Consider the following 72089-nt stretch of genomic DNA (forward strand, 5'->3'; position numbering starts at 1 on the left):
TTGTGTGTGATTGTTTCTATGTTCATTCTGTACGTTATGGCTGGTTTTTGACGGGTGCTGTTTTCACCCGTGCGTAATTGATTACCGTTTATTGTTGGTCAAGTGTATTGTTACCTTGTGCCTTTATTTTGAGTAAAGTACGTTTCTCACTCATTCTGCTCTCCTGCGCCTGACTTCATGCACCAGCTACACTCACCTTCTGACAAGTATTTGAACCCCGGTGTGTATGCTGTGCGCTCTAACCAGGAAGTGTAGCTACAGATTGTAACACGAGATGTGATTTAACCAAAACAATTTAGACCATTATACTGGTAGTTACAGGTGTGGCTATACAAAACGTTTGCAGAGATTTTTCAACTAACCTGGTATAGGGTACGGTGCCATCTTGTCTATTTCAAGTCTTCTCTCATTGATCGAGACAGGTGTCTGACATCATGACATGCGGCACTTTGGAATAGACCCACCTGTCTCGAGAGATTTGAAAAAGACAAGATGGCGGTGAATGGATTGTTGGATTACTTTTTGGACTAACACATTTATTTTAATAAGGGATAATTTTCTAAATTCAAACTGAGCCCATTCAACTGGACACAGACTTGAGACTCCCGTTTCCACGAATTGAGGACGAATACCAGGTTGGTTGAAAAATCTCTGGCAACATTTTGTATAGCCACATCTGTAACTACAAGGAAAATGATCCAAAACGTATTGGTTAAATCACATTATCTGGTGTTATAATCTGTAGCTAATGGAAGTGTAAGCCATTAGGCTACATGAAAGCAGACGGTCTATGGAAAATTACAGAGGAAGATGGCACCATGTGGTTCTCAGAAACATTTAGGATTCTGTCACGGGGTGGAAAAGTGACAAGTTCTTTAGAATGTGGGTTGAACAGACAGCGTGAAGTAGAGGCAGACAAAGGAACAATTTGTAACATTTTAGGGCATAGTTATTTCCATAACATTTTATGGCATGGTTCTTTCCATAACATTTTACGGCATGGTTATTTCCATAACATTTTAGGGCATGGTTCTTTCCATAACATTTTACGGCATGGTTATTTCCATAACATTTTAGGGCATGGTTCTTTCCATAACATTTTAGGGCATGGTTCTTTCCATAACATTTTAGGGCATGGTTATTTCCATAACATTTTAGGGCATGGTTATTTCCATAACATTTTAGGGCATGGTTATTTCCATAACATCGCACTTTTAAGTTGTACCCATAAATTATACTGAACAAAAAAAAACACAACATGCAACACTTAAAGATTTTACTGAGTTACAGTTCATAAGGAAATCAGTATTCGCTAATTGAAATACATTCATTAGGCTCTAATCTATGGATTTCACTTCACTAAGCAGGCGTGCAGAATCAGAATGAGCTTTTCCCCACAAAAGGGCTTAATTACAGAAGGAAATACTAATTTCATCAGCTGTCTGGAGGACTGGTTTCAGACGATCCCGCTGGTGAATAAGCTGGATGTGGAGATCCTGGGCTGACATGGTTACACATGGTCTGCGGTTGTTAGGCCAGTTGGATGTACAGCCAAATTCTCTCAAATTACGTTGGATGCGGCTTATGGTAGTGAAATTGACATGTCATTCTGGCAACAGCTCTGGCAAACATTCCTGCAGTCAGAATGCCAATTGTACACTCCCTCAAAATTGAGACATCTGTGGCATTGTGTTGTGACAAAACTGCACATTTAAGAGTGGCCTTTTATTGTCCACAGCACAAGGTGCACCTGTGTAATGATCATGCTCTTTAATTAACTTATTGATACACCACTTGTCAGGTGGATGAATTATCTTGGCAAAGGAGAAATGCCCACTAACAGGGATGTAAACAAATTTGGGCACAAAATGAGAAATAATTTGTGTGTATGGAACCTTATTTCTGCTCATGAAACCAACACTTTACAAGTTGCATTTATATTTTTCTTCACTATACTTAAAAAACCATGCAAGATAAACACAAAACATACCATAAGGGAGAAAAGAAACAAGCACAGGAAGCGGTGCAGCCCAAGAGGCAGGCATCAATTTTCTATAAGCTTCTATTGTCCTCTAAACCCAAATCTCACACATGGCTCAAGAAGCTGACACGTCTCTGGACTGCATCAATTCCCATGCGCAGCCACCTAGAACACTTCTTCAGTGAGGTTTAACGGCAGTTGGCATCCAATATGTTGCATTACCGCCCCCAACTGAACTATAGATCTATTACACTTTGACACAAAATGGGAACGTGGAATCAGGAAAACTAAAAATACATACATTTTAATTTCTGCAGTAGAGTTGGTAACCATTGCTGTGAACACTAAAAAGCCAACCTTACCGAAGCGTATCGCTCATTGGCCTAGACCTCTGCAACATGTGCACCCCTACAGTTGATAACTTTATCCACCGAAACTACACAACCCTCTATCCCAAGCCCTCCTGCACACTTCCCATATCTTGGAATCTCCCTTCTACACTGCTGCGACGTGACCATAAAGTTGCACTTGAAACAGCGTGGTGGATTCTCCAAAAAAGCTCTGACAGGATAAATGATATCCTAACAAGACCATGTCAGGTAAAGACTGACTCAAAAGGACTGATGTGACGTCTCCGTTTCACCACACTCACCACCGGGTCTGTGTCTCACCAAACAGCAGGGATCTTCAACGGCTCCACCTCCACATTTAACACTACCCCAGGAATCACTCCTTTCAAAGGTGCCCTGTTCTTAAGAGCAAAGCAAGAAACAGATCTTGACCCAAGTTGCATGACACTGAGCGTCCACTGCCTCTGCTCAGAAGAAACAATCACAAGTCCACTACAGGTTACCTTCACTGATTCAACTCCTTTCACACCCACCCTGAAACAGATCCACCAAAAGGCAAGGATCAACTTTCTCAAAAAATATCACTCCTACTGGACCAAACACATCTTTATCATAACCATGTCCATCAACGGCTCAGGCTCCAAGCTCCTCACAACATCTTCTACCACTACCAGTTCACCTCCAGAACTCAAACTGGCATCTGGCTCACACTGAACTTGACACCAATCTTCCTCGACATACCTTCTCCCTTGTTATTGCTAATTTCAACAGATTCAAACCCATCTTCTGCCTCCCTCAGTCTTTTCAACCTCCTCTTTTCCCCTCCAGTCCTCCTTCCTTAACCAATTACCCAACTCCTTCTGAACATATTCAACTTTTCCAAACATTAATCTCTTTTAAGCCTCCTCAAGAGACATGCTACGAACTGTACTCCCTCCACTTCAACCTCCACCAGCTCAAGGCTTGGCTAGAGCTCCCTTTTAAAAGCTCTGGATAAATCCTTATCACATCTGTTTTATGGATTAAAATCCATACAGAGCAATAAGCATGAACTCGAAGACAGATACTGTGAGATGTCAAAAAGTCGATATTTACTGTTTTTGCTCTTGTATGCCACTAGATATGGCAATTGCATTTTAATTGGAGACATTTAATTGAATTACAGCACCACCACCACCCACGCAGTTGCTGAGATCTCGTCACCTTTGCTCTCCTCTATAATTCCCTCTTTGGGCAACCTTTTGTTGCGCGAGAAACAGTGGGGCGTTGGGTGGCACGCACTTTACTTACCCGCGATCCGCGCCTCCTCCCACCCCATTCAATGTATCTTGCGCTTGTTAGTGGATTTAGCTATTTGTGTCAAAGCGCGTGGAGCAACAGCACTCTGTCCGTGTCTGTCCTCTAGGTCGTTGCGATGTAGGCTACGGAGCATCTTCACAGCAATGCTTTCTTATTAACAAGTGGCGCACATACATCTCTTTGGATTTTTGAGTCTTCCATATTCACATTTTGGAAGGAAATATACATTGGACATCTTTTTCAAGTTACTCAAGGTAAGATCTTTGTTGTTTTTCTTTTTTTAAGGATTTGCTGATTGAATAATAAAACAAAATCTACACTGTTAGGTTAATACAACAAAAGCATATTTTAGGAGTGAGTGTGAGCAGAAATTGTAATCGCTTAAGAATTACATGAAGTATGTTAGAAAATAATGATCAATCATCAATGCATTAGCCTACCAATTGAAAAAGACTTTGCCTTTATTTCATTTGAAATGCATACAGATTGCCTCGTCTCTTCAAAGCAAGAGAACGACTTCCGTCCCGTGGTCAATAATCAACCTAATTGTTGACCGTGCTTGATTGCAACTGCAAATTAAAATATTCCTGTCATTTGCTCAACTCTTGCAGAGTTGAGCAAATGATGCTAGAGATTGGCACAATTCAATTTAGTTTATAGTTACCTAGTTCAGGAACTGAAATTGAGTTTATGTGAATGTAATTAAATATGGACATTTCATTACATATTGAATATTAACATCTACATGAGTAGAATTTGAATTATTTCCATAATTGTCGTTATCCATTGACCTGTGGTGCTGAAGGTTGGAACCTCGGAACGCCGCTATCCCGCTGTCCAAGGTTCTGAAATGAAATCTCTCTTGATTTGTTCACATCAGACATTCTGTATACGTGCAGAGGGAGGGTGACTTACTTCTGCTCAGTCATCCTGCTTGTTTACCTTAATATCTTGGTCTTGGTTTTGTCTAGTTGTTGACTGGAGGTTGAAGAGGTTTACAGACAACCTAATCCCCAAATAAAACGCCAACCCGTGCAGCAACATAATTACGCCATGGCTGGACATTGTGGTGCCATATCTTAGCTGTCACAAAATTACGCCATGGCTTGACGTTTTAATTATGCCATGTGGTGCCATATCATAGTTGTCAGTCAAGCTGTCAGTATACTCTAATTATGCCAAAACATTTCCAAACGGCCTGTCCAGCGAAGGAAAGGCTCCCTGTGTGAACCATTCTATGAGAATTATAATTTATTTATTTATTTATTTATTTAACCGGGCAAGTCAGCTAGGAACACACCCCAGCCAAACCCGGACACGCAGGGCCAATTTTGCGCAGCCGACTGTGATACAGCCTGGAATTGAACCAGGGACTGTAGTGATGCCTCTTGCACTGAGGTGCAGCACCTTAGACTGCTGCGCCACTCGGGGGCCCAGCCCCTGAGAAAGAGTGACACAATCTGAATGACCTAAAATAAAACAAATCACAAATTGGTCTTTCACAGTCAGGCCAACCCAAGCTGTACTGTGCAAGTAGATTAATAGTAGGCCTACTATTGAAACAGAAAATGTAGGCTTTAAACTGAGTCAGAAATTCAGATTTCCGATTTCCCCCCCATTTTTTTCAGTCACACTTTTTTTTAACAGAAATACAACACAATTGTATGTTATAATACCATGACAATGGTGAACAACATCAGCAGACCAGTTTTGAGGTCTCTGAAAAAATCTAAGAATTCTCTATATTTTTATTTAATCATTTAGTTCAATTGTGCAGGCACCTAGCACTGTTGTTTGATTAGCAGTGTTTCTATTGAACATGAGAAGGAGTTTGCAAAAGAAATGGCCACTGGATTGATGCAAATTATATTCTGACAGGTAGGCATAGGCCACTTTGTAGCTAGTTAACATTTAAAAGGGGCGTTTTTGGGAAAGCCTTTCCATCTACCAGAAAACATTCAGGTCTATCATTAGTGTCGCTATATTTGTCCTGTTCCTTAATTGTTTGACACCTGGACGGTTTACTTGATATTATGAGTCATGTCTTGCCTTGCTTCAAAATAGCCCATAGCCATAATCTCCTGTTCTAATGGTTTTCTTTTAACTTTCTTTCATTGTCTAGCAGCCAAAGGCATTATCCTAATCATATTAGCAACCCATGATAGTTGTTGCATCTTTAAATACCCCCTCTTTCTAAATTTCTAACGGATATTTCCATCTCTGTCCATGAAACCGCTCGCATGCACATTTGCAATTGCATTTTGGAACGTTCACGCGTAGGCCTACCGCCGTGTGTACATTGCTGCGCCTACGTATACCTGCGTATATCTCCATTACACCACTGGGTTAAGGTTAGGGATAGGGTTACACTTAAGTTTAGGCATTAATTCCGAGTGGTTGAGTTAAGGGTTACAGGTTTGGGAAAGGCTTAAAATGAAAACAAGTGCCTAGCACTGGGATTGAACATCTGGTCCCAGATCTGCCCAGGAGACATCCCTGGAGAATATGCTGATTGGAATTCAGAATGATTACTAGAGTACATTTTATCAGCAGATCTCTCACCTGTAGTTTGAGTTATGAGGTGCTGCAGGTGCACTGACCCTGCAAATGAGCTGTTCATTTCCCACGTTGGTGGAATTTGTTCTCCATCCAATTAAAATTCCTCGCTTACTGTACTTCGGACTTCAAAACATCTTGTCAATTCTGTCAATTCTGTCACATGTGAAAGTTAAATAACAAAAGCCCAAAGGAGCTTAGGCCACTTATCAATCATTGGCAGGTTCGAAACTTCAGAGAGGAAGGAGCTTGACATCAATAGTTATTCTCTCCAGTTGAGGAGAAACTTTGACCGTTTTTGAGGCAGAGCTGGTGTGATTGATGAATAACGTTTTGATGCCATGGTGCTCAGCAGGGTACCAGCACACCAGCAGAATATAATCACTAGCAAAAATACCTTGACATTTTTCACTTCGCTCATGCTTTTGTCATCTGTGTTTGAGTGTGTGTTTGAGTGAGTGAGTGTGTGAGAGATGGCATATAGTTGACTGAATCATCACACAATCATCAAGGCAGAAAAATGGTTCTTATGGATTTCTGGAGACTATGTTGTGTTTTATACGTAATAACCAATCAATATCCACTTCCTGTGAGTGTGGTGTTGCCTGTTATTACCTAGGTATTGTAAAGGCTCTAACCTGTCTAAGTATGGGCTCTCTTGATTGGATGACTTTGTCAAGGGGATGTTTCTAACAAGGTCTCAGCACACGGTCATGGTAATTGAAATCTTATTGATGTGAATGGAAAGGTTCCACCTCCACCCATCCACTCTTGCACACACACACACACACACACACACACACACACACACACACACACACACACACACACACACACACACACACACACACACACACACACACACACACACACACACACACACACACACACACACTATGTACACATTAGAAGATTATTCACATTAGGTGCACTGTATGTCAATGGAAAGTGCCTTCAAGGCCCCAAAACTACCGTATCTCCTCTCCTTTCTCTCTCTCTCTCTCTCTCTCTCTCTCTCTCTCTCTCGCCATCTCTGTCCTCAGATTCCACCATGACGCACACTCTGGATGCCATCAGCTCCAACAGCACAGAAGACTGGAACACCACTTTCTTCAACTCATCCAGGGACCTCCTGCACCCGCCATACCCATACTACCAACAGAACATCACCTACGTGGACCTCTACCTCCACAAGCCCTCGGTGGTGGTAGTCTTCATTGTGTCTTACCTGCTCATTTTCCTGGTGTGCATGGTGGGGAATGGTGTTGTGTGTTTCATTGTGTTGCGGAGCAAGAACATGAGGACGGTCACCAACCTCTTTATACTCAACCTGGCCATCAGTGACCTACTGGTGGGCATCTTCTGCATGCCAACTACCCTGGTGGACAACATCATAACAGGTTTGTGTTCAAAGGCCTCTTAACCCTAACCCTAGCCTCAACCACAACACCAACCCAAGCTTAATGTCCACACTCTGGCTCAACCCTAATCCTAGCCTCAACCACAACCCTAACCCTAACCCTAGCTTCATGTCCACACTCCTGCTCAACCCTAGTTTAACCACAATTATAGTATATAATTAGTATCTACAATGAACAAAAATATAAACGCAACATGTAAAGTGTTGGTCCCATGTTTCATGAGCTGAAATAAATGATCCCAGAAATGTTGTTTATGCTCAAAAAACTTGTTTCTCTCAAATTATGTGCACAAATTTGTTTACCTCCCTGTTAGTGAGCATTTCTCCATTGCCAAGATAATCCATCCACCTGATAGTGGTGGCATATCAAGCAGCTGATACAGCATGATTATTACACAGGTGCACCTTGAGCTGGGGACAATGAAAGTCCACTTTAAAATGTGCAGTTTTGTCACACAATACAACGCCACAGATGTCTCAAGTTTTGATGTTGTGTGCAATTGACATGCTGACTGCAGGAATGTCCACCAGAGCTGTTGCCAGACAATTGAATGTTAATTTCTCTACCATAAGCCGCCTCCAACATCGTTTTAGAGAATTTGGCAGTACGTCCAACCGTAGAACACGTGTATGGCATCATGTGGGTGAGCATATTGCTGACGTTGTGAACAGAGTGCCCCATGGTGGAGGTGGGGTTATGGTATGGGCAGGCATATGCTACGGACAACAAATACAATTGCATTTTATGGATGGCAATTTGAAAGCACAGAAATATCGTGACTAGATCCTCAGGCCAATTGAGAGGCCCATTTCTTTTAAGGAATATTTGACCAACAGATGCATATCTGTATTTCCAGTCATGTGAAATCCATAGATTAGGGCCTAAAGAATTTATTTAAATTGACTGATTTCCTCATATGAACTGTAACTCAGTAAAATCTTTGAAATTGTTACATGTTGCGTTTAGATTTTTGTTCAGTGTATATATACACATCATTTACACAATACATGGAAAGCAAACACGAAAAACAAAACACAGTGATATGAAACAAACACAGTAAAAAAGCATCCGCCTGAATTGGGACGGCAGCGTTGGACTAGTAACCGAAAGGTTGCAAGTTCAAATCCTGACAAGGTACAAATCTGTCGTTCTGCCCCTGAACAAGGCAGTTCAGGGGCAGAACGTTGTTCCTAGGCCGTCATTGAAAATAAGAATTTCTTCTTAACTGACTTGCCTAGTTAAATAAAGGTTAAAAAAATTGCCTAGAGCAGGGCTTTCCAGCCCTGTTCCTGGAGAGCTATCCTCCTGTAGGATTTCACTCTAACCCCAGTTGTAACTAACCTGATTCAGTTTATCAACTAGCTAATTATTAATATCAGGTTAGATTAGGATTGGAGCGAAAACCTACAGGATGGTAGCTCTCCAGGAACAGGGTTGGAGAGCTCTGCCCCAGAGGGACCAAATCCATGAAATTTAAGGACTTTTGGAGATGGATCATTCCACGAGAGGCAAACATTTTGAAGGCAAATTAACTTAACTCAGTGGAGATTAAAGGGAACTCCAGGGTCAGCAATCACTCAGTCCGGGTCTGGTAACGTATATTGTACAGTGGATTTGGAAAGTATTCAGACCCCTTTACTTTTTCCACATTTTGTTACGTTACAGCCTTATTCTTAAATGTATTAAATCATTTCCCCCCAAACAATACCCCATAATGAAAATGCAAAAACAGTTTTTTTGAAATGTTTATAAAAAAATAAAACAGAAATACCTCATTTACATAATTATTCAGACCCTTTGCTTTGAGACTCGAAATTGAGCTCTGGTGCATCCTGCCTCCATTGACCATCCTTGAGATGTTTCTACAACTTGATAGGAGTCCACCTGTGGTACATTAAATTGATTGGACATCATTTGGAAAGGCACAAACCTGTCTACATAAGGTCCCACAGTTGACAGTGCATGTCTGAGCAAAAACCAAGCCATGAGATCTAAGGAATTGTAAATTTGCTTAACAAGTCACATAATAAGTTGCTTGGACTAAGCTAACATATGGCATTGCTTTAAGATGGTCATTTAGCTATTTAATTTAGAATTCTAGGACATTGAGTTACACATTCATAAATGACCAAAAAAGATAGTCAAAAAATTAATCATAAGGAATAAGGTTTTCAAATGTTTGTCCTATATCTAAGAGATAAGAAAGCTCAGGAAATACAGTTGAAGTCGGAAGTTTACATACACTTAGGTTAGAGTCATTAAAACTCGGTTTTCAACCACTCCACAAATTACTTGTTAACAAACTATAGTTTTGGTAAGTCGGTTAGGACATCTACTTTGTGCATGACACAAGTAATTTTTCCAACAATGTTTACAGACATATTATTTCACTTATAATTCACTGTATCACAATTCCAGTAGGTCTAAAGTTTACATACACTAAGGTGACTTTGTCTTTAAACAGTTTGGAAAATTCCAGAAAATGATGTCATGGCTTTAGAAGCTTCTGATAGGCTAATTTACATAATTTGAGTCAATTGGAGGATGTATTTCAAGGCTTACCTTCAAACTCAGTGCCTCTGTGCTTGACATCATGGGAAAATCAAAAGAAATCAGCCAAGACCTCAGAAAAAAAATTGTAGACCTCCACAAGTCTGGTTCATCCTTGGGAGCAATTTCCAAACGCCTGAAGGTACCAAGTTCATCTGTACAAACAATAGTACGCAAGTATAAACACCATGGGACCACGCAGCCGTCATACCGCTCAGGAAGGAGACGCGTCCTGTCTCCTAGAGATGAACGTACTTTGGTGCGAAAAGTGCAAATCAATCCCAGCAGAACAGCAAAGGACCTTGTGAAGTTGCTGGAGGAAACGGGTACAAAAGTAGCTATATCCACAGTAAAACAAGTCCTATAGCGACATAACCTGAAAGGCCGCTCAGCAAGGAAAAAGCCACTGCTTCAAAACCGCCATAAAAAAGCTAGACTATGTTTGCAACTGTACATGGGGACAAAGATTGTACTTTTTGGAGATATGTCCTCTGGTCAGATGAAACAAAAACAGGACCTTTTGGGCATAATGACCATCGTTATGTTTGTAGGAAAAAGGGGGAGGCTTGCAAGCTGAAGAACACCATCCCAACAGTGAAGCACAGGGGTGGCAGCATCATGTTGTGGGGGTGCTTTGCTGCAGGAGGGACAGGTGCACTTTACAAAATAGATGGCATCATGAGAAAGAAACATTCTGTGGATATATTGAAGCAACATCTCAAGACATCAGTCAGGAAGGTAAAGCTTGGTCGCAAATGGGTCTTCCAAATGGACAATGACCCCAAACATACTCCCAAAGTTGTGGCAAAATGGCTGAAGGACAACATAGTCAAGGTTTTGGAGTGGCCATCACAAAGCCCTGACCTCAATCCTATAGAAAATCTGTGGGCAGAACTGAAAAAGTGTGTGCAAGCAAGGAGGCCTACAAACCTGACTCAGTTACACCAGCTCTGTCAGGAGGAATGGGCCAAAATTCACCCAACTTATTGTGGGAAACTTGTGGAAGGCTACCCAAAATGTTTGACTCAAGTTAAACAATTTAAAGGCAATGCTACCAAATACTAATTGATTGCATGTAAGCTTCTGACCCACTGGGAATGTGATGAAAGAAATAAAAGCTGAAATAAATCATTCTTTCTGCTATTATTCTGACATTTCACATTCTTAAAATAAAGTGGTGATCCTAAGTAAGACAGGGAATTTTTACTTGAATTAAATGTCAGGAATTGTGAAAAACTGAGTTTAAATGTATTTGGCCAAGGTGTATGTAAACTTCCGACTTCAACTGCATATTTTTTGGACACATATTTAACCCCTTATTTTTTTGGGCACAAAACTACCTCTATACTTCCATTTGTTTGTATGGGTTACCTTCAGATGAGTCCTGTGACACTTGTGGGGGTCGTAGTGAAAAACGGAGAACACCATCGTGTTCATGAGAAATCCAATACAACACATCACTGAGTGCCACTCTTCTATTTTCAAGCATGGTGGTGGCTGAATTATGTTATGGGTGTCAGTGGAGGCTCCTCAGGGGAAGAAGGGGAGGAAAATCCTCAGTGAATTTCAGAAAAATAAATATAGTGAAACAATAAAGTTATCCTTTTAAGATAAAACTATACTAAATATTTTCACGTCTTCAAATGATTGATTAAAACACATTGTTTTGCAATGAAGGTCTACAGTAGCCTCAACAGCAATCAACAGCATTCTATTCATATTGATTTGATGAGGTAGCACCATGGTGTAGCCGGATGGACAGCTAGTTTCCATCTTCCTCTGGGTATGTTAATTTCAATACAAAACCTTGGAGGCTCATGTTTCTCACCCCCTTTCAAACTTACACAGTAATTAGGACAACTTCTGGAGGACGTCCTCCAACCTATCAGAGCACTTGCAGTATGAACTGACACTTTGTCGACCCAATCAAAGATTCAAAGAATTAAAACAGCATAAGCTACAGCTAGCTATCACTGCGGTGCAGAGAATTTGGTGGGTATTTGACTTAAAGAGTGAGAAAGACAATATTTGAACAGTTAACAAATTCATTACTTCAAAAATGAAGGAGCAGCAATAGAAAGAGAGAGATAGAGAGAGCTATATTTCCTTTTTTTCTCACTTTCACTTACCTAGCTAGCGAATGCAGCTGGCTAGTTTAGCCCAATCAAACACCGGTGTCAAATAGAGAGGGATGCTATGTTAGCTAGCTGGCTATGGTTATCTAACATGGGAACTTTTCCAAGTCAAAGTAAGCTTTTGGTTTTTTAAATTTATTGCCACTGGGGCCTGCCGGTGTAACTGCTAAACGGCTTTCTCTACACTGTACTGCATAATTGTAGCGTGTTTACTAAGGCATTAGTTCTTGTAGCTAGCTATGTTGACTATGAAATTAGCTAAAGGTGGTGACGAGTTAGGCTGTGTGTAGTGGTTAGTGGTTATGGTATGAAGGTTTGGCTTGGAAAGGTTTTTTCGCCTGGTCACAGACAGCTGTTGTAGTGCACGGAAGTCCACAAGGGATGGGAAAAAGTGAGAAGAGGAGAGCACGTAGATCTGAGAAGGAATTATACAATGAGCAAATTATCATGCTGTTTGCGTATGGCTGCTATGAAAGTGAACTGTGTTTGTGGTGATCAGGGGTATATTCATTCCGCCAATTCTGTTGAAAAACATTTCTTAAACGGAAGCAAAACTGGGATGAACATACCTGAATTTGTCCAATAAAAACTCTTGTTTGCAACTGTTGGACTAATGAATACACCCTAGATCAGCTAGATGCAGGCAATAGTATGCAAGGCAGTATTGAATGTGTCACTGTCTGTCACCTTGACTACAAAAAAAATCCTCTTGACCTGTGCACCTAGGTTGTAAACTTTCATTCGTAGCTAGGTTGTAGCAACCTCCATGATGGGTATAGGGAACATTTTAGTATCATGTATTAGCCTAAACCTATCGATGTTACATTGAGCTGGGTGAATGGAATATGAATGACAGTCAACCAATATGCTGTAATAGAAGTAAGGCCATGCTCATTTAAAAAAAGTCCTCCCTCATCTTAAACGGTATTGACTGCCATTGATGAGTATGCTTGTCAGGCAAGGACTAGGGAGTTTTTTGGGGGGGATAAAAATACATGGAAAATCCTAGAGGAAAACCTTGTTCAGTCTGCTTTTCAACAGAGGCTGGGAGACAAATTCACCTTTCAGCAGGACAATAACCTAAAACACAAGGCCAAATATACACTAAAGTTGCTTACCAAGCCGACATTTAATGTTCCTGAGTGGCCTAGTTACAGTTTTGACTTGTATGTTTTACAGAGTATGGCTTCTATTCAACCCATATGGAAACATCTGAAACCCCACCTCTTCAAGGAAAACTGGGATAGGATAAAGTAATCCTTCTAACCCCCCCCTTAAAAGATTTAGATGCACTATTGTAAAGTGGTTGTTCCACTGGATATTATAAGGTGAATGCACCAATTTGTAAGTCGCTCTGGATAAGAGCGTCTGCTAAATGACTTAAATGTAAATGTAAATGTAAATCCTTGCTCTCTGCCCAAATACAATGCACATACAGTATGTGTATCATGTGTATCATTCCATCTAACCCATAACACGAAAATCACTACTGGCAGGCTAATTATACAATTATAAACAGAATAAAATGGGCTCAAGTCAGATAGTCTCCAACAAGATCAAGTATGTGTCCCTTGATATGAGTGGGAAAATTGTTGGTAATATTGAAACAGTCCAGAACAGCAATGAAATAGGTAAGTAGGAAAGAGGTAAGTTTTGAGTTAGAGTCCACGTGAATATTAATATTACCAAGCAACAGTAAGCGGGGGGAGAGTGGGACCGCAACGGTGAGCAGTTCAGACAGGAATTATTCATTAGATTTAGGAGGACAGTATACAAGGATAGTGATCATGGAGCAAGATAAATTGTAAGCAATGTATTCAAATGAGGAGACAGTAAGACAGTTTAGTTATTTGATTTTGGAGTTGCACAGTACAGCTAGGCCGCCACCACGGCTGGTGGAGTGAGGGTGACATAGGTAGCCAAAACCAGCGGGAGTTGCAATTCTTTTGTAAATATATATTTAAAAAAATATATATATTTTCACCCCTCCACGGAGGACAAATATCTTAGTTTTTTTTACAGCTTTTTTTCTACATATACATACATTTTACATATACATTTTACATACATGGTACTGTCACGTCCTGACCATAGAAAGATGTTATTTTCTAGGGTAGAGTAGGTCAGGGCGTGACAGGTTTTTTCTTCTTCTATGTTTTCGATTTCTATGTTCATGTTCTAGCTTTGTATTTCTATGTTGGTTTTGTTTGGGATGATCTCCAATTAGAGGCAGCTGGTCCTCGTTGTCTCTAATTGGAGATCATACTTATGTAGGTTTTTTTCACCTGGGTTTGTGGGAGATTATCTTTGAGTCAGTGTATGTTTTCACCTCTGCGTCACAGTTTGTTGTTTTTGTCATTCAGTTTATTTATGTATTGCATAGTTGCACAGTGTAAATAAAATGTGGAACGACACACGCTGCACTTTGGTCCGCTCCTCCTTACGACAACCGTGACAGGTACTTTTATATATAACAACAATACATTACCAAACAAACTATTTAATCCCAATCCTCAGCCACTGTCAGCCTATCCCACCTACAGTATCACCATAGACCACCCTTGTTTGGTTTCCATGTGCCATATATTTTTCAATTGTTGTCACAAAATCCTTCGTGCTGTTGAAAGGAGGACCAAGGCGCAGCGGGAATATGGATACTCATATTTTAATTTTCAAAAAAAGGAGTAAAGCATCCACTGAATAAACAATAAACACAACAGTGACAGTCTTACAGGCATACAAAACGCAGTGCAAGTACAACCACCCACAAACCCCAGTGACAAACAACTCCTACATATATGACTCCTAATCAGGAACAACGATTCCCAGCTGTTCCTGATCAGGAGTCACAAGACACACAAGACTGCCACGTCCTGACCCCCAAACTACTACAAAAGCTCCATCTGCTGGTCAGGACGTGACAATTGTCCTGTTTCACAACATTTTTAATCTTTCTAATCGTATATTATCCACAAATTGTGAGCTAAAGACGAAAACCTTTCCTATGAGTATTATTATAATTTATTGACTGGCTATGGCTTTCCAGATCACACAACACTGCTATTTGTAAGGTTCATTTTAACCTGTTGTGGATGCATGTTGTGATTTTTTTAACGATTCCTGAACCTGTGACCAGAAACAAGCTACGTAGGGGCAATACCAGAATAAGTGATCTATTTATTCTGTCTCTTCGCAACAAAATCTACAGAGCTGAGACTGTTGTATGCCCCATATATATAGCATTCTCTTGAAAATTTAATTTTCAATTAGTCGGAAATTAGAAGTTTTAATCTGTATAAAGGCATAAAAGCTATTTTGAACAAAGGATGAGTTTTTCTTAATAATCTACTGGAGAACCATTTTGGGGTTTAAGTGTAATTTTTGGGTGAGTGAAGCTTTTAGTGAGAGGTTTAAAGCTTTAATATTTTATAATTTTAGCCCCCCAAACTCATATTCATTATATAAATAGGCACGTTTAATTTTGTCTGGCTTAGCATTCCAAATTAAATAAAATATTTATTGCTCATATGATTTTAAAAACAAATAATCTGGAGTAGGCAATGCCTTTAGTAAGTACGTAAACTGTGATAGGACCAAAGAGTTAATCAATGTAATTTTTCCATTAATAGACAAGTATTTACCTCTCCATGGTTGCAAAATTATATCCATGTTTGCTAACTTTCTTGAAATTAATTGTGGTAAGTTCATTTATATTTTTTGAGATGTGAATACCAAGTATGTCTACTTCACCATCCACCCATTTTATTGGTAAACTACAAGGTAGTGTAAACACTGTATTTTTTAACGATCCAATATGTAATATGGTACACTTGTCATAATTAGGATTTAATCCAGAGAGGCTAGAAAAGTGATCAAGATCTTCAATGAGACTGTGCAGGGATCCAGTTTGCGGACTTAAGAAAAAAACTAGAGTCATCAGCATACATTGACACTTTTGTTTTTATCCCCTGGATTTCTAACCTCTTGATGTTCCTCTTGGATCTAATTTTAATAGCTACCATTTCAATGGCCATAATAAACAGATATGGCCACAAAGGACAGCCTTGTTTTACTCCTCTTAAAAGCTCAATACTTTCTGAAAAGTAACCATTGTTTACTATTTTACATCTGGGGTTGCTGTACATAACTTCAACACATTGTATAAGAGATTCACCAAAATTAAAGTATTCCAGGCGTTTATATATAAATTCTAATCGTACTTTCTCTGCTATGAAGACCAGACCTGGTACCTTCAATGTTCCATAATGTTCAATTGTTTCAAGCAATTGTCCTAATATTTCACCCACTAAAACCTCCCCCTATATCTAGGTCTGTTGTCACTAAGACCATCAGACCATCTCCCTGACTCACGATGCACCTTTGCGTCCTAAGGCAAACCCTTGGCCGCCAATTGGCGTTGGCCAGAGGGAAATATGGGCAGTCCCATGATAACATAATTATCTATGAGGATGCCTAAGAGAACTAACCAAATAACATGGAAAACAGTCAGAAAATTGTAACAATAATAGATAATATTTAAATAAATAATAACAGCACAATCTTATACATGCAGGCTCATATTTGAAAGTCCTAGCAAGGCTATAAGCATGTCAGTCTAGCCTTCTCAGTTCATTGGATTCAATTGTTCATTAAAAAAAGAAGAGAAAACAACCTAAATATATCACAAGACCAGTACCTTTTTTAATGTCCATTACATGCAAGACATATTTCATGTAGTCCTCATTATATCCTGTTGTTTTCCGACAAAAAAAAGGAAGAAGGAAAAAGGAACATAGATTCTAACAGCCGCTAATGACCGCAAGGAAAAAATGTGTCTTGGGCATCACATTATATCCTGTTGTATCGTGCCATGGCTGTGCCGGAGCCGACTGCAAGCCAACCCCGGGCACTCCCTTATGGGAAGGCATACTCAAGTTCAACTCACAATCGATTCCGACACAGCCACGGCACGACAGCCAAGAACACATGCAGTACTGAAAATCCAGAGCGAGTAAACCTGTAAAACCAACCCTCTCTCCACCCTACACATTATGTTTTTTATTCCAGGGTCGTTGCTCTATCACCTCAGCTGTTTTACACCTAGGCCTATATCATTACGATCAAGAATATAAAAGGTAGCATAAATAGCTTATATAGAAATATATAATATACCTTTCTCTCGCTTAGAGAAGTGCTTCCATAAGCCAATTATTGTATTAGTTATACCGTTAACTTGAATCACTTTATCCCAGTGTTAACCAGCCCACACACACTAAAGACAACAACCCTGTTGACAATACCTCATCCATCCATTTGCCGGTGTGTATCGGAAGAATAATCATCCTTTACATTTTTATATTGAGATATTTTTTAAATGTAAAAGGATAATACCAATTGTTTTAGGATCGTATAGGCCTATTCCAATAGAGAACCTAGGCAGGTTTTTAATTATATAATCCTTTATCCTAGCCCTATAATACATCTATTCATATTTATTCAGTTTTATCTTAAAAGCTAATGATTCTAACCTAGATAGTTTGTGTGTATACATTGATATGTAGGCTACATGTGCCTTTTAAAAAATGTATGTAGTTCTGTCCTTGAGCTGTTCTTGTAAAATGATGTTCTATGTCATTCTGTAGTATGTTTCATGTTTTATGTGGACCCCAGGAAGAGTAGCTGCTGCTCTTGCAACTGCTAATGGAGATCCTTATAAAATACCAAATACCAAAATTCCGATTCACATCGGCGAACAAGGGTCACACTATATAACAGCTTTTCAGTCTTAATATACCCGACCTCTACAATTAGGACGTATCATATTAAACAAAAAAAGTACCTTGGTATTTCTAATGTACAATCTTCAAATTAAATACATAAAAAATCATAAAGAAAAAAAGGTCTGCCTTCCCCTAAATCACAACCTGATATTACGTCCATATAGTCCAAAGTTCCATATTGCCTAAATAGAAAAAGGATAAGTTCATCATACCCAATCTGCATTAGCATAAATCCAACCTTATTTTAAATCCACATAGTCCACGGTTCCATAATGCATGAATAAAACAAAAAGAAAAGTTGTTCATGCAAAAAAAATTTTTTTGTAAAGAAAACAATGAATCCATATTTGTACTGTGTAATGCGGTGCAAATATGTATCGGGGACTACTTCAACAGGAGGTAGCTATCACTCACAGCCATGTTGTAATCTTCGAATCCTTGAACGTTTGATTATTTACATATCATTTATTGACCACTAGACGAAGGGGAACAGGGCACGTCGTCTTTCCACTATTTCATGAGGAAATTGTTCATTAAAAGAGAATGGGGTGTTCTTCCATTCCCTACCTTGTTATAAGAAGGCAATTTTCATTTTGTAGTGGGTTAGCATAGCTACGATCGGACGGGGCCTTCCCTCTGCTCTGCCGCCAAATTGTTTCCACCTGTTCGTTCGTCATCTTGAGATTACGTTTTATTTTATTTATTTATTTATTTCACCTTTATTTAACCAGGTATGCAAGTTGAGAACAAGGTCTCATTTACAATTGCGACCTGGCCAAGATAAAGCAAAGCAGTTCGACAACATACAACAACACAGAGTTACACATGGAGTAAAACAAAAATACAGTCATATATACAGAGATAAGGGAGGTAAAGGCAAAAAAAGTCCATGGTAGATTTGTAGTAGAAGAAAGTGCAAAGTAAAATAAATAAATACAGTAGGGGAAGAGGTAGTTGTTTGGGCTAAATTATAGATGCGCTATGTACAGGTGCAGTGATCTGTGAGCTGCTCTGACAGCTGGTGCTTAAAGCTAGTGAGGGAGATAAGTGTTTCCAGTTTCAGAGATTTTTGTAGTTCGTTCCAGTCATTGGCAGCAGAGAACTGGAAAGAGAGACGGCCGAAGGAGGAATTGGCTTTGGGGGTGACCAGAGAGATATACCTGCTGGAGCGCGTGCTACAGGTGGGTGCTGCTATGGTGACCAGTGAGCGGAGATAAGGGGGGACTTTACCTAGCAGGGTCTTTTAGATGACCTGGAGCCAGTGGGTTTGGCGACGATTATGAAGCGAAGGCCAGCCAACGAGAGCGTACAGGTCGCAGTGGTGGGTAGTATATGGGGCTTTGGTGACAAAACGGATGGCACTGTGATAGACTGCATCCAGTTTGTTGAGTAGGGTATTGGAGGCTATTTTGTAAATGACATCGCCAAAGTCGAGGATCGGTAGGATGGTCAGTTTTACGAGGGTATGTTTGGCAGCATGAGTGAAGGATGCTTTGTTGCGAAATAGGAAGCCAATTCTTGATTTAACTTTGGATTGGAGATGTTCGATGTGAGTCTGGAAGGAGAGTTTACAGTCTAACCAGACACCTAGGTATTTGTAGTTGTCCACATATTCTAAGTCAGAACCGTCCAGAGTAGTGTTGCAGGACAGGCGGGCAGGTGCAGGCAGCGATCGGTTGAAGAGCATGCATTTAGTTTTACTTGTATTTAGGAGCAGTTTGAGGCCACGGAAGGAGAGTTGTATGGCATTGAAGCTCGTCTGGAGGGTTGTTAACACAGTGTCCAAAGAAGGGCCAGAAGTATACAGAATGGTGTCGTCTGCGTAGAGGTGGATCAGAGACTCACCAGCAGCAAGAGCGACATCATTGATGTATACAGAGTAGAGAGTCGGCCCAAGAATTGAACCCTGTGGCACCCCCATAGAGACTGCCAGAGGTCCGGACAACAGGCCCTCCGATTTGACACACTGAACTCTATCAGTTTCATGAACACCTTGACTTTTTCCTCCGTTGACTGATAGTTTTAATTTTCATCCTCCTTTATTCCCATTATAGCAATATTATTTCTCATACTTCTGCACTTTAGATCAAGTAATTCAGCTTTCATTGTTTTATTATCATACCATAGCCTCTCTGTAGTGTCTTTTAGGGAGTTCACGGTAGTTTTCAATATCTTATTTTCTGCTTGTATTTCTTCCATCATTTTATTACTGTAATCCATTCCTGTTTTTAAGGCCTCAACCTCCCCCAGTAGCCCAGGCAATAGATCCAGTTTTTTTAACTGCTCGCTCATGCTTGTAAGCAATGCTCTATCTTCTGGAGACTTTGTTATAAAAACGTCCCCCTCCAATGTTAAGTTTGGAATTTTAGACGTTGACTTTTCTCCCGTTTCGCTCGCAGAACTTAAGGAAAGGTCTTCTCTTGTTCGCTTGGATGTATCTGTTTATTTTTTGAGCATATCAAAATGCTGATCAATAAATAGTTCCAGATTCTCTATATTATCCAGAATGTTTGTTTTGTAGTTATCAGCTAATCCTCAATGTTTGTGATTAATTCATGGGACAAGCTGTGCCTACCACATCATACATCCAATCCAGTATTCTTACCCGTAGTACGTTGGTTAAGAGAAAAATAATCACCAGGTTGTTGGCAAGTTTCAGTTCAGAGGAGGAAGTCTAGCTTGTTGTCAGATATTAGTTGTCAGATATTAGCAGAACAACAGCAAAGAACCTTGTGAAGATGCTGGAGGAAACAGGTACTAAAGTAGCTATATCCACAGTAAAGCGAGTCCTATATCGACATAACCCAAAAGGCCGCTCAGCAAGCAAGAAGCCACTGCTCAAAAACTGGCATAAAAAAATCCAGACTACGGTTTGCAACTGCACATGGGGACAAAGATCATATTTTTTGGAGAAATGTCCTCTGGTCTGATGAAACAAAAATATAACTGTTTGGCCATAATGACCATCATTATGTTTGGAGGAAAAAGGGGGAGGCTTGCAAGCCGAAGAACACCATCCCAACCTTGAAGCATGTTGTGGGGGTGCTTTGCTGCAGGAGGGACTGGTGCACTTAACAAAATAGATGGTGGCATGAGAGAGGAAAATTCCGTGGCTATATTGAAGCAACATCTCAAGACGTCAGTCAGGAAGTTAAAGCTTGGTCGCAAATGGGTCTTCCAAATGGACAATGACCCCAAGCATACTTCCAAAGTTGTGGCAAAATGGCTTAAGGACAACAAAGTCAAGGTATTGGAGTGGTCATCACAAAGCCCTGACCTCATTCCTATAGAAAATCTGTGGGCAGAACTGAAAAAGCGTGTGCAAGCAAGGAGGCCTACAAACCTGACTCAGTTACACCAGCTCTGTCAGGAGGAATGGGCCACAATTCACCCAATTTATTGTGGAAAGCTTGTGGAAGGCTACCCAAAATGTTTGACTCAAGTTAAACAATTTAAAGGCAATGCTACAAAATACTAATTGAGTGTATGTAAACTTCTGACCCACTGGGAATGTGATGAAAGAAATAAAAGCTGAAATAAATAAATCTCTACTATTATTTTGACATTTCACATTCTTAAAATAAAGTGGTGATCCTAACTGACCTAAAACAGGACATTTTTACTTGGATTAAATGTCAGGAATTGTGAAAAACTGAGTTTAAACGTATTTGGCTTAGGTGTATGTAAACTTCCGACTTCAACTGTACATTGGATGCCCAATGAGTGGAAGGCATAAGGACATCAGAGGACAGCCGATAGTTATTATTCAGGCATTGAAGATCAAGGCGGAGTAGTTAGGTTGGGAAAAAACAGGGAAGGGGAAACCATACTAATCCAGGGCAGAGTGCAAACAGGAGGAATTGGGCAGTGGTGGAAAAAGTACCCAATTGTCATAGTTGAGTAAAAGTCAAGATAACTTAATAACAAATTACTAAAGTAAAAGTGAAAGTCACCCAGTCAAATCCTTCTTGAGTAAAAGTCTAAAAGTATTTGGTTGTAAATATACTTAAATATCAAAAGTAAAAGTATAAATCACTTCAAATTCCTTATATTAGGCAAACCAGAAGGCACCATGTTCTTTAAAAAAATGTATGGATAGCCAGGGGCACACTCCAACACTCATACATAATTTACAAACAAAACAAGTGTGTTTACTGAGTCTGCCAGATCAGAGGCAGTAGGGAGGACCAGGGATGTTGTCACGTTCCTCGTATTCTCCCTCATCGGAAGATATGTCGAAATCACTCGATGACCAATACGCAGCAGGTTGACTGTTCCACATCATCTTTATTTTAGATGGAAACGACAAAACAAAATAAACACTCAGAGGAGAAAGGTGACAGTTTCACAGGTGAAACAAAACACAGTGCAAAATTACAATTACCCACAAAAATCAAACAAACACACCCCACTATATGGGACTCTCAATCAAAGGCAGATAGACAACACCTGCCTTCAACTGAGAGTCCCAACCCCAATTAACCAAACAAACATACACTCACTAAACTCCACATAGAAATACCTAACCTAGAACCTACCCCAACACTCACAACCCCACTATACCATAACCAAACATAACTGCCACGTCCTGACCAAATATAATACAAAAAAACCTAAGTATATGGTCAGGACGTGACATTACCCCCCCCTAAAGGTGCATACACTGAATGCACAAAACCAACAGAAAAAAAACAAAACAAAAAAAAACAACACACAATTAACCTCCTAACTAAAGGGAGGGAAGGGAGGGTGGCTGCCGTCAACGACGGCACAGTGCTACACCCCCCCTCCCCAACCCACCTCTATTGGAGGTGGCTCCGGTTCTGGCCTGCTGTCCAACAGACCGTAGACAGACCTGTTGGGCTTAGGACAGTAGGCAGACTTCTTTGGTTCTGGTTCGTGGGCCGACTCCGTCGGTCCCAGGCTGTAAGCAGACTCCTTCGGTTCTGGGTTGTAGGCAGAATCATCACAGTCATAGTTAATCAACTTTATTTTAGAATTGTGACCAGACTCACCCGGTTCTGGGTCACAGGCAGCTCCCCTCAGTCCCGGGTCGCAAGAGGTTGTCGGATACTCTGGTCCGCACCCCGGTGTCGGATCCTCTGGGCCGCACCCCGGTGTCGGATCCTCCGACGGCCCTGACCCAGGATTCACCAGGCTGGGGAGACATGATGGATGCCTGGCCCTGGGCACAGGCACAGGACTCACCAGGCTGGGGAGACCCACTGAAGGCCTGGTCCTGGGAGGTGGCACAGGATGAACCAGGATGGGGAGACCCACTGGAGGCCTGGTCCGAGGAGGTGGCACAGGACGGACCAGGATGGGGAGACCCACTGGAGGCCTGGTCCTGGGAGGTGGCACAGGACTCACCAGGCTGGGGAGACCCACTGGAGGCCTGGTCCGAGGAGGTGGCACAGGACGGACCAGGATGGGGAGACCCACTGGAGGCCTGGTCCTGGGAGGTGGCACAGGATGAACCAGGATGGGGAGACCCACTGGAGGCCTGGTCCGAGGAGGTGGCACAGGACGGACCAGGATGGGGAGACCCACTGGAGGCCTGGTCCTGGGAGGTGGCACAGGATGAACCAGGATGGGGAGACCCACTGAAGGCCTGGTCCTGGGAGGTGGCACAGGATGAACCAGGATGGGGAGACCCACTGGAGGCCTGGTCCGAGGAGGAGGCACAGGATAAACCGGGCTGTGGGGGAGCACTGGAGTTCTGGTACGGACACTCTTTACCCACACTCCAGGCTGAATGCCCACTTTGGCCCGGCACGGGCGGAGAGCAGGCATTGGGCGAACTGGACCCTCCCAGCGCTCTGGAGACACAGTGCGCAACGCCGGCGCAGGATAACCTGGACCGAGGAGGCGCACTGGAGACCAGACGCGCTGAGCTGGCACCATCCGCCCTGGCTCGATGCCTGCACTCGCATGGCACTTGCGGGGGGCTGGTATGTAGCGCACCGGGCTTTGAACGTGCACTGGGGACACCGTGCGCTCCACAGCATAACACGGTGTCTTACCAGTACCACGCTGCTTCCGGTAAGCACGGGGAGTTGGCTTAGGTCTACCACCTGACTCCGCCAATCTCCCCGTGTGCCCCCCCCAAAAAAAATTGTGGGGCTGCCTCCCGTGTCCGTTGCGCTCCCTCTCCTCATACCAGCGCCTCTCAGCTCTCGCCGCCTCGATCTCCCACTGTGGGCGGCGATAATCCCCAGCTTGAGTCCATGGTCCTTTCCCGTCCAGGATTTCCTCCCAAGTCCATGACTCCAGATAGCCTTTCTCCTGGTGCCTCTCCTTGTGCTGCTCCTTCCTCTGCTGCTTGGTCCGTTGTCGGTGGGTAATTCTGTCACGTTCCTCGTATTCTCCCTCATCGGAAGATATGTCGAAATCACTCGATGACCAATACGCAGCAGGTTGACTGTTCCACATCATCTTTATTTTAGATGGAAACGACAAAACAAAATAAACACTCAGAGGAGAAAGGTGACAGTTTCACAGGTGAAACAAAACACAGTGCAAAATTACAATTACCCACAAAAATCAAACAAACACACCCCACTATATGGGACTCTCAATCAAAGGCAGATAGACAACACCTGCCTTCAACTGAGAGTCCCAACCCCAATTAACCAAACAAACATACACTCACTAAACTCCACATAGAAATACCTAACCTAGAACCTACCCCAACACTCACAACCCCACTATACCATAACCAAACATAACTGCCACGTCCTGACCAAATATAATACAAAAAAACCTAAGTATATGGTCAGGACGTGACAGATGTTCTCTTGATAAGTGTGTGAATTTGACAATTTTTGTGTCTTACTAAGCATTCATTATGTAACAATTACTTTTGGGTGTCAGGTAAAATATATGGAGTAAAAAGTACATCATTTTCTTTAGGTATGTAGTGAAGTAAAAGTAAACGTTGTCAAAAATATACATTCTAAAGTAAAGTACAGATACCCCCAAAACTACTTTAGTAGTACTTTAAAGCATTGGTAAATGTTTTTATTATTATAATTTTTGTTTTTATTTTACCTCCTTTTTCTTCCCAATTTCGTAATATCCAATTGCGATCTTGTGTCATCGCTGCAACTCCCCAACGGACTCAGGAGAGGCGAAGGTCAAGTCATGAGCACAGACATGATCTGGCTCATGGGACAGCCCTTTTCTACTGTTCTGAATAAAACCCCCACCTGAAGAAATCCTCTTCAGACCATGCGTACCTCGGACACCGAGGGGGCAAAGGTTGAGTTTAGACCACAAAAACCTCAGTATAAGCTAAGGTTGTAATGGTTGTTGAATTCCTAACCAAACCATGTGGAGCATTGGCTACACTGGTGGAAATGGTTAAACTCTGAGACTATTGATCCTGACAGAATAAGAGCAAATCTTAGATACTAATTACTAGTCTGCAGCTAGAAATTGTTAACCTGGGATGCGATGACCAACAACGGCCAAAACATATATTCTATAAGAACATTTCTGAATGATACTCTGAAATATCCATTCTAACCACGAAAGACTCCAGGGAAGCAGAGAGACGCTTGGATGAACTATCCAACAGAAAGACGGACGATTCCAGCAGAGATCATGACGACACACTGAGCGTAAATATATGTTGATTGCAATTATTCCCGAATGAGTGAGCATCCATGTGCAAAGGTTTAGCATTTCAATTAATAATTATCCACTGTGTAGTGACTATTTTGTCTTTCCCGCCCTTCTCAGTCCACACCCACTTCCCTTTGTCCACCACGCCGTCATATCGGCTTAGCCCACTAGGGAACCTCCCCTATCATTTCCTTGTAACCATATCTACTGTTTGTTTGTTTGTGCATTTCTGTGATTATTTAGTTAGTTAGTAAATAAATGATTAAGACAATTGGTGTATGGATGATTCATAGTAAAGGCTGGGTTCATGCAGATAACCAACAATTTACAATGTTTGGAATGAGACTAACGTGAGGTAAAGAATAATTAATAAATTAGAAGACTAATTGATCAGATATTAAAATATCTGAAGAGTTATATTAGGAAAATTATAACTTTGTAATCTGAAGATTTTCCTTGGTGCCCCAACATCCTAGTTAATTACATTTACATGATTAGTTTAATCACGTAATAATAATTAGAGAAATGATTTGATAAATGATGTCTTCAATTGAATGAAAGACACAACAAAGGCCATAAGCAAACAAGAAAATGCTCACCCAAATATGACACTCCAAGTGGCCAGGGATTTTAATGCAGGGAAACTGAAATCCGTTTTACCTCCTTTCTACCAGCAAGTCTCTTGTGCAATTAGAGGTGAAAAAACTCTAGGTCACCTCTTCTCTACACACAGAGACGCATACAAAGCTCTCCCTTGCGCTCCATTTGGCAAATATGACCAATACTCCATCCTCTTAATTCCTGCTTACAAGCAAAAACTCAAACAGGAAGTACCAGGGATGCGTTCAAAATGGAAGTGGTCCGATGAAGCGGACGCTAAACTACAGGACTGTTTTGTTAGCACAGATTGGAATATGCTACGGCATTCATCCAATGGCATTGAGGAGTTTACCATATCAGTCACCAGCTTAATTAATAAGTGTATCGACGACATAGTCCCCACAGTGACCGTACGTACATATCCTAACCAGAAGCCATGGATTGTAGGCAACATCCACACTGAGCTAATGGTAGAGCTTCCACTTTCAAGGAGCAGGACACAAATCTGGACACTTATAAGATATCCACTATGCCCTCCGATGAACCATTAAACAGGCAAAACATCAATACAGGACTAAAATCTAATCCTACTCTGACACTTGTCGGATGTGGCAGGGCTTGCAAACTATCATGGACTACAAAGGGAAACCCAGCCGCGAGCTGCCCAGTGACGCAAGCCTACCAGAGGAGCTAAATGCCTTCTATGCTCGCTTCTGGCAATCAACACTGAATCATGCATGAGAGCACCAGCTGTTCCTGACGACTGTGATCACACTCTCCATAGCCCATGTGAGCAAGGTTAACATTCACAAGGCCGCAGGGCCAGACGAATTAGCAGGATGCGTACTCAGAGCATGTGCTGACCAGCTAGCAAGTTACTTCACTGACATTTTCAAACTTTCCCTGACCCAGTCTGTAATACCCACATGTTTCAAGCAGTCTACCAAAGTACTCATGCTCAAGAACACCAAGGTAACCTGTCTAAATTACTATTGCCCCGTAGCACTCACATCTGTAGCCATAAAATGCTTTGAAAGGCTGGACCCAGTCCAATTCACATAGAGCCCCAACATATTCACAAATGAAACAATCTCTATTGCACTCCACACTTCCCTTTCCCACCTGGACAAAAATAATGCCTACGTGAGAATGCTGTTCATTGACTACAGCTCAGTGCCCTCTAAGCTCATCACTAAGCTAAGGACCCTGGGATTAAACACCTCCCTCTGCAATTGGATACTGGACCCTCTGGTGGGCCGCCCCCCAGGTGGTGAGGTTAGGCAACAATACGGTCCTCTACGCTGACCCTCAACATGGGTGCCCCTCAGAGGTGCGTGCATAGCCCCTTCCTGTACTCACCCACAACTGCGAGGCTGCACACAACTCCAATACCATCATTAAGTTTGCTGACGACACAACGGTGATAGGCCTGATCACCGACTACAATGAGACAGCCTACAGGGAGGTCAGAGACCTGTCAATGTGGTGCCAGGACATCAAACTCTCCCTCAACGTCAGCAAGACAAAGGAGCTGATCGTGGACTACAGGAAACGGAGGGCCGAGCACACCCCATTCATGACAACACCTTTTTCCCCTTCAGGAGGTGGAAAATATTTTGGCATGGGCCCTCAGATCCTCAAAAAGTTCTAAAGCTGCACCATCAAGAGCATCTTGACTGGCTACATCACCTCTTGGTATGGCAACTGCTCGGCATCCGACCGCAAGGCGCTACAGAGGGTAATGCGTACGGCCCAGCTCCCTGCCATCCAGTACCTCTATACCAGGCGGTGTCAGAGGAAAAATCGTCAAAGACTACAGCCACCCAAGTCACAGTCTGTTCTTTCTGCTACCGCAGAGCGTTACCGGAGCGCCAAGTCTGGGACCAAAAGGCTTGTGAACAGCTTCTACCCCAAAGCCATAAGACTGCTGAACTGTTAATTAAACGGTTACCCGGATGTTCTGCTTTTCGCCCCCTACCTACATGTACATAGTACTTCAATTAATCAATCACCTAACCCAACCTACATGTAAATATTACCTCAATCAATCACCCCAACTACCACGTACCTCAGTACACTGACTTGGTACCATTACTCCTTGTATATAATCTGTATATTGCCTCGTTATTGTTATTTTATTGTGTTATTTTGTGTTACTTCTATTTTTTTGTTTTATTTCTTTGTTAATTTTCACATTTTTAACTGCATTGTTCGGAAAGGGGCTCGTAAGTAAGCATTTCACCTTAAAGGCTACACTTGTTGTATTCAGCGTATCTGACAAATAACATTTTATGTGAAAAGAGATTCAACCTCAGAATCCATTTCACATGACTCATTATTTGTCCCAGATATCTCCTTTCTTGTATATTCTGAATATGTCTCTTTTGACAGGCTGGCCTTTTGGGAGGTTAGTGTGCAAGCTGAGTGGGATGGTTCAAGGCATATCAGTGTCAGCTTCAGTCTTTACTCTGGTGGCAATAGCTGTGGATAGGTGAGGTTTCTTTCAACTGATTAAATCATTTTATTAAATTAATTGTGCGTGTTTGTGTGTGTTTAGACAATTTCAACCCAATTTCACAGCACAACAGACAATTTCACAATACAGACATTTTACAGAATGCTCTTATACTCTCCTCCCCCCTCACCTCCCGTCTGAACAGGTTCCGCTGCATCGTGTACCCCTTCAAGCAGAAGCTGACAATCTCCACCTCCACACTGATCATCATCATCATCTGGGTGCTGGCTATCTCCATAATGTGTCCCTCAGGGGTCATGCTCCAGGTACACTGTCTAATGCTGGTGCATGTCAGGTTTTATTAATCAACGGATTTGAGAGGGACACATCAACATGTCAAGTTTAACATCAATGTAAAGCGTAAGCATCAGACACATTTTCATCCCTTTCTGTTTTTTTTATTGTGACTATTTCCAAGGTGACCAAGGAGCAGCGTGTCCTTATCCTACTGGGGGACGGCTACAACAACACCCGCCCCTTCTACTGGTGCCGTGAGAACTGGCCCAATCAAGAGATGAGGAAGATCTACACCACCGTCCTATTCGCTAACATCTATCTAGCCCCATTATCACTCATTGTCATCATGTACGCCCGCATTGGATTCACCCTCTTTAAGACGGCCGTACCCTCCTCCGGCGGGTGCAGTGGTAGTGGCAGCAGCGGTGGGACGAAACCCAGCTTGGACAACCACCGTCAGTCGAAGAAGAAGAAGAGGGTGATCAAGATGCTGCTGGTGGTGGCGCTTCTCTTCATCCTGTCATGGCTCCCGCTGTGGACGCTGATGATGCTGAGCGACTACGCCAGCCTGACGGCAAGCCAGCACCGTATCATTAACATCTACGTGTACCCGCTGGCCCACTGGCTGGCCTTCTTCAACTCCTCCGTCAACCCCATCATCTACGGCTTCTTCAATGAGAACTTCCGACGGGGGTTCCAGGCCGCATTTAAATTCCAGCTGTGCTCTGCAGTTATGGAGCGCCAGAAGACCTACTCGCATCGTATCCAAGGCAATGCAGTGTTACCAGCGAACCTGCACCTGCCCACCGGGCCCGGCTCAGGGGGGTCGGAATTGGCTTTGGTGAACAGGAAGGGGCTGGGTCGGGAGGAAGTTGTCGGGCGGACATCCGGCGGGCGATCGTCAGAGAGCGACGTGAAGGAGCAGGATCTGATCATGGAGGATCTGGAGAAGGTATCCCAGATTTGAACATTTCAAACATACTGTATTCGGACATGTAGAGGACAGGTTTAAACATTTCATAGATACTGTATGTGCCATTGGGACATGTAGTGGACAGATTTAAAGATGCGATTTTAACCACATATATTGTAACACACATACTGTACTGTACATGCCATAGAGAGACACTCAGATAACCTGGAGTAGGTATCTGAGATTTAAACATGACATTTAAACATGTACTGTTACATTTACTGTAATACCCATACTGTGCTATAGACATTCAGGAAATGCAGAAGGTATCCCAGAATACACACATACTGTACCTGCCATAGAAACCTAAGGGAGACACTGCACTGAGAAGACCCTCGCACCCACATAATGTGTCCCTGGAGAAGATATCCCAGATTTAAACACTGAATTTAAACATGTACTGTAACACATATACTGTACGTGCCATTGCCCATTGGGACCGGCCAGAGGAGCCAGACCCTGCACTGAGCACAGAGGATACAGGCTGAGTCCCAAATGGCACCCTATTCCCTAAATTCTTGCAACAACTTGCCATGTGGCCCCGTTTTTAAAGGATTGTGGGTAATTCCAATTTTTTAGACTTCATGATACTTTTACACAATATTATATGCATGTTTGAAGAAAGAAAACTATATTTCTATATTAGTATTAAGCAGTTTGTTGTGCTTTGAGGTGTACTGGATCATGGTACACGGATATCAAAGCCGATGACACAACATATTCGCAACATCAACAATGTCATGTGCACCACCCTTAATGACCGAGGCAAATGCAACATTCCACACTGCTTGCAGCTCTACCACCACTTATTCTACTGCTAGTGGATTGAGCACTATGCTCAACAATTCCTGCGAAAGTGGGTTAAAATGACTGATAATCAAAAACATAAATCAATGTTAAAACAATAAGACACCATCACTGAAAGTAACTAATCAAAAATATTAACTAGATCTAACAGATAACAGTTTTGGAATTGATCAAATGAAGTTGGATCTAAGGCATTTTTTAGATGCTGGACTTGTGAAACACCAAATGTTAAGTATACTATACATATGAATACCTCATGTTGGAAATACTCAAAAAGATGATGCAAATAGTTGCAACATTTTTCAAAATACATTTACATAATTTAAGAGACACTCTTATCCAGAGCAATTTACAGGAGCAAAGCCTTGCTCAAGGGGACATTGACAGAATTTTTACTTAGTCACATTGTGGATTCAAACTAGGGACCTTTTGGTCTAACCGCTAGGCTACCTGTCACTAAACTAGCACAATATTTTTTACGCTGCAGGCACATCTCTGCTTAGCAGAAGTATGTACAATCTGTCTAAACATCTCTTTCTGAATGTCATGAATATGTTTCATTATTGTGTCTGTGTTTAGTGGATGGTGGATTAATCCATACAGAGACTGATTGTGGAGAAGCGGGAAGATGATTAACAGGGAATTCTTTTTATACACAATTCTTGATTATGTTCAATTATATGCCAATCTCTCTATGGGGAAAATCTGATTGGAAAAGACAACATTAACTATAGATGTAAGAAATATTTGATTTGAGCATCATCTTGTATCATACTGCACTTTGATTGTCTTGTCTCGAACATTGCATTCCATTTACTTGCACCAGATATACAATCTTTCATTCCAGTACCTCTTTTGTATTGAAAACCATAATTAGGACATATTGTTCTTAAACTGATGTTTAAGGGGGCACATTTTCTCCTTTTTTTTCCTTCCGCAGGTTATATATGACCTATGAGACACACTTAATGTCACAAAGAAATGGTGCAGTCAACCTTCATTCAGCCGTGCAGTAGCCAGTGGACATCAATTTCCTCATGGCTCTTTAGGGTCATGACTGACTGGTGACATTTAAGGATAACATCTCACACTTAAGAGGAAAATCTTATTGAATGGCACATGATATGCATGGATTCATCCTTACCGGTGGACAATAGAGTACCTGTGCCCCTTGCTGGGCTATGCTCAGTCAAAGAGGGGAGTGGGAGGGTGGATGGATGGATGCAGGGGGACACTTGTGCTCCGCACCTCTGTCAAAGATGGGAGTGAGAGGATGGATGCAGAGGGACACTTGTTGTGCTCCACACCTCTCAGTCAAAGGGAGGGGCACTCAGAGCCGAGGCTAACGCAGTGACGTGCCTATTCAGATGCCTTGGGACTGATTAGAACATGACAAGAGACCATGCAGGGATGAGAGACGCCTCCTGCTGCTGCACACTTAAACAGACAAGAGGACTGGGAATAAAAGGGAATAGAATCAACCAACCAACGTTCAACAATTAAGCAGTGCACTTATGAGATACAGTGAAGGATATCATTTTATGTTGTTTTGTTTGTATTTTAATAGTGATTGTGAATATTACTTTTTAACGATGAGTGTCTTGCACCAGAATTTTATGCTGCTTTTGTGTGTGCCAAAATATCGTAAACTCTTCTGCAGAACAGGAATAGATGTTCTGACTAATTTATCCTTGTTAACAAAGAAAATATTACGTTATGACTGACAGCCTACTTAATTTGGAGGCAAAGGAATCTATATGTCATATAAATACAGTGGCGGTGGAATTTTGTAGCTGTATTCATGCATGTTTTACTCTTTTGGAAAACCTTTACGATGTGGAAAACCTTTAGGATGTTGGAAAACCTTTAGGATGTTGGAAAACCTTTACGATGTGGAAAACCTTTAGGATGTTGGAAAACCTTTAGGATGTTGGAAAACCTTTTCGATGTTGGAAAACCTTTAGGATGTTGGAAAACCTTTATGATGTTGGAAAACCTTTATGATGTTGGAAAACCTTTATGATGTGGAAAACCTTTATGATGTGGAAAACCTTTATGATGTTGGAAAACCTTTATGATGTGGAAAACCTTTATGATGTTGGAAAACCTTTATGATGTTGGAAAACCATTATGATGTTGGAAAACCTTTATGATGTTGGAAAACCTTTACAATGTTGGAAAACCTTTATGATGTTGGAAAACCTTTATGATGTGGAAAACCTTTACGATGTTGGAAAACCTTTAAGATGTTGGAAAACCTTTATGATGTGGAAAACCTTTACGATGTTGGAAAACCTTTAAGATGTTGGAAAACCTTTAAGATGTTGGAAAACCTTTACGATGTTGGAAAACCTTTAAGATGTTGGAAAACCTTTAGGATGTTGGAAAACCTTTACGATGTTGGAAAACCTTTATGATGTTGGAAAACCTTTATGATGTTGGAAAACCTTTATGATGTTGGAAAACCTTTATGATGTTGGAAAACCTTTACAATGTTGGAAAACCTTTATGATGTTGGAAAACCTTTATGATGTGGAAAACCTTTACGATGTTGGAAAACCTTTAAGATGTTGGAAAACCTTTATGATGTGGAAAACCTTTACGATGTTGGAAAACCTTTAAGATGTTGGAAAACCTTTAAGATGTTGGAAAACCTTTACGATGTTGGAAAACCTTTAAGATGTTGGAAAACCTTTAGGATGTTGGAAAACCTTTACGATGTTGGAAAACCTTTATGATGTTGGAAAACCTTTATGATGTTGGAAAACCTTTATGATGTTGGAAAACCTTTACAATGTTGGAAAACCTTTATGATGTGGAAAACCTTTAGGATGTTGGAAAACCTTTATGATGTGGAAAACCTTTATGATGTTGGAAAACCTTTATGATGTTGGAAAACCTTTATGATGTTGGAAAACCTTTACGATGTTGGAAAACCTTTACAATGTTGGAAAACCTTTATGATGTTGGAAAACCTTTATGATGTGGAAAACCTTTAGGATGTTGGAAAACCTTTATGATGTGGAAAATCTTTATGATGTGGAAAACCTTTATGATGTTGGAAAACCTTTATGATGTTGGAAAACCTTTAGGATGTTGGAAAACCTTTACAATGTTGGAAAACCTTTATGATGTTGGAAAACCTTTATGATGTTGGAAAACCTTTAGGACGTTGGAAAATCTTTATGATGTGGAAAACCTTTAGGATGTTGGAAAACCTTTATGATGTGGAAAACCTTTACGATGTGGAAAACCTTTATGATGTTGGAAAACCTTTACGATGTTGGAAAACCTTTATGATGTTGGAAAATAACTGGTAGCCTATTATTTCACTTCCATCATGGTTTCTAGTTCCCACACAACACTGTGTCTTAACAGGCATCACAGTTATGTCAGTCGACACAATGACACTGCTGAGAAACAGGGAATTATAGATCTAGACCAGGGCTCTCCAAACTTGTTCCTGGAGAGCTACCCTCCTGTAGGTTCTCGTTCCAACCCCAGAAGTATAGCCTGATTCGGCTTATCAACCAGCTAATTATCAGATTAAGGTGTGCTAAATGAGGGTTGGAGCAAAAACCTACAGGAACAGGGTTTGTTGTATAAAAGGGTTTGTTGTATAAATATATGATGTACTGTATCATATCTGTCAAAGTCATCAAATGTCATCAAATGTTATGATAGGTTGTCTGTCATTGTCATGAAACTGACAGGGCTGTGATTTGTCATGAAGTGTTGCTACAATAGCGGTGTTGTGATTGTCTGGTTCAAGAAATGTGTAACATAAAAAATACATACCTCAGCTTATCGGTTGAAGATGAGTCCACCCAGCCTCTGAGATTGTACAATCATTTGAACTGTTTACAGCTGCTAAGTAAACATAATAAATCAGTTAAAAATGATTTAATTTTGAAGATGTCAAAGGCTGTGCGATGTTCCCACATGAAAAAACAGTTTAGTATTCACTGTAGTGGTTTTGCGGACTTTACTGTAGTATTTACTGTAGTGTTTTTGCAGGCATTACAGTAGTATTTACAATACTGCTTTTGTTATATCATTGACATAGCAGTGGGGGCTTTGTCTTTGAGGAAACATACTGGACAAAATACTCAAAGAGCAGATTTTCCATAACATGTAGGTAGGATTCAGAGCTTCTGCTCTTTTTTTATAAACTGTAGGGAACACATTATATGGTCTATACTTGGCATGTAGGTTTCGTATGGGTGGCACACATTGGGATATGGGTTAATGGGCAGTGTATATGCAAATCAAATACTTGAATGTTTACTATAGTAATTGCTGTAGTGTTTTTGCAGATGTTACTGTAGTATTAAAGTGTTTTGCAGACTAGTGATTTTGCGAACATTACTATAGTATTTGCTGTGGTGTTTTTGTGGGCTGTAGTATACTGTAGTATTTACTATACATTTACTCTACAGTATACTACAACATTCTATAGTAAGTACTACACATGCTCAAGGTATACTACAGTGTGTAGTATAGTATTCTACAGTTGACCACAGAATTCTATAGTAAGTACTGTAGTATTCTATAGTAAACTGTAAAACATTTTCATGTGGGTTGTTATGTTGTGTTACTGGGCTTCTGCGTAAATGCTTTGTACTCTGTGTGAGCTGTATTGTATTGCTGATGGAGGAGAACATTGGGGCTTCAAAATAAACATGTTATAAATCTACATGGAAAATAAGTTGTTGAGTCAATGAGTTTGTGAATGAATGTATGCTTTGAGGGACTTGTAATTCACCATGAAATGAATTTTCACTTATCAGTTTCACATCACTTTTTCAGTATATCAATGTTCTGTTCACTAGCAAAATCCAGAAACCTACTGTATGCTATGTCTGGAGATGAAACATAGAGAATAGTGACTAGTATAACAAGTCTGCTGTGAGATTTGGACTGTGCTTGACATTTTTACAAGAGGAGTATGGAGTCAATTGGGTTTTAGAGAGCTCAAATAGTTCCTAGAGTTTCATCGTCCTTGTCTGAGTGTTGGCTAGTAGTCATATACAGAAGTAGTATAAAAGTAATTCCATCTTAATGCCCCCCTGGGACTCAATACAGTTCTATTGTTGTCTATTCAACAAGGACTCCACCACATTTAGACATGGAATTCACCACAATGCCCTTGTTGTTGGCAACATATTTCACAGGAATGGCACAGAGCATTATAATTACTGAACCTACTGTAGTAGCACTTACCATTTTTGGAAAGTGAAGTGAAGTGCTACTGCATAATTGCACACCTAGTCTACTTATAGCCTACTAACGGTATTATATGGTTCTGTTACAGGGTAATAAACTGGCAGCTGCACTTGTATAAGATCTATGGCATGTTAAGTGTGGCTGTTCAGTTCAGTAAACCCTGTTACGATTCCAGCCATTTTAGCTAAGCTAATGGATTCTGTGAATTTTCAATTTCAATAATACCTAATTCCAAAATAAACAGACTAGGCTACAGATGAAACAAGGGGATGAAACAAATGTCAAAAATAAATGAATCCACCGCATTTGCAAACCTTTTTAATCCACAGATGTTTTTAATCCTAATGGATGAACATGGAAGGAATACGGTATACACTGTCAATGAAAACCCTGAGATTTGCACTCTGCTTCTTTCTCTCATTCTCACTCATTCTCTCTCTCCTCTCTCTCTCTTTCTCTCTGCCTCTCTATCTCTCTCGCTCTCTCTCTGCCTCTCTCCACTATCTCTCTCTCTCCCTCTCTGCTGCTCTCTCTCCCTCTCTGCCTCTCTCTCTCTCTGCTGCTCTCTCTCCCTCTCTGCCTCCCTCTCCCTCTCTCTCTCCTTTATCCCTCTCCCTTCCCATCTTTGTCTGTCTCACAGCCCTCCGCCCTCCAACTAATCCTGCAGGATTACACACTCACGGCCCTCCTATGGCACATTGCCTAATCACATCCACCTGTGCCTGCTAAGGCTTAATCAAACCTAGCAAAGTACTCTGCATGTTTGCTGCTGTTACTGTTGTTATTGTTGTTGTTCTTAATTCTCCACATACTGTGCCTCGTTGAAAGGTAAATCACTTGATACAAGGCTAAGGCCGTGCAGCCTGCACCTCCCCATCTGTTCGCAGGCATGTGTTTAGCTCTCATCACGTAGGCCAGGGCTCTCAAACCCTGTTCCTGGTAGGCTAATGCAACTTTAATGTGAACTCACAACACCATTGACATAGTAAATCATGAATGCAGCAGGCGGGTGCTTCTATATGTGACTATATGGCTTGGATCTCCTTTCCACAATGTGTAATTCATTCTGATTCCTTTATTTGGGCATCTGCTTATCAGCAACCCGATGGAGAAATTAGACTTTAACAAGCAAAAATGTGTGTTTACAGATATAGTAGCATCTTATTCCATTATATAGACGGCAAATAAGTTTAAAAATAATGGTTCCATAGATGACGTAAATCGTCATTATATATAGTAAAACACAAAACAACAGCCTTATGATAAATATGATAAACACATATAGCTACAGTGTATCTCAAAATCAAGTGCATCAGTCACGATGTCACGAGTGCTATCTTCAAATTCCCTGTCATAAAGGAGCCAAGGCGCAGCGTGCCGGTAATTCCACATCTTTATTGAAGGAAACTGAAACCAAAACAATAAACAGGTACGCAGCAAGAAACGTAACGCACTGAGCCGTACACACACAGAAGTAACAATAACCCACAAACACAGGTGGGGAACAGGCTGCCTAAGTATGATTCCTAATCAGAGACAACGATAGACAGCTGCCTCTGATTAGGAACCATACTCGGCCCAACAAAGAAATACAAAAACAACATAGACATACAACACATAGAATGCCCACCCCATGTCACACCCTGACCTAACCAAACAGAGAAAAATGACTCTCTCAGGTCAGGGCGTGACAGTATCCCCCCCCCAAAGGTGCGGACTCCAGGCCGCAAACCTGAACTTATAGGGGAGGGTCTGGGTGGGCATCTACTCATGGTGGCGGCTCTGGTTCGGGGCGTAGCCCCCACACCGCCCGCTGATCCCCCCGCTTCTGTGTCGCCGGAGGAACCAGACCGTGGATCAGCGCCGGAGGCTCTGAACTGCCAACCGCCGCTGACGACTCCGGGCTGCAGACCGTCGCTGAAGACTCCGGGCTGCGGACCGTCGCTGAAAACTCCGGGCTGCGGACCGTCGCTGAAGACTCCGGGCTGCGGACCCTCGCTGAAGACTCCGGGCTGCGGACCCTCGCTGAAGACTCCGGGCTGCGGACCGTCGGTGAAGACTCCGGGCTGCGGACCGTCGGTGAAGACTCCGGGCTGCGGACCGTCGCTGAAAACTCCGGGCTGCGGACCGTTGCTGAAGACTCCGGGCTGCAGACCGTCGCTGGAGGCTCCGGGCTGAGGAGCGTCGCTGGATGCTCCAGGCTGAGGAGCATCGCCAGAGGCTCCGGGAACCTATTTTTGATATAGATTTAAGCATAATGATTATAGCTCTAGATTCCAGGAAAAAGCTGTTTCAGGTTTTTGAAAAATGCTAAATTTGCAAACTTACCGTCCCTCAGCCAACCTCAAAGACTTTGTGCCTCTCAGATTTTGGGGGTGACACCCCTGACTGGATTGGTGCTGGAGATAATGCATATGAAGTTAAAAAGGACAATGAGATGCCAGGCAGATTACTCTCCTGCATTCTTTCTCTCTCTCTCTCTCTCTCTCTCTCTTACTCTCCCGCATTCCCCCTCTCTCTCTCTTACTCTCACTCATTCTCTCTCTCTCTCTCTCTCTCTTACTCTCACTCATTCTCTCTCTCTCTCTCTTACTCTCACTCATTCTCTCTCTCTCTCTCTCTCTTACTCTCACTCATTCTCTCTCTCTCTCTCTCTCTTACTCTCACTCACTCATTCTCTCTCTCTCTCTCTCTCTCTCTCTCTCTCTCTCTCTCTCTCTCTCTTACTCTCCCGCATTCCCCCTCTCTCTCTCTCTCTCTCTCTTACTCTCACTCATTCTCTCTCTCTCTCTTACTCTCCCATTCTCTCTCTCTCTCTCTCTCTCTTACTCTCCCGCATTCTCTCTCTCTCTCTCTCTCTCTCTCTCTCTTACTCTCACTCATTCTCTCTCTCTCTCTTTCTTACTCTCCCATTCTCTCTCTCTCTCTCTCTTACTCTCCCGCATTCTCTCTCTCTCTCTCTCTCTCTCTCTTACTCTCACTCATTCTCTCTCTCTCTTTCTTACTCTCCCATTCTCTCTCTCTCTCTCTCTCTCTCTCTCTCTCTCTCTCTCTCTTACTCTCCCTAATTTTCTCACTCGCTCTCTCTTACTCCCTCATTCTGAGACTCTCTCTCACTCCCTCCATACTTCTCTCCCTCTGACAAGGTTAGACTGATTATGTCTGATTCCACCACAGATTTCCCACTGGCTCTACTATACCTAGAGAAACACAGTGCCCCAGCTGAATCAATATATATGTCTCTCAGATTGCCATGTAGGAGTGTTGCTGATAAAGTCCACAAAAAGTTTCACATTAAATATGTTTCAGATTCTTTCACAGATGCTTTTACAGATAATCATGCTGTAGATGACTCAGTCTGATTGTGATACAATCACAGAGTAAAATATAATACAAAAGAAGAAAAAAAACTTGTGATACCATTTGCATGTCTCTGCGTGCAGTATGAAGGATGTTAAAGGTAGTTCGCAAAGCAAATGCTGTCTAGCATTAGCGCAATGACTGGAAGTCTACAGGTACGCTTGCGTATGTATCACAGTTTCCCTTTAGAAGGGGATTATTCTGTAACTCTATGCTTGTCTCAAAACACAAGAGGATTTACAATTGAGCACATTCTCTTCCTTTACTGCAACTATCCCAAAACATCCCCTCTTCGTTCTCTGTTCCCCTCTGTTTCTCTGTGTGACCTTCTGTCACTGTGCCAAACTGTCCTGTATCTAAACCATCCTGTATTCAAACCATTCTTTATCCAAACCATCCTATATCCAAACCATCTTGTATCCAAACCATCCTGTATCTAAACTATCCTGTATCTAAACTATCCTGTATCTAAACTATCCTGTATCCAAACCATATTGTATCTAATCTATCCTGTATCCAAACCATCTTGTATCTAAACCATCCTGTATCCAAACCATCCTGTTTCCAAAACATAATTTATCCAAACCATTCTACTACATTACACCTCACAGTGACCTGTACACATTTAGGTTTTTCAACTGATGCACAGTGCATTTGTGATTCAATGGAGAGTTAGTCTGCACAAAAATGTTTACACAACCATTGTGTGGTGTCTCCACTATGTTTGTGTAATTATTTTGATCCAGAAAAACAATTCCTTTGTATCACAACTGTTTTGTCAAATATGTTATACATCAGTTGTACAACTTGAGTGTGCATGGGGTAAAGTCTCTGTGCCAAATCATTCTCTATCCAAACCATTCTGCATGCAACATCACACCTCACAGGGTTTTGGAACTGATATGACCCTGATGTGCACTTTGAGGCCCTTTTCTACACTAGGAACTTAAAAACAGTGGAGTAGGAAGCAACCCCGCAGCCCCTACAGCACCCACAGGCCCCGCAGCCCATGCAGCCCCCCCCCCCCTTCACGATGCCTCATTGCAAAATTTGTCGAATTGAAAGATGTTAGCTGTTTTTCCCCCTAAAAAGAACTTGCTCTGACCTAGCGGGGGCCGTAGAGAAACTGCGCTACGCCACTGCTAAATGGAGTAAGTAAAGTGATCTACACGTATGAAATAATGGAATAGATCAAACAAATTATCAATGGCTGTGTCTTTTAAAGGCAAAATAAGATTTTTTTTGCAGTTGAAAAGAGCAACACATTTTCAAAATGTAGTAGTGCAGATTCAACTAGATTCAGCAACGGGCAATTTTTTCTTGAGCGGATGGTCGGGGACCCGGAACATAATTACAAATCATTTATAGACTGCAAATTGACTGCAAGAAGCCAAAACAGATGTCCTGTTTGACTAAAACATAAGCATTTCAAATCTTGCTGACATATGTATACGATCACGTATCTCTCTATAACGCGTGGGAACACTTGGGGGGCCAGATAAAACTAATTTGGCCCGCGGGCTGCCAGTTGGGGTGTAAAGGGGTGCGTAACTGGTGGCAGTGAAGTCAGACGCAGGAGAGCAGAACTAGGTAATAGCCGGAGCAGTTTAATTTCAAAACCAACGACATAAAGAAATAACCAACATGGGTACAAAACCCGACGCGCACCAGTAAACATGTGCACAAGCACTTACAAACAAACAATTCCACACAAAGACATGGGGGAACAGAGGTTAAATACACAACACTTAATGAGGGAAATGAGAACCAGGTGTGTAGGAAGACAAGACAAAACAAATGGAAAATGATAAGTGGATCGACGATGGCTAGAAGACCGGTGACGCCGACCGCCCGAACAAGGAGAGGAACCGACTTCGGTGGAAGTCGTGACATGGGGAGCCCTGTAGCAATGTATTTCAACAATTTGTTTTTGGTTCTGGTTTTGATTTTGAATACTGTATTGAAATTAAACCTTTGGAATATTTTAAATGCTGTCCATTTTATGTTCTACTCTAAAAATACAACAAACTATTCCACAGAGAAGTAGAGTAGTGTTCGATCGATTCTTAAGTGTAATACTGCCTTTTATTATTTATCTGAAGCATTATAGAAACTACACATCACCATACAGTGTTTTGCCATTTAGAAAATGGCTGCCTAGACTGAGTGCTCTTTTCTTCGCGAAATCCTTTGTCCCAAGTGGTTCAGAAAGTGTCTGAAATTGTGTAGTCTTTGTAGATTAAACTAGCCTTCCTTAAAGCAAATGTATCCCACTCTGATTTGTCATTAAACGATCACAGTAAAATATTCAGCTAATGGGGTTGTTATTGATAATAGTTAAGGATAATAGCATAATACCAGGAGAAGTTTGGTTTCACTCCCTGGTTGTTGGTCATTTATGTTAAACAAACCACCAGATGTCAGGGGGATTTTGGGGATTTGAAGACATCGGTGGCTTAGCTCAAAGCCAGTAGGGGAGTTTGGGGGCATCCTGTACAGACAAAAAAGAAGGAATTTCAACAGCTAAATGCATGAATTTGGTGCACTTTGAGATGAACATTGAGAGACTAGATATTTTTCAGGTAACTTGCATCTTCCCACCTGAAACAGCAGACACTGACAGTACTCAGTTACAGTAGGTATTGTGGATCACTCTACTCTGGAACACTCTCTACTCTCTTCTCTGGAACACATACATCTACGGTGTATTGACAAAAACCTCTATATCACTTAGCAACTTGTGTCTTGTCTGTTGTCTCTCTCCATCACCTATTCTTCTGTTGCTGTCTCTGTCTTGTCTGTTGTCTCTCTCCATCACCTATTCTTCTGTTGCTGTCTCTGTCTTGTCTGTTGTCTCTCTCCATCATCTACTCTTCTGTTGCTGTCTCTGTCTTGTCTGTTGTCTCTCTCCATCACCTATTCTTCTGTTGCTGTCTCTGTCTTGTCTGTTGTCTCTCTCCATCACCTATTCTTCTGTTGCTGTCTCTGTCTTGTCTGTTGTCTCTCTCCATCACCTATTCTTCTGTTGCTGTCTCTGTCTTGTCTGTTGTGTCTCTTTCCATCACCTATTCTTCTGTTGCTGTCTCTGTCTTGTCTGTCTCTCTTTCCATCACCTATTCTTCTGTTGCTGTCTCTGTCTTGTCTGTTGTGTCTCTTTCCATCACCTATTCTTCTGTTGCTGTCTCTGTCTTGTCTGTTGTCTCTCTTTCCATCACCTGTTCTTCTGTTGCTGTCTCTGTCTTGTCTGTTGTGCCTCTTTCCATCACCTATTCTTCTGTTGCTGTCTGTGTCTTGTCTGTTGTGCCTCTCTCCATCATATTTTACTTTTCTGTTGCTGTCTCTGTGTCTTGTCTGGTGTGTTTCCCACTAGTTTTGCAGTCCACAAGGGTCAAGGGGATACTGGGGTAGCTTAACTTGCTTTGGGCCTGTGTCTGGGTTCATCTAAATCATCCTATTCCCTACCAGTTTCCCCTGGCTGCTGCTTTTCTAAATGCTCCACTGGCATGCTGTTCTCATCCGTCCTCCTCCGTAGCTCCTCTGCAATGTAGGATGGAAGAGGTGCAACATGTCTGGGCTCCCGAGTGGCGGAGCAGTCTAGGGAACTGCATCTCATTGCAAGAGGCGTATCTACAGTCCCTCATTCAAATCCAGGCTGTATCACATCCGGCCGTGATTGGGAGTCCCAAAACATTACTGTATACTGACATGACCAGGGCAACTCCACTGTAAAGAAACATTCAAATCTTTGCTTAACAGAGAAACACAACTCCAAAGATGGCAGGTAAGATGCTATAGAGCCCCAAGTATATATGAAAAGAGACATGAGCCAAAACAAATTGCTGTAGAATGGAATAAGTTATAAGACCTCTATGATTAATTTAATTGTATCAGTTCTACCAGGTAATTTGAGATTTTTAGATTACATAACATTTTAGGAGAGACTGGGTAGGTGCAGTGAAATATGTTGTTTTACAGGGTCAGCCATAGTAGTACAGGGCCCCTAGAGCAAATTGCCTTTCTCGAGTGCACATTGACAGATTTCTCACCTTCTTGGTTTGGGTATTCGAACCAGGTACCTTTCATATTTTTCTACTTACCCAGAGACATATAAACTCGTGGATACCATTTTTATGTCTCTGCATACAGTCAGCCAAGTATACCTGGAAGTAGAGTTTATAAAACCCTCCTCCTGACCGGACCTTCTGTCACTTTGCCAAACTGTCCATCATCTAAACCATCCTGTAATCAAACCATCCTGTATCCAAACCATTATTTATCCAAACCATCCTCTATCCAAACCCCTCTGTATCCAAACCCTCCTGTATCCAAACCCTCCTGTACCCAAACCCCCCTGTATCCAAACCATAATGTATCCAAACCGCCCTGTATCCAAACCATCCTGTATCCAAACCATCCTGTATCCAAACCGTCCTGTATCCAAACCATGCTGTATCCAAACCATCCTGTATCAACCCCCCCCGTATCCAAACCCACCTGTATCCAAAAGCTCCTGTATCCAAACCGTCCCATATCCAAAGGATTCTGTACCCAAACCATCCTGTATCCAAACCATCCTGTATCAAACCATCCTCTATCCAAACCTCCCTGTATCCAAACCCACCTGTATCCAAACCCTCCTGTAAACCGTCCTGTATCCAAACCGTCCTGTATCCAAACGATTCTGTATCCAAACGATTTTGTATCCAAACCATCCTGTATTCAAACCATCCTGTATCCAAACCATCCTGTATCCAAACCCTCCTGTATCCAAACCATGCTGTATCCAAAACATCCTGTATCCAAATGATTCTGTATCCAAACCATCCTGTATCCAAACCATCCTGTATCCAAACCCATCTGTATCCAAACCCTCCTGGATCCTAACCGTCCTGTATCCAAACCATCCTGTATCCAAACCAACCTGTATCCAAACCCTCCTGTATCCAAACCGTCCTGTAATCAAATCATTCTGTATCTAAACCATCCTGTATCTAAACCATCTTGTATCCAAACCATCCTGTATCCAAACCGTCCTGTAATCAAATCATTCTTTATCTAAACCATCCTGTATCTAAACCATCTTGTATCCAAACCATCCTGTATCCAAACCCTCCTGTATCCAAACCCTCCTGTATCCAAACCCTCCTAAACAAAAATGTTTACACAACCATTGTGTGGTGGCTCCACTATGTTTGTGTAATTATTTAGATTCAGAAAAACTATTTATTTGTACCTCAATGGTTTTGTCAATGTGTTGTACAACTTGAATATTTACGGGGCCGAAGTCACTGTGGAAAATCATTCTCTATCCAAACCATTCTGCATGCAACATCACACCTCACAGGATTTTGGAACAACTGATATGACCCTGATGTGCACAGTAAACAATTATTTTAACAATAATATTACAGGCTTTTTCACCTCACCTGCAAATTCTTTGTAAACCATGTTTTTACTTTTTCACTCTCTGTATTTCACCTGCTATAACTTTGCTAATGAATACAACTAATTAGAATCTGTAGAGCAGCTTGAAGTAATACAATCTACTGTGTGTTCAACCCACCTAAAGTGGTTTCTAGACTTGGTTTCTTCTATCGTAATTGTCACGTCCTGACCAGAATAGGGGTTATTTGTATTTGTAGGTTGGTCAGGACGTGGCAGAGGGTATTTGTTTTATGTGGTTCGGGGGTTATGAGTATTGTAGAGGGGTGTTTTATTTATGTATTACGGGGTTTTGGTGTATGTTCTGTTTTTTTTATTCTAGGTTGGTTTTCTAGTTTGTTTATTTCTGTGTGGTCTGTGTGGCTCCCGATCAGGAACAGCTGTACGTCGTTGTTCCTGATTGGGAGTCATATATTAGATGCTTGTTTTCACCTGGGGTTTTTGTGGGTAGTTGTATTTCGCACTGCTGTTATTTATTTAGCCTGTGAAACTGTCGGTCTGTCGTTCTTTGTTTTCTTGTGTTTTTCGTGTTCACTAATTATTATTAAATATTATGATGAACATGCAACCCGCTGCGCCTTGGTCCTCTCTGCACTACGACAGCCGTTACAGAACTACCCACCAACTAAGGACCAAGCAGCAGGGTAAGGAGCAACGGAAAAATTATATGGACTATCAGGGGAATTGGACATGGGAGGATATTTTGGACGGGGCTGGACCATGGCATCAGGCTGGGGATTACCGTCTCCCACCGGTGGAGATTGAAGCAGCCAAGGCAGAGCGGCGAAGGTATGAAGCCATATACACGCCGATAAAGCACGAGAGGCAACCCCAATAATTTTTTTGGGGGGGGGGCACACGGGTAGTTTGGCTGGGCCAAGGGTGAGCCCTAAGCCAGCTACCCGTGCTTATATGGAGAAACGTATGGAGTGGAGGGCGCCAAAGTTTGAAGAAGTGCGCACAATCTCGCCCATACGCTCGCACAGTCCGGTGCGAGCTATTCCAGCCCCTCACAGATGCCGTGCTAGAGTGGGCATCCAGCCTGGTAGGAGGATGCCTGCGCAGTGCGTCTGGTCGCCGGTACGCCTCCTAGGACCCTACGCCCGCTCTACGCACGGTAACCATCAAGCCCCTGCACAGTCCAGTTCGCCCTGTATTAGCACCCCGCTCGTACAGGGCTGCTAGTTCCATCCAGCCAGGACGGGTTGTGCAGGAGGTGCGATCAAGACCACCTGTGCACCTCCATGGCCCAGTTTGTCCAGTTCCCGCCTCTCGTGCTGAGCCGGAAGTGCGAACCTCTAAACTGGCACTTCCAGTACCAGCAGAACGCATCAGGTTTCCAGTGCGTAATCCCAGTCCAACTCAGCCCGTTCCTGCTCCCCGCACTAGCCCTGAAGTGCATGTCCCCAAACTGGCACTTCCAGTACCAGTACCACGCATCAGGCTTCCAGTGCATCAGTCCAGTCCGGAGTATCCGGCGACAGTGTCCAGTCCGGAGTATCCGGCGACAGTGCCCCGTCAGGAGTATCCAGTAAGAGTGTTAAGCCCGGAACCAAGGGAGACGGCCTACAGTTCGGAACCAAGGGAGACGGCCCACTGTGCAGAACCGAGTGAGACGGCCTACAGTTCGGAACCAAAGGAGATGGCCCACTGTGCAGAACCGAGTGAGTCTGCATGCAGTCCGAAACTGATTGAGTTTGAATATAACTTTGAATTGTTTGAGTCTGTCTACAGCTCGGAACTGAATTAGTCTGCCTACGACCCGGAACCGAGTGAGTCTGTCTACGGTCCGGCGCTAAGAAAGCCTGCCTACAGTCTGGAGGACAGTAGGCCAGAACCTGAGCCACCTCCAGTATAGGTGGGTTGGGGAGGGGGGGTGTAGCACAGGTGCTGTCGTTGACGGCAGCCACCCTCCCTTCCCTCCCTTTAGTTAGGGGTTTATTATTATTTATTTTTTTAGGTGCATCCGGGGTATGCACCTTTGGGGGGGGGTACTGTCACGTCCTGACCAGTATAGGGGTTATTTGTATTTGTAGGTTGGTCAGGACGTGGCAGAGGGTATTTGTTTTGTGGTTCGGGGGTTATGAGTATTGTAGAGGGGTGTTTTATTTATGTATTACGGGGTTTTGGTGTATGTTCTGGGTTTTTTGTTCTAGGTTGGTTTTCTAGTTTGTTTGTCTGTGTGGCTCCCGATCAGGAACAGCTGTACGTTGTTGTTCCTGATTGGGAGTCATATATTAGATGCTTGTTTTCACCTGGGGATTTTGTGGGTAGTTGTATTTCGCACTGCTGTTATTTATTTAGCCTGTGAAACTGTCGGTCTGTGTTTTCTTGTGTTTTTCGTGTTCACTAATTATTATTAAATATTATGATGAACATGCAAACCGCTGCGCCTTGGTCCTCTCTGCACTACGACAGCCGTTATAGTAATCGCTCCTCTTTCACCACCGCTGCCAAACCAACCCTGATTCAGATGACCATCCTACCCATGCTGAAATAATTTATAGATTGGCAGGTAAGGGTGCTCTCGACCGGCTAGATGTTCTTTACCATTCGGCTATCAGATTTGCCACCAATGCTCCTTATAGGACACTTCACTGCACTCTATACTCCTCTGTAAACTGGTCATCTCTGTATACCCATCGCAAGACCCACTGGTTGATGCTTATTTATTAAACCTTCTTAGGGGGGGGGGGAAGTGAGGCCTATCTGAGATATCTACTGCAGCCCTCATCCTCCACATACAACACCCGTTCTGCCAGTCACATTCTGTTAAAGGTCCCCAAAGCACACACATCCCTGGGTCGCTCCTCTTTTCATTTCGCTGCAGCTAGCGACTGGAACGAGCTGCAACAAACACTCAAACTGGACAGTTATATCTCAATCTCTTCATTCAAAGACTCAATCATGGACACTCTTACTGACAGTTATGTCTGCTTTGTGTGATGTATTGTTGTCTCTACCTTCTTGACCTTTGTGCTGTTGTCTGTGCCCAATAATGTTCGTACCATGTTTTGTGCTGCTACCACGTTGTGTTGCTTCCATATTGTGTTGTCATGTGTTGCTGCCTTGCTATGTTGTCTTGGGTCTCTCATTATGTAGTGTTGTGATGTGTGTTTTGTCCTATATATATTGCATTTAAAAAAATGTATCCCAGGCCCCCGTCCCCGTAGGAGGCCTTTTGGTAGGCCGTCATTGTAAATAAGAATTTGTTCTTAACTGACTTGTCTAGTTAAATAAAAAAATTAAAACTGTTCTTTATCTGCCCTCTTCTGTCACTTTCTCTGTGTCTTGTCTGTTGCTGTCTGAGTCTCCTTTGTCCACTTTTTGTTATGTTCTGTTCTGATGTCTCTATCATATTCTTCTGTTGCTGTCTGTCTCTTGTCTGTTGTGCCTCTCTCCATCATATTTTACTTTTCTGTTGCTGTCTCTGTCTTGTCTGGTGTGTTTCCCACTAGTTTTGCAATCCACAAGGGTCAAGGGGATACTGGGGTAGCTTAACTTGTTTTGGGCCTGTGTCTGGGTCACCTAAATCATTCTCTTCCCTACCAGTTGTCCCTGGCTGCTGTTGTTCTCATCTGTCCTCCTCCTTGGCTTATCTGCAAGGTAGAGGTACAACATGCCATAAGTTCATAATAACAGGTTCTGTATACTGACATGACCAGGGCAACTTAACTGTAAAGAAAAATGTCAGTGTTCGTGTAACAGAGCAACACAACTCCAAAACATGACAGATAAGAAGCTCTATAGCCCCTAGGCTATATGAATATGAAGAGAGATGAGCCAAACCGTATACCAGCCTCTATGATTCATTTTATTATTACTACCAACTAATGTGAGACTACATAACATGTGAGGACACATACACCAGATAGGTGCAGTGAAACAAGGTGTTTTCCAGGGTCAGCCATTGTTAAGTGCCTTGCTCAACAGCACATTGCTAGATTTTTCACCTTATCTGCTTAGGTATTCAAACCAGCAACCTTTCAGTTCCTGGCCCAACACTCTAACCACTAGGCTACCTGCCACCCTAGAGATTTGATGTGTTTTGTTCACCTACAATCTAACAACAAAGCCTGCCATCTTTCCCCTGCTCTTTCTGGCTGCGCTCCCCCTTCCCTTCTAAGTTCAAGTTCAAGTTTGTTCATTTGTCATATACACATTATACATAGTGCAAGTATTGAGACGCCTTAAATTAATCCACATTTAGTTACGTTAAAGCCTTATTTTAAAATGTACACACATTTTTTTCCCCCTCAGCAATCTACACACAATACCCCATAATGACATAACAAAAGCAGTTGACTTATTCATTTTTTAAAGTAAAGCGGGGTAGTTTGTTGAGGCCCCTTTGGCAACGATTACAGCCTTGAGTCTTCTTGGGTATGACTCTACAACAGGGGTTCTTAAGCCCTTTCAGCCTGGGATCCAAATGAGAAATTCTGTGTTTTCCTGGGACCCAAGCTTAGGAAAATATGCAACTATATGTAAATATCGGAACATTTCATTGCCTTTATGCCTAAAAAAAATGCAATATAGACAAAAACAAATAACAATGAAATACCCATAAATATATTTTCATGTTTATTTTTCACCATTAAAAACACTCTTACATACATGTCTATGTTGGAGCTGTTGCTGTTAAAATACAATAAATAACTTAATTTTGAACTGGAATAAACAGATTGATCACATCACACAGATGTATAACAGAACACACACACACAGGCTTTTTGATTGTGCAACCCTAAGTAACAGTACAGATAAAAAATAATCTGGCCTACTGTACATCTGTATTGTATACTGTATACATTATTATTGATAGAAAGTCTAGTTTGGAACTGTTGCTCTTAAAATACATATATTTTATTCTGAACTGGAATAAACTGATTAATCACATCACACAGATGTAGACCAGAAAACACACACATACACACAGTCCTAATGAGAGGTGTGTGGCTGGTTGAAGTTTTCAACAAGCATGTCTATTCTGGGCTCAGTTTTTGACAGTACAACACTGAGGTCATGCTCAGCATTGACAATGTTTCTGTACTTGAGAACCCTGACTTGCATAGGTATGTTTCTCTCATTTTTCTCTGCAGATCCTCTCAAGCTCTGTCAGGTTGGATGGGGAGCGTCGCTGCTATTTTCAGGTCTCTACAGAGATGTTCGATCGGGTTCAAGTCCAGGCTCTGGCTGGGCCACTCAAAGACATTCAGAAACCACTCCTGCGTTGTCTTGGCTGTGTGCTTAGGGTTGTTGTCCTGCTGGAAGGTTCTCCCATCTCCACAGAGGAACTCTGGAGCTCTGTCAAAGTGACCATTGGATTCTTGGTCACCTCCCTGACCAAGGGTCTACGGACAATTCATTAGACCTCATGGCTTGGTTTTTGCTCTAACATGCACTGTCAACTGTGGGACCTTATATAGACAGGTGTGTGGCTTTCCAAATCAAGTCCAATTAATTGAATTTACCACAGGTGGACTCCAATCAAGTTGTAGAAACATCTCATGGATGATCAATGGAAGCAGGATGCACCTGAGCTCAATTTCGAGTCTCATAGCAAAGGGTCTGAATACTTATGTAAATACAGTATTTCTTTTTTTAATTTGTAATAAATTTGCAAACATTTAAAAAAAACCTGTTTACCCTTTTTCAATATGGGTTACTGTGTGTAGATTTTATTTATTTAATCCATTTTAGAATAAGGCTGTAACATAACGAAATGTGGAAAAAGTCAAGGAGTCTGAATACTTTCTTAAGGCACTGTATATACTTCAATCAGAAAAAAATATATTTCATGTCTTTTTGTTCAGCTAGCTACACAGATCAAAGTGGCTAGCCAGTCAACCTAGTTACAGAAACAAAACCCATAAAATATACTTGCTGGAAATAAACACTTTTCCTAATATCATGACATACACTACATTACAAAAAGTATGTGGACACCTGCTCATCGAACATCTCATTCCAAAATCATGGGCATTAATATGGAGTTGCTCCCCTTTGCTACTATAACAGCCTCCACTCTTCTGGGAAGGCTTTCCATTAGATTTGAAACATTACAACGGGGGCTTCTGTTCAGCCACAGGAGCATGAGTAAGGTCGGGCACTGATGTTGGGCGATTAGGCTGGGCTCGCAGTTGACGTTCCAATTCATTCCAAAGGTATTCGTTGGGGTTGAGGTCAGGGCTCTGTGCAGGCCAGTCAAGTCCTTCCACACCAATCTCGACAAACCATTTCTATATGGACCTCACTTTGGCATTTTCATGTTGAAACAGGAAAAGGCCTTCCCCAAACTGTTGCCACAAAGTTGGAAGCACAGAATCATCTAGAATGTCATTGTATGCTGTAACGTTAAGATTTTTCTTAACTGGAACTAAGGGACCTAGCCCGAACCATGAAAAACACAACCAGACCATTATTCCTCCTCCACCAAACTTTACAGTTGGCACTATGCATTGGTGCAGGTCGCGTTCTCCTGGCATCTGCCAAACCCAGATTCGTCCATTGGACTGCCAGATGGTGAAGCGTGATTCATCACTCCAGAGAATGCGAGTCCAATAGCGGCAAGCTTTACACCACTCCAGCCGATGCTTAGCATTGCGCATGGTGATCTTAGGCTGCTCGGTCATGGAAACACATTTAATGAAGCTCCCGACGAGTCAGTTTGGAACTCGGTAGTGAGTGTTGCAACCAAAGACAGACGATTTTTTCAGCACTCGGCGGTCCCGTTCTGTATGCTTGTGTGGCCTACCACTTTGCGGTTCAGCCATTATCGCTCCAAGACATTTCGACTTCAAAATAACAGCACTTACAGCAGCTCTAGCAGGGCAAAAAATATGACGAACTGACTTGTTGGAAAGGTGGCATCCTATGACGGTGCCACTTTGAAAGTCACTGAGCTCTTCAGTAAAGTCATTCTACTGAGATTGCATGGCTGTGTGCTCAATTTTACACACCTGTCAGCAAAGGAGATAAGCTTTTACCAGATAAATCAAGTACATAATACAAATGTATCTCAATGGCTTAGACCATGACCTAGTGCATTGCTACATGACATTCTCCAAGATAACTTTCGTTAAGAGAGAAATCACTTACTGTAACCAGAAGTGATATACAACAGTGGCAAAAAGAGACGTGGGTCCTCAGATCCTCAAAAGGCTCAACTGTTGCACCATCGAGAGCATCCTGACGGGCTGCATCACTGCCTGGTATGCAATTGCTCAGCCTCCGACCGCAAGGCACTACAGAGGGTAGTGCGTACGGCCTAGTATATCACTGGGGCCAAGCTTCCTGCCATCCAGGACCTCTATACCAGGCGGTGTCAGAGGAAGGCCCTAAAAATTGTCAAAGACTCCAGCCACGCTAGTCATAGGGTGCTACTGCATGGCAAGCGGTACTGGAGCGCCAAGTCTAGGTCCAAGAAGCTTCTTAACAGCTACTACCCCAAGCCATAAGACTCCTGAACATCTAATCAAATGGCTACCCAGACTATTTGCATTGCCCCCCCCCCCCCCCCCCCCCCCTTTTACACCGCTGCTACACTCTGCTGTTATCATCTATGCATAGTCACTTTAATAACTCTACCTACATGTACATATTACCTGAATTACCTCGACTAACCGGTGCCCCCGCACATTGACTCTGTACCGGTACCCCCCTGTACATAGTCTCGCTATTGTTATTTTACAGCTGCTCTTTAATTACTTGTTACTTTTTATTTCTCATTCATATTTTTTTTTTTTTATTATACTGCATTGTTGGTTAGGGGCTCGTAAGTTAGCATTTCACTGTAAGGTCTACATCTGTTGTATTCGGCACATGTGACTAATACAATTTGATTTGATTTGATTTTAAACATATAAATGTAGCAAACCAGACATCATGATGGATTTTTTTTTTTTTATGTTCAGGGACACTATGTTCTGTTCATACAAAGTATTTGCCATTGTTCTCAATTTTAAAGGGGAATTTCACTCATCATATGATGCAAAACGCATCATCATGATGATGTGGCTGGAGACACTTTTCTTCTTAAAAGTCCAATATCTTGACAACTTGACTTCTGACATGAAAAACATTTTGTCAGCAGTGATATTCCCCTTTAAGGAAATTACATAAAAGTAGCATAAAACACCCCAAAGTGAATCAGCGGTACTCATCGTCAGACTTATCATCAATCCCTCTCTTTATTTGGATAAACATCAGTAGATCTACTTTCCCTCATCCCCCAAATCACCTAGCGTAACATAGACCACAGCTTGATTTTATAATATGATATTATAACTACATAAATATACCATAGTATATTATATTATAATTGAAAATAGTAACACTTTATTAGCACTTTAATTTGAATCACATAGTTTTTGGGTTAACATGATTTGTATTGAGCCAACATGGTTTTACAGATTAAAGCTACCCACTAGGAGGACCAGTTTATTACAGTACATGGGACCCTGCATCTCTTTCAATCCACTCATTTACTCCTGTAAACCTCCATTATAATCAGGAGGCACTAGAATTCAATTCCATGCAATATTACCAATGAGGTGTCATCTCTATGCAATATTACCAATGAGGTGTCATCTCCATGCAATATTACCAATGAGGTGTCATCTCTATGCAATATTACCAATGAGGTGTCATCTCTATGCAATATTACCAATGAGGTGTCATCTCCATGCAATATTACCAATGAGGTGTCATCTCTATGCAATATTACCAATGAGGTGTCATCTCTATGCAATATTACCAATGAGGTGTCATCTCTATGCAATATTACCAATGAGGTGTCATCTCCATGCAATATTACCAATGAGGTGTCATCTCTATGCAATATTACCAATGAGGTGTCATCTCCATGCAATATTACCAATGAGGTGTCATCTCCATGCAATATTACAAATGAGGTGTCATCTCCATGCAATATTACAAATGAGGTGTCATCTCCATGCAATATTACAAATGAGGTGTCATCTCCATGCAATATTACAAATGAGGTGTCATCTCCATGCAATATTACAAATGAGGGTTAGGGGCTCGTGATGTGTCATCTCCAGACAGTATAAAAGGGCCTTCATAAAACATCTACCGTCTGGAGATGACACCTCATTGGTAATATTGCATGGAGATGACACCTCATTGGTAATATTGCATGGAGATGACACCTCATTTGTAATATTGCATGGAGATGACACCTCATTGGTAATATTGCATGGAGATGACACCTCATTGGTAATATTGCATAGAGATGACACCTCATTGGTAATATTGCATGGAGATGACACCTCATTGGTAATATTGCATAGAGATGACACCTCATTGGTAATATTGCATAGAGATGACACCTCATTGGTAATATTGCATAGAGATGACACCTCATTGGTAATATTGCATGGAGATGACACCTCATTGGTAATATTGCATGGAGATGACACCTCATTTGTAATATTGCATGGAGATGACACCTCATTTGTAATATTGCATGGAGATGACACCTCGTGTAATATTGTATGGAGTTGTCACTCGTTCCAGGTGTGATTTCTGCAGCCTGTCCTCCTCTCCTCTTCAGAGAGTGTGAAAAGAGCCTTAGCATCAGAATGCATGTCCATCACATCTCACCCAGGCATCAGCATTCCAGCGTGTCAAAGCCAGCGGGCCTGAAAAAGTGTCCAGGGAAGAGAAGAGGGAGAGAAAGGGAATTGTATATGGTTCAGTACAGTGTGGTGCAGAGCAGACAGCATCAGGCAGAAGTGGAGAAGCACACGGTGTATTCTCTCTCAGGATGTATAGGAAGGGAACAGAAAGTATGGTATAGTACTGTGTGGTGCAGAATAGGAAGACAACGGTACGTGTGGTATGGAAGACCCCACCCTTTCTTAAATGGACGTATAGTACAGTTGGTCTGGAAGAGCACACTGTCACCTCTCTGAAAGACCTGTGAGGGCTCCACCTCCTCTTAACAATTTGATAACCCTGGTGTTGGTCCACTGGTCTGTGGCGAGTGAGAGGAAGTGTTTGATGCAATGAGGGCACACACACACGCACACACACACACACACAAACACACACAGACAGACACACAACACAAACACACATGCAAAAGCCAGACAGAGAGACAGACAGAGAAAGAGAGAGAGAGAGAGGCAGACAGACAGGCAGAGAAAGAGAGACAGACAGACAGACAGACAGACAGACAGACAGACAGACAGACAGACAGACAGACAGACAGACAGACAGACAGACAGACAGACAGACAGACAGACAGACAGACAGACAGACAGACAGACAGACAGACAGACAGACAGACAGACAGACAGAGACACAGACACAGACACAGACACAGAAACAGAGAAAGCGAGTCACAAAGACCAAGGGCAAGATAGAAAAGGGAGAGCTGCTGTGTGAGATTTTTTGTCCTTCCTATTCTATGGCTGCTTGCTTCAGTGAAACAGAGCACTGTGTGCCTCTAAGGATAACCAACAGTGGAATGGAGAAGGGACTTTTATCTGAGGGTTTGTCTGATAGTATCTGATTTCATTCGGTGCTTTTTTCCCCCCATTTTCCAGCATCCAGCATCCTGCTAGTTTATATTTCCTCAGGTCATTCCTCACCAAACAACTTTGCTGCTCCATATTCCCTTTATGGGTGTTGCACATGTATTTATTGAATATACTTTCCCTTATCTCTTTTGAGATATAACATACACACACACGCACAATCACATTGCACGCATGACACAGAATGAACAGTGCACGTACACACACGCATACACACACGCACACCCACACACACACACCCACACCCACACACACCCACACACACACACACACACACACACACACACACACACACACACACACACACACACACACACACACACACACACACACACACACACACACACACACACACCTCTCTTTATAAGTGCATTTCTCAGCACCCATCTGCTTTAGCTCTGGGATCAAAGGCGTCATGTCAGGAGAGAGAGAGAGAGAGAGAGAGAGAGAGAGAGAGAGAGAGAGAGAGAGAGAGGAGAGAGATGTTTAGTGATGGTGACATAAAAACAACCTGACATCATGGCCCCTCAGAATGCTGCTCTATTCTTTTTATCCATACCTGATGCATTATACTTAACATAGAACAGAAGGACAGCCGTGAATGCTCTATTCTTTTTATCCATACCTGATGCATTATACTTAACATAGAACAGAAGGACAGCCGTGAATGCTCTATTCTTTTTATCCATACCTGATGCATTATACTTAACATAGAACAGAAGGACAGCCGTGAATGCTCTATTCTTTTTATCCATACCTGATGCATTATACTTAACATAGAACAGAAGGACAGCCGTGAATGCTCTATTCTTTTTATCCATACCTGATGCATTATACTTAACATAGAACAGAAGGACAGCCGTGAATGCTCTATTCTTTTTATCCATACCTGATGCATTATACTTAACATAGAACAGAAGGACAGCCGTGAATGCTCTATTCTTTTTATCCATACCTGATGCATTATACTTAACATAGAACAGAAGGACAGCCGTGAATGCTCTATTCTTTTTATCCATACCTGATGCATTATACTTAACATAGAACAGAAGGACAGCCGTGAATGCTCTATTCTTTTTATCCATACCTGATGCATTATACTTAACATAGAACAGAAGGACAGCCGTGCAAAGGCATTCAAGTGTGTAGCTGACATCATATTCAACAACGTGAACAGGTTTTATTGTGGAACTTTCGCCCTTGGAACCTTCAGACCCTTTCAGTCACTGTGAAGATCATGAGTCAGTCAGCAAGGGCAGACTGAGACATCCCATGGGCCCAAATCTAGTTCACTATATAGGGAACAGGGTGCCATTTGAGATGCAACCTGACAATAGTATATAAGGTTGTGACTGAAAAGGTGTTTGAATCTGAACGCCTGAGTTGTTTTAATCAGAGACTTTGTGTGATCTAATAAAAAGGACATGAAAAGGAAATAAAGACTATTATCAGATGTCAGGGTGATACCACTGCCTCCACACTACCTCCACACTGCCTCCACACTGCCTCCACACTATCTCCACACTAACCTCACACCACCTCCACACCGCCTCCACACCGCCTCCACACTGCCTCCACACGGCCTCCACACTGCCTCCACACTACCTCCACACTGCCCCCACACCTCCTCCACACCGCCTCCACACCGCCTCCACACCGCCCCCACACCACCTCCACATGGCCTCCACAGGGCCTCCACACCGCCCCCACACCGCCTCCACACGGCCTCCACAGGGCCTCCACACTACCTCCACACCACCTCCACACCGCCCCCACACCGCCTCCACACGGCCTCCACACGGCCTCCACACGGCCTCCACACTGCCTCCACACGGCCTCCACACTGCCCCCACACCTCCTCCACACTGCCCCCACACCACCTCCACATGGCCTCCACAGGGCCTCCACACTACCTCCACACCACCTCCACACCGCCCCCACACCGGCTCCACACCGCCTCCACACCGCCTCCACACCGCCTCCACACCGCCTCCACATGGCCTCCACACTGCCTCAACACTACCTCCACACTGCCCCCACACCTCCTCCACACCGCCTCCACACCGCCTCCACACCGCCTCCACACCGCCTCAACACTGCCTCCACAATGCCCCCACACTGCCCCCACAATGCCTCCACACCGCCTCCCACACCTCCTCCACACCGCCTCCACACCGCCTCCACACTGCCCCCACACCTCCACACTGCCCCCACACCTCCACACCTCCACACGGCCTCCACACTGCCTCCACACCGCCCCCACACCGCCTCCACACGGCCTCCACAGGGCCTCCACACTACCTACACACCACCTCCACACCGCCCCCACACCGCCTCCACACCGCCCCCACACCGCCTCCACACGGCCTCCACACGGCCTCCACACGGCCTCCACACCGCCTCCACACCGCCTCCACACCGCCCCCACACGGCCTCCACACGGCCTCCACACTACCTCCTGCAGACATGCAATAGGGACAGATTCATTCACTGCTTTTATTTCATTCAGTGAGACATGTTCAATGCCATGTTCCCACATCTTTTATTATCTATAGGGGTAAATTGTGTGAATGAATCTAGCTAGTCTTGACAGTACACTGGTACATTATTATTCCGATCACACTGCTCCTACACATAATCATTGGTCATACACAGGCACAGGGTTCCGGATTGTTAAGGCAGTAGATCAGAGGAAGTTCATTCACAGCCTGATTGGTACTGTGGTAAGGCCAGGGATAGAGCGGAGAGCTACTGTAGCAGAGCATGACTGTGGTCTATCTGCGTGCTAAATGGCTTTTACAGCCTATTTGATTGGAGAGGTTGTTTTGGGTCAGACATCAGGACTTAGTTGGGTTCTTTAATCGTGACAGCAGCTGTGAAGGCTTTGTCCTCACTCACCCGAGGCTAGAGGCTACAGGCTAGAGCCCTGCACGGGCATTCATTTTATGCTCGAGCCCTACCAACGCCCGCAACGTTCAGGCCCTACCCTACCCAGGCCCGATTGGTTCTGCCAAATTTAAGGCCCTGCCCAAAACCCGAAATCAGAAATAACTTCCTTCGTTAGTTAATCCATTATCTGCTCCTCTCTGTCTATCACTTCGCGCAGCTTGCTGTGCATGCGCTTTGCTCATGGTAACTCTGAGTCTGTGAGTTTCCATGGCAACGGCTCAGCTTGGCCTGCTCTGCTCAATGAAGAAACATGATTATTTTCTGTGAAATAATCGCTCCTCTTATATTTGACATGGTTGAAGCACTACTGACACCATGTTATGATCTTAGTCAGATATATATGACTGTACTGCAAAGCAGAGCACAAGCAAATGGCTCAGCTTCAAAATGTTAGTGATCAATTTAGTGATTCCCGGGCCCTAGTTATTGATGAAAAAACAGGTCCTACCCGACCTTAACCCGATGTACACTGCTCAAAAAAATAAAGGGAACACTTAAACAACACAATGTAACTCCAAGTCAATCACACTTCTGTGAAATCAAACTGTCCACTTAGGAAGCAACACTGATTGACAATACATTTCACATGCTGTTGTGCAAATGGAATAGACAACAGGTGGAAATTATAGGCAATTAGCAAGACACCCCCAATAAAGGAGTGGTTCTGCAGGTGGGGACCACAGACCACTTCTCAGTTCCTATGCTTCCTGGCTGATGTTTTGGTCACTTTTGAATGCTGGCGGTGCTTTCACTCTAGTGGTAGCATGAGATGGAGTCTACAACCCACACAAGTGGCTCAGGTAGTCCAGCTCATCCAGGATGGCACATCAATGCGAGCTGTGGCAAGAAGGTTTGCTGTGTCTGTCAGCCTAGTGTCCAGAGCATGGAGGCGCTACCAGGAGACAGGCCAGTACATCAGGAGACGTGGAGGAGGCCGGAGGAGGGCAACAACCCAGCAGCAGGACCGCTACCTCCGCTTTTGTGCAAGGAGGAGCAGGAGAAGCACTGCCAGAGCCCTGCAAAATGACCTCCAGTAGGCCACAAATGTGCATGTGTCTGCTCAAACGGTCAGAAACAGACTCCATGAGGGTGGTATGAGGGCCCGACGTCCACAGGTGGGAGTTGTGCTTACAGCCCAACACCGTGCAGGACGTTTGGCATTTGCCAGAGAACACCAAGATTGGCAAATTCGCCACTGGCGCCCTGTGCTCTTCACAGATGAAAGCAGGTTCACACTGAGCACGTGACAGACGTGACAGAGTCTGGAGATGCCATGGAGAACGTTCTGCTGCCTGCAACATCCTCCAGCATGACCGGTTTGGCGGTGGGTCAGTCATGGTGTGGGGTGGCATTTCTTTGGGGGGCCGCACAGCCCTCCATGTGCTCGCCAGAGGTAGCCTGACTGCCATTAGGTACCGAGATGAGATCCTCAGACCCCTTGTGAGATCATATGCTGGTGCGGTTGGCCCTGGGTTCCTCCTAATGCAAGACAATGCCTGACCTCATGTGGCTGGAGTGTGTCAGCAGTTCCTGCAAGAGGAAGGCATTGATGCTATGGACTGGCCCGCCCATTCCGCAGACCTGAATCCAATTGAGCACATCTGGGACATCATGTCTCGCTCCATCCACCAACGCCACGTTGCACCACAGACTGTCCAGGAGTTGGCGGATGCTTTAGTCTAGGTCTGGGAGGAGATCCCTCAGGAGACCATCTGCCACCTCATCAGGAGCATGCCCAGGCATTGTAGGGAGGTCATACAGGCACGTGGAGGCCACACACACTACTGAGCCTCATTTTGACTTGTTTTAAGGACATTACATCAAAGTTAGATCAGGCTGTAGTGTGGTTTTCCACTTTAATTTTGAGTGTGACCCCAAATCCAGACCTCCATGTGTTGATAGATTGGATTTCCATTGATTATTTTTGTGTGATTTTGTTGTCAGCACATTCAACTATGTAAAGAAAAAAGTATTTAATAAGATTATTTCTTTCATTCAGATCTAGGATGTGTTGTTTAAGTGTTCCCTTTATTTTTTTGAGCAGTATATAATGTCAGGGCCCGTCGGACTCAGGTTGGGTATAAGAGCTCTAACGTAGGCTACCACCAATCCAAAACAGAAACCACAGCTTCTCTAGCTCTGGAGGATGTGTCTTTTGAAGTTAAAGAAAAGACACATCAAAGAAGTCAGTCCTGGGTAATAAATTGAGATAGATCCCTCTTCTCTAAAACAATCCAAGCCTAGATTCTATCAGTGAAGAGGGATCTCAATTTACTTCTTGGCGATAAAGACAGGCTTTGCAGGGATAGAGAGAGTCCCTTTCATCCTCTCTACTTTTAGAGGAGAGATGCGGGAGGAGGAGGGATGGGCTGGTGATAGTCTTTCAGGGTCAGATAGGACATACAGGTGTTAGAGGTGCATAGAATAACAACAGGAGGAGGAGGAGAAGGAGGAGGGATTGGCCTTTCTCATTGTCAGATAGGATATACAGGTAGAGATAGTTGCACAGAATAACAACTGCCATTTTCAAAGGCACCAGTTTGGTGGGTTGAGGAGGAGAAGGGATGGTCTTTTGTCTGTGTCATATACTGTAGGGCCTACAGGTAGAGTTAGTGGTGTGCAGAATAATAACAACAGGTAGAGTTAGTGGTGTGCAGAATAGTTACAACAGGTAGAGTTATCGGTGTACAGAATAACAACAACAGATAGAGTTTGTGGTGTGCAGAATAACAGCAACAGGTAGAGTTAGCAGTCTGCAGAATAATAACAACAGGTAGAGGTAGCAGTGTGCAGAATAACAACAACAGGTATAGTTATTGGTGTGCAGAATAATAACAACAGGTAGAGTTATTGGTGTGCGTCGCCCACTCCCCCAGCCGGTCCTGGCAATATGACCGCAGAAACCTACCCACATCCTGATTTACTCTCTCCACCTGTCCACTCTCGGGTTAATACCTGAGGTAAGGCTGACCGAGACCCCCAGACATTCCATTAACGCTCTCCAGACCCTGGACGTGAACTGGGGACCCCGATCAGAGACTATGTTTTCAGGCACCCCGTATTGCCGGAAGACGTGAGTGAACCGGGGAAAGGGACGAGACGGCAGGACTTAGAAAACCGATCCACAATGACCAGGATCGTGGTGTTGCCCTGTGACGGAGGGAGATCCGTAAGGAAGTCCACCGAAAGGTGCGACCACGGCCGTTGTGGAACGGGTAGGGGTTTTAATTTCCCTCTGGGCAGGTGCCTAGGAGCCTTGCAATGGGTGCACACCGAGCAGGAGTAAACATAAACCCTCACGTCCTTGGCCAAGGTGGGCCACCAGTACTTCCCACTAAGGCAACGCACCGTCCGACCGATGCCAGGATGACCAGAGGAGGGTGACGTGTGGGCCCAATAGATCAAACGTCGCGGACAGCAGACAGAATGTACAGGCGCCCAGCTGGACACTGGGGGGGAGTGGGCTCTGTGCGTAACGCCCGCTCGATGTCCGCGTCCAGCTCCCACACCACCGGTGCCACCAGGCAAGAGGCCGGAAGTATGGGAGTGTGATCCATGGACCGCTCCTCTGTGTCATACATCCGGGACAGTGCGTCTGCCTTAGTGTTCTGAGAACCTGGTCTGTAGGATAGAGTGAAAACAAAATGGGTAAAGAACATAGCCCACCTTGCCTGGCGAGGGTTCAGTCTCCTCGCCACCCAGATGTACTCCAGATTGCGGTGGTCAGTCCAGATGAGAAAAGGGTATTTATCCCCCTCAAGCCAATGTCTCCACGCCTTCAGAGCCTTGACAACAGCCAATAGCTCCTGGTCCCCCACATCATAGTTTCGCTCCGCCGGGCTGAGCTTCTTCGAAAGGAAAGCACAGGGGCGGAGCTTTGGTGGCGTGCCCGAGCGCTGAGAGAGCACGGCTCCTATCCCAGCCTAGGACGCGTCCACCTCCACTATGAACGCCAAAGAGGGATCCGGATGAGCCAGCACGGGAGCCGAGGTGAACAGAGCCTTCAGGTGACCAAAAGCCCTGTTCGCCTCAGCCCACCACTGCAGCCGCACCGGTCCCCCCTTCAGCAGTGAGGTAATGGGAGCTGCTACCTGACCAAAACCCCGGATAAACCTCCGGTAGTAGTTGGCAAAGCCCAGAAACCGCTGCACTTCCTTTACCGTGGTGGGAGTCGGCCAATTACACACGGCCTTAAATGCGGTCACTCTCCATCTCCACCCCTGACGTGAAAATACGGTACCCTAAGAAGGAGACGGACTGTTGGAAGAACAGACATTTCTCATCCTTGACGTACAGGTCATGCTCCAACAGTCGACCAAGCACCCTGCGCACCAGGGACACATGCTCGGCGCGTGTAGCGGAGTATATCAGAATGTCGTCGATATACACCACTACACCCTGCCCGTGCAGGTCCCGGAAAATCTTGTCTACAAAGGCCTGGAAGACTGATGGAGCATTCATCAACCCGTATGGCATGACGAGGTACTCATAGTGCCCTGAGGTGGTACTAAATGCTATCTTCCACTCGTCCCCCTCCCGGATATGCACCAGGCTGTAAGCGCTCCTGAGATCCAATTGTGTGAAGAAGCGCGCCCCGTGCATTGACTCGATCTCACTGACAATGAGAGGCAGCGGGTAGCTGTACCTCACAGTGTTCTGATTGATCCCTTGATAGTCAATACACGGGCGCAGACCCCCATCCTTCTTCTTCACAAAAAATAAACTCGAGGAGGCAGGTGAAGTGAAAGGCCGAATGTATCCCTGCCCCAGGGATTCGGAGACATATGTTTCCATAGCCACCGTCTCCTCCTGTGACAGAGGATACACGTGACTCCTGGAAAGTGCTGCATCTACCAGGAGATTTATCGCACAATCCCTCCATCGATGAGGTGGTCATTTAGTCGCCCTCTTCTTACAGAAGGCGAGAGCCAAATCGGCATATTCTGAGGGGATGCGCACGGTGGAGACCTGGTCTGGACTTTCCACCGTAGTTGCACCAATGGAAACCCCCACACACCTCCCTGAGCACTCTTGTGACCACCCCTTGAGAGCCCTCTGTTGCCACGAAATAGTGGGGTCATGACAGGCCAACCAGGGTAAGCCCAGCACCACGGGAAACGCAGGAGAATCGATAAGGAAGAGACTGATTCTCTCCTTATGACCCTCCTGCGTAACCATGTAAAGTGGAGCGGTGGCCTCCCTAATCAGCCCTGACCCTAATGGTCGACTATCTAGGGCGTGCACAGGGAAGGGCATATCCACAGGAACAAGGCAAATCCCTAAACTATGAGCAAATGAACGGTCAATAAAATTCCCAGCTGCGCCTGAATCTACTAGCGCATTATGCTGGGAATGCGGGTAAACCTCAGGAAATGAAATAAACACATACATGTGAGCAACAGAGGGCTCTGGGTGAGCCTGGTGCCGACTCACCTGGGGTGACATGATAGTGCCCTGCCTGCTGCCTCGACTCCCTGAGGAACCCCCCCAGCACCGACCAGCAGTGTGACCTCTGCGGCCACAGATGGTGCAGGGAATGGCCCCTCCTCCGGTCACCCTAAGTGCTGCACCTCCCAGCTCCATGGGCGTCGGAGCGGAGGTGCTGGGGGATGGAACTGACAGGTCCTGATCCGGATGTCCGCGGGCAGTCAGCAGGTTGTCCATCCGGATGGACAGGTCCACCAGCTGGTCCAATGTGAGGGTGGTGTCTCGGCAGGCCAACTCCCGACGGACGTCCTCGCGAAGACTGCACCTGTAGTGATCGATCAGAGCCCTGTCGTTCCATCCCGCGCTGGCGGCCAGGGTCCGGAAGTCCAAGGCGAAAACCTACGCTCTCCTCGTCCCCTGCCTCAGGTGGAACAGACGTTCACCCGCCGCTCGACCCTCAAGTGGGTGGTCGAACACTGTCCGGAAGCGGCGGGTGAACTCTGCGTAATGGTCCAATGCCGCGTCTCCCTCACTACATACGGCGTTGGCCCACTCCAGGGATTTGCCTGAGAGGCAGGAGACGAGGGCGGACACACTCTCACGCCCCGAAGGAGCCGGGTGGACGGTCGCCAGGTAGAGCTCCAGCTGTAGTAGAAACCCCTGGCATCCGGCAGCCATCCCATCATACTCCCTCGGGAGCGCGAGTTGAATCCCGCTGGGACCAGGTGAAAGAGGGGTGGACAGTGGGACCTGTTGTAGTGGGGCTGGTGGAGGCGCTGAAAAACCTCCTCTCTCCCAACGATCCATAGTCTGCAGCACGCGATCCATGGCTGTGCCCAGACGTTGCAACATGGTCGTGTGCTGCTGAACGCGCTCCTCCACTGCAACTGGGAGGGCGTCTGCTCCTGCTGACTCCATTCTTAGGTGAGTGATTCTGTAATGTGTGTATATGGGAGGCGAAGTCAAGTGCAGGAGAGCGCAGTATAATTAACAGGCACACTTTAATACCGGTTACCAAATGACAGCACATAACACATACAAGTGCCAAAACACGGTCTAAAACAAAAGTGCAACGCCTGACAATCCTTCACGTAACAAATAACAATCACTCACAAATACAACATGGGAAACAAAGGGTTAAATAATAAACAAGTGATTGGTGAGTGAAGCCAGGTGTGAAAAGACAAAGACAGAACAAATGGAAAATGAAAAGTGGATCGGCGGTGGCTAGAAAGCCAGTGACGTCGACCGCCGAACGCCGCCCGAACAGGGAGAGGGACCGACTTCGGTGGAAGTCATGACATTTTCTCGTAAACAACTTATTCTTAGTGTCCCCTATTTTGAGGGTTATATTGTTATTTTGTGGTCGACTGTGGCATCGTGACTCACAATTTTGTATGCACATAGAGAACCGAATAATGTATCTTAAAAGGAAAGTGAAAAGAAGAGGATAGTAGTTCTACCATTACGAAACAACTAGAACAACAATCAGCACCTTATTATCTAACTGTCACAGCTGGTTGTAGCATGGAAAGATGAATAACATTGTAATTTATCATTTTACACAATACATCTGTACACATTTATGTGTAAATTCATATCATTCCTCCTACTCCCTAGATATATGAAGTGACTGCAGAGCTTGACAGGGTATCGTAAAGGAACACCATTTCAGTTTTGTTCATAGGCCAAATTAGAATGCAACCAGCATCTTTCCAAGATGCCCAGCAACAGGGAAATGCATACAGCTCCAGCGTAATACAGAAACGGCAATTATTTTACAATAGTGCCATTAGATTTAGAGTTGCCCAGCAACTATCTGACAGATATAGGGAGTATATAGGCCTGCTTGATTACATGTAATATATAGAGTCTCATTGAGATGTGATGTTGAAACACTGGAAGGGAGGGAGGGAGAGAGAGAGAGAGAGAAGGATGGAGGGAGGGAAGGAGGGTGGAAGGGAGGGAGGGAGGACAAAATGACAAGACACGGACCATTGCTACTATCACGCCTCCCACAATGACAACAGAGTAATTACAGTGAACGGCCATAGAGTAAGTCACATCTGTAAGGCTGTGGGTTCTATGCTGTGTGTGTGTGCGTGTGCGTGTGTGCGCGCGCGCGTGTGTGTGTGTGTGTGCGTGTGTGTGTGTGCGTGTGTGCGCGCGTGTGTGCGTGCGTGCGTGCGTGCGTGCGTGTGTGTGTGTGTGTGTGTGTGTGTGTGTGTGTGTGTGTGTGTGTGTGTGTGCGTGTGCGTGTCAGAGGCTGACAGTCAGAGGCTACTGTGTCAGGGGGCATTACAAAGGGGCAGTGAAGCCAACCTGAATGATAGCAGAACCATGTGTTATTGCCTGGATTCATGTTGTAAAAATTCCAGGTGTGATGTCCAAGGCCAAGGCTAGTTAAATCTGTCCTACTGTCTCCATGCCTAGATAAATATGTTGTACTAGACCTAGACTTAGTGATGCAATGTTATGCCATGACCTGTCCCCTTTGTGTCCTAGATGGCCTGACCCACAATGACAGATGGGTTCATAGAATTATATAGAGAGTGGATTATAGGATCTCTGTGGGTGGGTTGCACTTCACTTCAACATCTGCCATGACTGTTTATAATGATTATGACAATGTTATGTAGCCCTTATGATGAAGGCTTCAAGTCAAGTCTTGGAATTAAAGGTGGTTTAAAAAAGAAGATGAACAAGTATCGAGCTGTGAAGAGACTGAAAGAGCAACACAATCTTTATTTAGGTACAACTTCAAAACAGGTACAGGTTTAGTCCACAACAGCCTTTATTAAAAGTCTGAAATTCTGTTGCTATTAGACAGGGTAAATATAGTGGTGGCTTCGTTGGTGGCTTCATCAAACATGAATAATGATGAGGAGTCACCAAGGAAACCACTATGCTAGTGCCATGCTTCGAGCACAATTAAATAAAATACTCACTTCAAATCACAAGGTCGAATTTGTTGTGGTCTCTTTAAAGCCTTAATATTCATGGAACTTTTATCACAATTGTCATGAACATAACTTTTAATGCACCTTATATCACAGAGTGTTCCATATAATTACCCATTCACTTGATTGACACAGTAGATTTCACAAAGGTTGCTTTGAAAATATTGAAGAGTGAAGAGTGTCAATTATGAAATGTTTTATATTCATGAAAGTTTATTTATGAAATGTTTTATATTCATGAAATAAGAGCTCCCCTTACAGTAAATTAAAGTTAAGACTTCAAGAATGTCCCTTTTGATTCCTTTCGATGACAATCCAGGCCAATGGGATATGCATGCTGCATGCATCTTGGGAATTAATCTGTGAAAGGTAGCCCTAATGTAATTCTATGTGATGATGACAATTCAATGTTTCTTATTTTACCCTTTACTAGTATGCTTCTTTATCTGAACCCCAATGAGTTATCCAAGAATTGACAGGCTAAATGATATATCAGGAAAAAAAGATCTAGCTGTGATATAAACACAACCATTTTCTGCAATGACAAGCAGACGTATTACGGGCTCCTGACCAACTCTGTTATTTTGTGTGTTTTCACGCTGATCTTTTCTTTTTTGTACATAATGTTTCCGCCATCGTTTTCTATGACCGAAAAGAGCTTCTGACATTAGAACAGCGATCACTAACCTCGATTTGGATGAAGATGTCACACCCTGACCTTAGAGAGACGTTTATTTTCCTCTAGTTTGGTTAGGTCAGGGTGTGATGTGGGGTGGGCAATCTAGTTTGTCTATTTCTTTGTGTTGAGCCGAGTATGGTTCCTAATCAGAGGCAGCTGTCTATCGTTGTCTCTGATTAGGAATCATACTTAGGCAGCCCTTTTTTCCACCTTTAGTTGTGGGATCTTGTTTTTGTGTAGCTGCCTTTGAGCAGCGCCAGAACGTCACGTTTTCGTTGTGTGTAACGGCTGTCGGGAGAGAGAGTAGACCTAGGCGCAGCGGAGTTAGTGTTCATCATGATTTTAATTGAACAACGTGAACACTATACAAAAACAAGAAAAACGGACAGCCAAACAGTCCTGTCAGGTGCAAAACACTCAACAGAAACAATTACCCACCAAAACCCAAAGGAAAAACATGCTTCTTATGTGTGACTCCCAATCAGCAACAACACTCTACAGCTGTGCCTGATTGGAAGCCACACGGCCAAAATCAATTAAACAAACCAACATAGAAAAATGCACATAGAACGCCCACCCAATGTAACACCCTGGCCTAACCAAAATAAAGAACAAAAACCCCTCTCTATGGCCAGGGCATTACAGTACCCCCCCCCCCCCCCCCCCCAAGGTGCGGACTCCGACCGCAAAACCTGACTCTGAAGGGGAGGGTCCGGGTGGGCCTTCTTACGGCGGCGGCTCAGGTGCGGGACGTGGCCTCTGCTCCACCCTCGGCATCGCCCTCTTAGGTGGCGCACCTGGCCGCGCCAAAGGTCTGGTGGGCGACCCTGGTTGCGCCCGGCTGTCGGGAGGTGATGGCTGAGCCCGGCTGGCGGGCGACGATGACTGTGCCCGGCTGGCGGGCGGCGATGACTGCGCCCGGCTGGCGGGCGTCCCTGGCGGCTCCGGCGGCACTGACCCAGGATTCACCAGGCTGAGGAGACATGTAAGAGGCCTGGCCCTAGGCGCAGGCACAGGACTCACCGGGCTGGCGGGCGGCTCTGACTGCTCCGGACAGGCGGGCGGCTCTGGCGGCTCCTGACTGGCGGGCGGCTCTGACGGCTCCCGACTGGCGGGCAGCTCTGGCGGCTCCGGACTGGCGGGCAGCTCTGGCGGCTCCGGACTGGCGGGCAGCTCTGGCGGCTCTGGACTGGCAAGACCCACTGGAGGCCTAGTCCAAGGAGGCGGCACAGGACTGACCAGGATGGGGAGACCCACTGGAGGCCTGGTCCGTGGAGGCGGCACAGGAGAGACCAGGATGGGGAGACCCACTGGAGGCCTGGTCCGTGGAGCAGGCACAGGACTGACCAGGATGGGGAGACCCACTGGAGGCCTGGTCCGTGGAAGCGGCACAGGAGAGACCAGGATGGGGAGACCCACTGGAGGCCTGGTCCGTGGAGCAGGCACAGGACTGACCAGGATGGGGAGACCCACTGGAGGCCTGGTCTGTGGAGGCGGCACAGGAGAGACCAGGATGGGGAGACCCACTGGAGGCCTGGTCCGTGGAGCATGCACAGGACTGACCAGGATGGGGAGACCCACTGGAGGCCTGGTCCGTGAAGGAGGCACAGGACTGACCAGGATGGGGAGACCCACTGGAGGCCTGGTCCTGGGAGGAGGCACAGGATAGACCGGGTCCTGAAGACGCACTGGAGGTCTAGAGCGCACGGCCTGCACAACCCGTCCTGGCTCGATGCCCAATCTCCCCCGGCAGATGTTAAGAGCTGGGATGTAATGCACCGGGCTCTCCACGCGTACTGGGGACACCGTGCGCTTTACTGCATAACACGGTGCCTGACCAGTACTACGTTGCCTCCTGTAAGCACGGGGAGCTGGCTCAGGTCTCCAACCTGACTCTGCCACACTCCCCATGTGCCCCCCCAATTTTCTTGGGGGGGGGGGGGGCTGCCTCTCGGGCTCTACCTGCCTCCCAGGCAGGTTGTCACAGTGGTCCCACAATTGCTCCCATGTCCAGTCAATCATTGACTCCAACACCTCCAGCGACCAGGATGCCATCTCCTCCCGAGCGCGTTGCTTCCAATAGTCCTCCTTGACTTCCATCTGCCCTCTTCTCCGCTGCTTGGTCTTTTTATGGTGGGTAATTCTGTAATGGCTGTCGGGAGAGAGAGTAGACCAAGGTGCAGCGGAGTTAGTGTTCATCATGATTTTAATTGAACAACGTGAACACTATACAAAAACAAGAAAAACTGACAGCCAAACAGTCCTGTCAGGTGCAAAACACTCAACAGAAACAATTACCCACCAAAACCCAAAGGAAAAACATGCTCCTTATGTGTGACTCCCAATCAGCAACAACACTCTACAGCTGTGCCTGATTGGAAGCCACACGGCCAAAATCAATTAAACAAACCAACATAGAAAAATGCACATAGAACGCCCACTCAATGTAACACCCTGGCCTAACCAAAATAAAGAACAAAAACCCCTCTCTATGGCCAGGGCGTTACATTGTGCTCCTGTTTTGTTGTTTTGGTGAGTTTCATTTTCATTAAAAAAGATGTGGAATTCTATGCACGCTGCGCCTTGGTCTATTTATGATCGGGAGTTCGAAGATAGCGATCGTGACAGAAGATTTCTACTTCAACAAGTCGGATGTGCGGGACATACTGCTCACACCGGACCAGGCCCTAAAAGAAAAAGGCATCATAAGAGAGGCCAACGTGTAATCTCTAATATTAATAATAATCTCTAATACGTCCCGAGGTTCTGCATGCCTGAGTTAAAATACCTCATGACAAGCTGTAGAACTTACTATTAATCAAGAAAGTTTCCATCTATATTTTTTGGTGGTCTATTTTTCCCACCACAAACCGATGCTGACACTAAGACTGCACTCCTTGTGGACGGTGATTTTAATGCAGGAAAACTGAAATTCGTCTTGCCTCATATCTACCAGCATATCATCTGTGCAACTAGAGGGGAAAAAACTCTAGATCACCTTTACTCCACTCACAGAAATGCATACAAAGCTCTCCCTTGCCCTCCATTTGGCAAATTTGAGCATAACTCTATACTCTTGATTCCTGCTTACAACCTAAAACTCAAACAGCTACTACCAGTGATGCGCTCAATATGGAAGAGGTCCGATGAAGCGGATGCTAAGCTATAGGACTGCTTTACCAGAACAGTCTGGAATATGTTCACCCGATGGCATTGAGGAGTTTACCATATCAGTTACCGGCTTCATTAATAAGTGCATCGACGACGTCGTCCCCACAGTGACCATCCGTAAATATCCCAACCAGAAGCCATGGATTACAGGCAACACCCACACTGAGCTAGCGGCTAGAGCTGCTGCTTTCAAGGAGCGGTACACTAATCCGGACGCTTATAAGAAATCTTGCTACGCCCTCCAACGAACCCGCAAACAGGCAACGCGTTAATAGAGGACTAAGATCGAATCCCACTACACCAGCTCTGATGCTCGTTGGATGTGGCAGGGCTTGCAAATGATCACGGAGTACAAAGGGAAACCCAGCCATGAGCTGCCCAGTGACGCGAGCCTACCAGACGAGGTACATTTATTTTCTGCTCACTTCGAGGCAAGCAACATGCACCAACTGTTCGGAACAACTATGTGATCACACTCTCTGTAGCTGATGTGATTAAGACATTTAAACAGGTTAACATTCACAAGGTGCAGGGCCAGACAAATTACCAGGGCGAGTACTCAGAATATGCGCTGACTAGCAGGCAGGTGTCTTCACTGACATTTTTAACATCTCCCTGACCCTAGTTTGTAATACCTACATGTTTCAAGCAGATCACCATAGTCCCTGTGCCCAAGAACACCAAGGTAACCTGTCTAAATGACTATCACCCCGTAGCACTCACAGCCATGAAATGCTTTGAAAGACTGGCCATGGCTCACGTCAACACAATCATCCCAGACACCCTGGACCCACTCCACTCTATTGCACTCCACACTTCCCTTTCCCACCTGGACAAAAGGAACACCTATGTGAGAATGCTGTTCAAAGACTACAATTTAGCATTCAACACCATACTGCTCTCCAAGCTCATCACTAAGCTAAGGACCCTGGGACTGAACACCTCCCTCTGCAACTGGATCCTGGACTTCCTGAGGGACTGCCTCCTGGTGGTGAGAGTAGGCAACAACACATCTACTACGCTGACCCTCGACACACGGGCCCCTCAGGGGTGCGTGTTTAGACCCCTCCTGTATTCCCTTTTCACCCACGACTGAGTGGCCATGCACTACTCCAACACCATCATTAAGTTTGCAGATGACAAGACGGCAGTAGGCCTGATCACCGACGAGGATGACACAGCCTATAGGGAAGAGGTCAGAGAACTGGCAGTGTGGTGCCTGGACAACAACCTCTCCCTCAATGTCAGCAAGAAAAAGGAACTGATCATGGACTACAGGAAATGGAGGGCCGAGCACGCCCCCATTCACATCGACGGTGCTGTAGTGGAGCAGTTCGAGAGCTTAGAGTTCCTCGTGGTCCACATCACTAAGAATATATCATGGTCCACACACACCAACACAGCTGTGAAGAAAGCACAACAATGCCTCTTCCCCCTCAGGAGTCTGAAAAGATTTGGCATGGGCCCTCAGATACTCAAA

The 72089-nt window shown here is 44.0% G+C and overlaps 1 protein-coding gene across 1 annotated transcript; it reads left to right on the plus strand.

Annotated features, from left to right (window-relative positions):
• The first annotated feature begins 3639 nt into the window (after positions 1 to 3639).
• LOC106569496 (neuropeptide FF receptor 2) lies at positions 3640 to 33692 on the plus strand. The gene is made up of 5 exons (XM_082955940.1): positions 3640 to 3884; positions 7230 to 7586; positions 28690 to 28789; positions 28959 to 29079; positions 29232 to 33692. The coding sequence occupies exons 2-5, from the start codon at positions 7238 to 7240 to the stop codon at positions 30015 to 30017; spliced, it is 1356 nt and encodes a 451-aa protein (XP_082812066.1). The 5' UTR covers positions 3640 to 3884; positions 7230 to 7237; the 3' UTR covers positions 30018 to 33692.
• The last annotated feature ends 38397 nt before the right edge of the window (positions 33693 to 72089 follow it).

This window comes from Salmo salar, chromosome 01, assembly GCF_965601325.2.
Source record: "Salmo salar chromosome 01, fSalSal1, whole genome shotgun sequence".
Taxonomy (NCBI): Eukaryota; Metazoa; Chordata; class Actinopteri; order Salmoniformes; family Salmonidae; genus Salmo; species Salmo salar.

What these genes read in the sequence shown, in the direction of transcription:
- LOC106569496 (XM_082955940.1), top strand. Translation starts at nt 7,238, where the DNA reads ATGACGCACACTCTGGATGCCATCAGCTCCAACAGCACAGAAGACTGG. An exon ending in GGTGGACAACATCATAACAG is followed by an intron (nt 7,587 to 28,689) that starts GTTTGTGTTCAA and finishes CTCTTTTGACAG; the next exon opens with GCTGGCCTTTTGGGAGGTTA. An exon ending in CCTCAGGGGTCATGCTCCAG is followed by an intron (nt 29,080 to 29,231) that starts GTACACTGTCTA and finishes ACTATTTCCAAG; the next exon opens with GTGACCAAGGAGCAGCGTGT.